A 57,512-nucleotide genomic window follows, 5' to 3' on the forward strand; every position below is an offset into this window, starting at 1 on the left:
TCTTTAGGCTAATTTGCCCTCCTATACTGATTGAATTGTGCTGCTGCTGGGGAGAATAAAAAAATACCAAATATCTGGAATGAAAATGCTTATATTGCTGTAATGGGCTGGGTGACAGCTGTGGTTTATTAGCCAAAATGTGGTGTATTACCAAATTAATATTTATATTACACAAGGTTCGTATATATTAAAAGGTATTTATTGGAAGGCAACAACACAATACTATAAATTTATCACAAACACACAGCCCAGACCCACAGAGCAACAACCCTTTTTAAATCAATCTATCTATATAGTAATCCCCTTCTCCACGCGTTTGATCTCACCCACGGTTAGGCCTTCACATCTAGTAATGGCTCACTGCTGCAAGTTCAAAATCACATTCACCAAGGAAGAAAAGGAAGCAACAGACAGTAACATAGTTCACCATGATAAAAATTACCCCATGTCTGCTCAGTAGCACAGCCAAGAAGGAACAGGAAGGGATGGAGATAGGGGGAAGTGGTTATCTCTTTCCTGACCTGTAAAGGTATTTAATTACCCAATTACCATATCAAAGGGTAAAGCTTATCCCCCTGTAAGAAAGGCATACATGAGCTTGGTCACATGACCCCTGGTCGCCATATTAGTTTGATGACAAAATACAACAGCCACCTAATGCCCCTCAATGCTTCCTTTTTGGGTGGCAATTATTAACGTCCTAAAAGACCGGGCAGCTCTCTGGCCTGTATTCAAGGGCTGTCATAGTCTAAGAAGACCAGAGGGTGGGCAGACATCTTACACAACGTGGGTAGACATCTTGCACTACGTCACGTGGGTGGACATCTTGGTCTACGTGGGCAGACATCTTGGTCTACATACATAGCAAGGCTGCCATGATCAGTATACTCTACTACTGCATCAATTCAGAATACTGATCAGGCTGCAATACAGAATATTGATCAAGCTCAGCTAGCAGCAGGAAGAACCAAATCCCCTCCCTATACAGCGCCAGAGTTAAACATCTGTTTTACTGTCTCTACTTCTGACAGTAATTTATTCATATCTTGCAAAGCCGTGAACAAATCCCCTGTTTGCATGCTGCTGACGGTGTGGTGCCTGGGTCCTAACACAACCCTGGATACTAGCTCTTAGTTGGACCTTCCTCAGTGCTATGTCAAATCATGTATCTAACAAAGTAACTGGCTTCCTCAAACAGGTAGATGATATTCCAGTTATAATCATCTACCTCGAGATAAAGTTTTTCTTCCTATCTTCATGTAAAACAAAGATTAATCTCTCAGTACCCAAACAGGCAGTTATCAGCCTTATCTACGTTCTTTTGGAGATTGTTGACTTATTTTCAAGGTATGCAAGACGTTGTTCACCTCTTGTGAAATTTCGCTGGCTATTATCCAGCTTTTAATTTAGTTGAACATTTGGCACCTATTCTGTGCACAATTCTCCCCAGCCCTCTACTGCCCATATCGGTACAGCTCTTATTTATCTAGCAGGCCCAAGCAAAACTGACCTCTCACTGTCATTTCTAATGTCAGCATCTGTCTGGGGCACTCCAGCCCTGCTATCCCTTGGTAGACCGTAATGATTTACTAATGCTGTAGTATCCTCATCCAGTCACAGCTTTTGGAGTGCGATCATTTGGGTGCAATTTGACTACTTTATGGATTGCAGTCTTTCAGTTAATTTGGGGGTTAGGTGCACATAACTGCAACTTTAACATTTAACATACTCGGTTAAAGCAGGCTCTCACTTTGTACTGACTACATAATTTATACAGGGCACATTGTCCGAGGTCCAATCACAGGCTTCTAATCGAAAAGATTGGACCGTTTCGCCAGCTCAAAGCGCATGTGTGCACTCTAGGCCAGAGTAGGGTGGGAGTGGGGGGTAGTAAGGGGAGGGAAATTTGAAAAAAATACAAAAGCTAAATGCAGGAAGGGGTTATTAAATGAAGGGAGAGGGGGTAGAGTGAGTTTCCTTGTGCAGGGGTAGAAACTAAGCAGGTCTGCTGCGAGCTTGCAGTGCGTGCTGATCAGTGGTGTATCTTGGTTTTGTGCTGCCCTAGGCAGGATAAGACTCAGACCCCCCCCCCTGCGCGCGCCACCCCCACCCAACCATTCCCCCCTGCCCCGCCTTCTAAATACACACACATTCACTGACAGATACGCATACACTAGCTAACAGAAACACACACTCGCTAACAGACACACACACACACTAACAGACACACACAGTCGGACACACAGTCAGACACACACACTAACAGACACACACACTAAGAGACGCACACAGTCAGACACACACACACAGTCAGAGACACACACACACACACACTAACAGACACACACACTAACAGACACACACACTAACAGACACACAGTCAGACACACACACTCTCTCACATTAACACTTACTTTTTTTAATTTAACCCCCCCACTCGCTAACAGACACACACACACTAACAGACACACACAGTCAGACACATAGTCAGACACACACACACACTAACAGACACACACACACTAACAGACACACACACACTAACAGACACACACACTAACAGACACACACACACACACACACTAACAGACACACACAGTCAGACACACACTAACAGACACACACAGTCAGACATACACACTAACAGACACACACACTAACAGACACACAGTCACACACACACAGTCAGACACACACACTCACTCACATTAACACTCACTTCTCTTTTTTTTTTTAATTTAACCCTCCCATTCCCTGGTGGTCCAGTGGCTGCTGGGCAGCACTGGCGGGCGGCTCTGGCTAGGGAGCACTTTCCCCTGAGCTGTTTGCTCAGCTCCCTCGCGCGCCGCCCGCAGAGTTAGGCTGGGAGCCGGAATATGACGTCATATTCCGTCTCCCAGCCTTACTCTGCGGGCGGCGCGGGAGGGAGCTGAGCAGACAGCTCAGGGGAAGTGCTCCCTCGCCAGCCGCCTGCCCGCCAGTGCCGCCCATCAGCCTGACCGGCATGTCAGTTAGCCGCAATGCTAACAAGGCATTTGCGCTGGGCATTTGGGGGCGGCTTTTTTTGCCGCCCCTTGGAAAATGCCGCCCAAGGCAAATGCCTTGTTTGCCTCACGGCTAAAACGTCCCTGGTGCTGATGCCACATGTTGTTTATGCACAGAACTGACATTAGGCAGCCCAGAACAAGCCCCTAGCACACAAGTGGCAATAACTCAATGTCTGCAGTGTTTCAAGAAGAAAGATGACACATACATATTCCTACCACCACGATCACTTCAGATCACTGAAGTGGTCATGGTGGTTGGAGAAATCATTTAAAGCAAAACTCCAAGCACCATAACAGCTTGCTGTAGTGGTTTGGTGAAAGGAGTTCCCGGGCACCCCAGAATTTCCTCAGCAGGGACTTCTGAGAGGTCTCCGGAGCTAAGCCAATCGAGCTGTAGTGTTCCTTTAAGGGTGGGATTTTACAGAAATTCATTTAAAGCTTACTTTGTGCTGTGCGCAGGCCTAGTGCTCTTATTTGGTGAAATTATCTGATTCCTTCAAAACTACAGAGGTCACACATGGGAGGGCAGGACACATTTCTGAATGTTGGGATCTCCCTCTACCGTACAATGTAGCTAAGTTTTCAGTGAGATCATTCCCAAATAGTTTAACCCCTTAACGCCGTTACGGCGTTCTATGCCGTCGCGGCTTTAAAGGGCTTTAAAGCCGTTGCGGCGGCATAGAACGCCGTAACGGCTGAAGCCCCCAGGAGGTAAGCTATACTTACCTCCGCCGCGATCCTCTTCTGGGGGTCTGCCTGAGAGCCCAGGCAGCCCCCCTCCGGCAAATGAGGCCCCCGGGGGCCATGTGATCGCTCTCAAAGAGCGATCACATGGCCCCCTATAGCTGGCTATGGATCTGCCAGCAGGGGGACTGTCTAAAATATTAGAGAGTCCCCCTGCTGGTAGGTAGTGTAAAAAAAAAATTAAATACACATGTTAAAATAAAATACAAGTATTTATATATATATAATATATGTATATATATTATATATATAATATATATACATATTATATATATGTAACGTCATACGTAATGTATTTTAATATTAATATTAGTATATATATTAGTATTAAAATACACTTAGAATGACGTTACATATATATAATATGTATATATATTATATATATATAATAGATGTACATATATATATTATATATATATACGTATAATTACAATAATAAATAAATAAAATAATAAAATAAATAAATAAAATATTGAAACAAAATTTAAAATAAATTATATATTCATATGTAATTTCATTCTAACTGTATTTTGTTATTAATATATATATATTGGAAACAGAATACACTTAGAATGACATTCTATATATATCTATCTATATATAAAATACAAATAACCGCAAATATATATAGATAGATAAATACATATAATTACATGAAAGATTACATTAGTATACACGTAGAATTTAAATACCTATAAATGCATATATATTAAAATTCTACGTGTATATTTAAGTAATTTTTTAACATAATTATGTCATTTAATTAATTAAAATTTGATTGACATGCCTGACAACACAGGGAGAAAGTGCAGAGAATTTAATTCGCAAGCACTATATTTGACCCTGTAACTCTCCAAGACACCATAAAACCTGTATATAGGGGGTACTGTTTTACTCGGGAGACTTCGCTGAACTCAAATATTAGTGTTTCAAACTGGTAAATTGTATTACAACGATGATATTTTAAGTAAAAGTGAAGTTTTTTGCATTTTTTACAAACAAACGGCACTTTTATGGACTATATTATTGTTGTAATATGTTTTACTGTTTTAAAACACTAATATTTGTGTTTAGTGAAGTCTCCCAAGAATAACAGTACCCCCCATGTACAGGTTTTATGGTGTTTTGGAAAGTTAGAGAGTCACATATAAGGCTCGCATTTCATTTTTTTGACATTGAAATTTGCCAGATTGGTTATGTTGCCTTTGAGACCGTATGGTAGCCCAGGAATAAGAATTACCCCCATGATGGCATACCATTTGCAAAAGTAGACAACCCAAGGTATTGCAAATGGGGTATGTCCAGTCATTTTTAGTAGCCACTTAGTCACAAACACTGGCCAAATATTAGTTTTTTGCTTTTTTCACACAGAAACAAATATGAACGCTAACTTTGGCCAGTGTTTGTGACTAAGTGGCTACTAAAAAAGACTAAACATACCCCACGTTCAATACCTTGGGTTGTCTACTTTTTCAAATGGTATGCCATTATGGGGGTAATTCTCATTCCTGGGCTACCACACCGTCTCAAAGGTAACATTACTAATCTGGCAAATTTCAATTTGAAAATGGAACGTTCTATATTTGACCCTGTAACTTTCCAAAACACCATAAAACCTGTTAATGGGGGGTACTGTTGTACTCCTGAGACATCGCTGATTACAAATATGTGCATTTTGTTGCAGTAAAACCTAACAGTATTATGACATTTACAGCTAAAATGTGAGGCGGAACTACAAATTAAAAAAAAAAAATCTAATTTCTTACAGTTTTTTTTATTTTATTCATAATAAATTGTTTCATATATAAATATTTTATATGAAATGAAAGCCCTGTTTCTCCTGAACAAAATGATATATAATAAGTGTGGGTGCATTTAATATGAAAGAGGTGAATTACGGTTGAACAGACATATAGCGCAAATTCCAGTTTTTGTTTACGTTTTGTTTTGATCAGAACGTGCACTATTGACTCCGTCCTGAAGGGGTTAAGATCTAATGCACTCATATGGCAGCTACAATAGAGCCCTGCAATGGTTATGATACTTACAGTGCCCCTTTACTTTCCAAGCTAATTTATTTGAAGATGAGAATTTACTGTGAGTGTTAGAGCTGTGAAACTCTGTTAAACAAACATACACATCAATCATTGTGGGCCATAGAGAATATCCATATAAAGAGGGTACAGAAAAGCCTTATTTATTATTGCAATAATTTTTGGTGCTGAGTAACCTTCATCAATCCCCCCTCCCAATGTTTAGAAATACACCTGTCTCGAACCTGCCAGGTCACCTCACCCTCACCTGATTGCGAAGCCCCGCCCAGTGGAGGAGAGGGGGGAGGGGAGGAATTTGCCTGTGATCTTTTAGCCTAATAGGCGCGTCCTGGCGATATTCTATTCCATATTCTGTCAGCTCCCCGCTCCTACTGACGGCTACATGAGCGGTAAGTGACTCTCTGCGCACCGATCCCTCATGGAACCCTGGGCATCCCTGGGCGTTCTGTTTGTATCCATCCATGTCTGCACGCCACGTGGACCCGGCTCGTATTGATACATAGTTTAAACCTCAGTTTTTAGCAAAGTCAAAAGAATTGCTCGTTTTTAATATTTCACTGAATGTGTAGCCATAGAACTATACCACTTGTCGTGTTTTAAATGCAAGTTACTAATATAATATTTTTTTTTTTTTTTTTTTTACAAATTGTGCTGTAACCGTGCCAGTGTGTATATTATCGATATTCACATGAGTGGGTCTGAAGAGTTTTTTTATGTTCAGTTTGAAATGCGAGAAATATTACAAAACGTAAGACGGTCGTGACTGAGCTTGGTTTTTGTTACTATAGTAACACATATACGCATTAATAACCGTGTGTGTATTTTTATTATTTTTTTTTAAGATAAGTTCACGGAGTAATAAACTGTATATCGTTATCTTGTCTGATTGCTATCAATATCTTTACATTTTAATTAGATGCTGTATTCTAGACCTTGATTATGTAAATGCAAGTGTTTTTATAGGTGATTTAAAAAAAAATGGGGTTTTGTATGCATAGGACACTTGTATGAATTTTTTTCTTCCCTTCAATTACCACAACACAGCTTTCTCATTGTTTTTTCAGAAAGTGTCCCCTAAAATATATATATATATATATATATCTCTTTCAGAAAAATTTTAGGGGACACTTTCGGAAAAAAGAAATGAGCAAGCTGTGTTGTGGTAATTGAAGGGAAGAGAGGGAAAAAAAAATCTTCCTTCTTCCTCCCAAGCCAAACTACCTCCACTGATGTCATCAACCTTGTACAATCATATGCTACCTATAGAAAGCATTGGGGACTTAATGCACATGCATGGTAATTGCTGTGATGTGCAAATCAAATGCTTCTCGCAGTGAAGCAACGCTTGCGCAGCACTGAAAGCAATGCTTACAATGCCAACACTGCAGGGGCATGCTATAAACACCAGGACCATTACATTAAGCTGCAGTGGTTTTGGTGACTAGTATTCGATTAATCTGAGTGCAACCTATATTTTCCATTCTCTATTCTATTTTTATTTGGGTCTGATGCATCTCAAAATGGGTGAGGCAAAGCATCAACTCTTCTTACTTTGCAGCTGTAAGCATACAATGAGGTCATAATACCATGCTTCTATAATGCTTGGATTGTTTTCTTGATAATCCTCGGATCAGATGTATCCTGGCTGTACTGATACACGATAAATCTGATTAGTTGTATCATGCAGTGTGTTTGGGGTGGTTAGTTAGGTTCATGCTTGCGTTTTTTTTTTTGGGTTTTTTTTTTAAGGCTCATATTCTGTTTTGTTGGAATTCCATTCTAAGACCTCCTTGAATGCAGGCCTCCCAAAATCTAAGCCCTTAAATACTGCAAGCCCATTTAAACTAGGTGTTTTGTTCTAAACTGTGCTGTTAAAGGGAAACTATAGTCCTAAGAATATAGGAATAGAAAGTTGTATTCCTAGCACGATAGTACCCTAGAGTGCCCACTTCGCTTGCGCCCCCAGCTCAGAAAGGGTTAAACTGATGTCGACATGATGCACGTGCGCTGCGCTCGCATTAGGTCAACCCCATTGATTCAACGCCTTCCTGAGGGTTTTGGCATGCAAAGCATGGGGACGTCCCGCGCCAGACGACCAAAAGTCACCTAAGGGCTTGGAAACTCTAGCAGATGGCCACTAGAGGTGAAAATAACCCTGCAAGGTAATTATTGTAGTTTCTCAATAACTGCAATAACTACAATTGCAGGGTTAAACTGAAAGGGGCACTGTGTCCCGACCACTTCTATGAACTGAAGTGGCTTGGGTGCCTAAAGTGTCCCTTTTAATTTAATGACACTGCATCTTTACGGTAACTCACAAATGTTGCTGCACTAATAACTTCATCATTCATTTTGCTGTCTCGAGGGCTATGTTTAAATGCATTTCCTGCTCTTCGGCTTTACATATGTGGTGGTGAGTGTTGAAATCAAGCCCTCCCACCCCACAAAAGTATAAAACCCTACAATTGCAATACTACCAAATTAAGATTGTCCAAATTCCTACTATTCATGTTACCTGCCCTTGCAAATGATGTAATCTAACCCTGGTCCCCAACAGATTCCATTCCTAGCCATCCAGCTAAAAAAAGCCTCTCATTTTCAGTCTGAACTCCTACAAGTTTGGAATTTGCATGCCCTGCTGCGTAAGGTGAGCGTCAAAGGGGTACATATGAATTGGATCACAGCTGACCTCATCCAAATGTACCAGTTTCAGGATTCATTGTGGTCAAAGCGAGGGCACTTCCTGGATTATAGAACAGAAAACCTGTGCTAGAGCGTCGCTGGACGTCCTCACGCTGTGTAAGGACCTCCAGCGTCGCTCAATTCCCCATAGGAAAGCATTGCCGCGCATTAGGTCTCCCCGGCCATTGGGCGGGATCAGTCTGGCCCACCGGCCGACTTAATGCGGCGGAGGAAGAAGTAGCGATGTGGGACATGTTGCTGCCTCTGGTAAGTGACTGAAGGGGTTTTCACCCCTTCAGCAACCGGGGATTGGGAGGTGGGAGGGAGAGGGGACTTGCAGTGCCAGGAAACCGGATTGTTTCCCTTTAATTATTTTAAAAAAAAAAAATTAAAAATCCTCAAAGTGGTATATCCACTATGGTGTATATATCTTAAAGCACCATGAACCCTTCTGTGATTTGAAGTGGTCATGGTGCTTTGTGTCTGTATGTGCAGCATTTCACTATGAAGTCTTCTGACAGCTTAACCCCTTTGCTGCCAGAGATGTAACTCCACCTGCAGCAGCGGGCTGCTAGGAATATTCCAGGCACCAAAACAACTTCACCTAAATTAAGTTGTTATGGTGCCTGGAGGCACTCTTGCCTCAAGGGGCAAAACCATTCTCAACCGATTTTTAAGGCCAGAATAACTGTGAAAAAAAATATCTTGATTGATCTCACTTTAGTGTAGAACACTGTGAATGTTTTACTGCAACGTGTGTATATATCTTTTTTTTTTTTTATGAACCTATCTAAATTCTCCCCCTTATCTGATTCCATTGCCGATGCTGCTCTGCTGAAGTAACAGCAACTTGCAAACCTAATGCACATGCGTGGTAGTACCATGCACCTCGGGCCTTCTGAATAGGAAGCATTAATTTAATGCTTTTCTATAGGGTTCTTCAAGAGGCTGCACATACTCATGCAGAGTCGTGAGGACGTCCTGCATAGTTTCACTGCAGCATTTGTTTTCCATTGCAGGGTTAAGGGAACAGGGATACTGGGCACACAGACCACTTCTCATTGAAATGGTCTGGGTGCAGTGTCCCTTTAAAGATGTGGATCATCAGACCCTTTCTTTTCCAACCTCTCTATCATGAAACAAACATTTCAAGTCTAACTATATTTTGGAGTATAACCCCAACAATCGGTTCACTAGCACCTATAGTGGTTGTCACTGCTTTATTTTAAAATTTTTGTCTTAATTGACATTCATTTTCATGTTCAATCAGTTGACTCGTTATCAGGAAGTATATGCTTTATCTAAGATTCTGGGCTATATAGATAAAGAGCTTGGAATTTATAGTATTGTGGAATGTATACAAGACTGATGCGTGACTGTTCATTTTGTAAGCTGTTTTATTTTTTTTTAATATGTAGTTTTATTCATGCATAACTTTCCCTTGCACCCCCTCTCCTTTAATTTTCTGTGGCTGTACACTAAAACAAATGCTATGTTTTCTATCACAATCTTCACACTTTCATTGTTTGAATCCCCCCGCAGCGTACAGCTATGAAATATGTATTGCAGCTGTCCGCTTTTTAGTAAAGGTCTACAGCTAGTGGCGGTATTTGGCCTTGTATACTTCCATTCATAAAAACATGAATGATTCTACTCACACACATAAAAAAATAGCAGCCACATGACAGACGACCGTCCAATCTAATGTATAGCTCGTTTATGCAGGGCCCTTTTTGTCAACATTATTTTGTCTGTTGGTTGCCAACTCTTATATCCCTATTGTAAAGTGCTGTGGATTATAATTTTTTTTTTTTTTTTTTTTTATATAGAACAAAGGACAACTGCAATAGGGATCTCATGCTAGGAGTGTCTCTTTAATGTTTGACTTCAAAGCTGTGTTTTGGTATTAAATTGAGAAATAGTGCTTGATATTTAAATAGTCAAATGTTTCCTTTAGGACTTAAAGTATCTTGTTGAAATGAGAGAGGGAGGGGAACACTCAAAATACTTTTGATTTTGAAGATTATGAATTTAGGAAGACCGAACTTTGTCTTTGTTATGATGCAGAATGTAAATATAGCTTTTCAAACAAGATGTTGTTGTTGTTGTTTAGACTTTCATTTAAAATTTTATTTCTGAAAGTCAAAAACTCCAAAATGTGCAACAAACGTCTCCACGTGTTAGTCTTCAATTATTTCCTTGTGACTCAGTTATAGTACGAACTGTACTAAAGTAACCTCTGTAAAACTCCACCCTTCTCTAAGCTGCTGATGTGTGTGTTGGTTTACGTTTCGTTTTTCTATTGGTTGAAGCTGCATGGTATCTGTTTCAATCTGAGTGTGGGTTTTTTTTTTGTGGGTTTTTTTTTTTTTTTCGGATCTAGGATGTATGTGATGAATGGCATTGTGTCCAGAAATAGCTACGTAGTTGAAATGAAGAGTCACATTTCCTGCTTAAAAGTATTCAGCCTGGAGTGTCTAAATGAATAGAGCCAAATAATACAGGTTTACTTGCATAAGTAATGTGGTGATAGACCGCCACTAGAGGAGGACTTAACCCTGCAAGGTAAATATTGCAGTTTTTATAAAAACTGCAATAATTATATTTGCAGGGTTAATGGTGGTTGGAGTTGGGCAGAAGTGGTCTGGGTGCTTGGAGTGACCCTTTAAAATGTTATACAAAGCTGTATTCCTAACACTATATAGTTCACTCTCCCTCCTGCATACCTCCCAGCATGTAAAGGGTTAAACCCTTAATTACTCTAACTGATTCCAGTGCTGATGTCCCTCTGACGGGGCTAATATGCACAGAACTGAAGCTCACTGATGGACAGAAGTATCCTACTCAAATCCAGGTAAATTTCTAAATTTGGCTTTTAAAAAAAAAAAAAAAAAAAGCCTTAACACCATATGCATCACTTGGCAATTATTTTAAATGAGCAAGCAAACCTTTCTAAACAAACTTCGAAAGTAAGAAAAACGTTAAATTATGCAATAAAGGTTTATAAACTTGGTCAGATTGCTTTGTTAGACACATCTACCAGCTAAGGGTGTTTTTTCAGCATCTTATCCCCTCCACCCATGGAATCATTGTGCAGCAACAGGAGAGAGGAAGCAGACACTGGAGCCTGTTCTGCATAATCACTCTCCTATCCCCATGTCAGGATGTTGCAAGGTGAAGAGATCTTCCAACCTCACGTGTAAATCAGACAGGCATGCCTAATGCACTATTCCCAGGGCTAGGACAATGATTAGAACAGTGTTGTGTCTCGCTCTGGAGTGTGTGCGGAAAGAGTAGGACAAAACTGGATAAATAGGAACTCCACACTCCAAACTGTGACACACTACATCCTCTTGAAAACTTGTTACGTGGCCCTTAAATCCTTGTATGGGAATAAGTAGACAGAGCTGAAATACACTTAGAATCATTACATAAAATGCTATTTACAGAAATGCTTAAAAAGTTACTCTAGCTACCTTCACCACTTCAGTCTTTTGAATTGGTCATGAAGTCAGTGTCTGAATTATGTATGTACAGCGGCTCTCTGAAATGCTGCACATAAGTTTAGTCATTAGAGTGCCACTAGCCAGCCTGGAACTAGGCATTTTATTTTAGTACCTACCTTTCCCCCTGTGCGTGTTTAAAATAAATAAAACAACCACATTTCTATTTCATTATTTTTATTTTTTTATAGTGCCAGCAGAACTTGCAGCACGGTACACTATATGATGGGATATAGTCCAGCGATTAACTTGGCAACGCTACAGGGAAGGGGTGGTGAGGAGAGAGTCAGTGCTGCAGCTGCCTGAGGCCCTCTATAGAGCGCTCAGGGGGCTGCAGCATTAGAAGGGCTGGTGATGGGGGTGCAAGGTGCCCCTTTCTATATGGCGCCTAGTTCACCTTATAGGAAGCACCGGCCCTGGATATAGTAAATGTTTAGCTTGTCTATTATCCTAACCATGAATAGTGGTAGAAGGTTCGAGGGCCATGCACTCCAGCTTATAATCGAATATCCTGTAGTACAGTAAAGTCTGCAATTAAATAACCAGCACTGACATGACCCAAATGTATTACCTCTAGGCATGAGGGATAAGGGTGTTGAAAGTTTATAGACTGTAAGGCCCAAACCACATTGTGATCACAGGATGCATGGTCAGAATTGAAGGAACTGGCTTCCAAAGCCATTCACAATGGTTCTCATCTGAGTGTTCATCATTCAATTTGGCATAGTATGGCGTCTGTTGACATTTAGTAGCAATGTTATCAAGACTGGTTATAGAACTATGATCCATAATGATTTTAGGTAACTAATATTGCCGCCTCAATTTTGTTTTTAGTGTTTTTCATATGTATATCATTTTGCTTTACCATTGTGTCATAATGGAAAGCAAGGAGCGATCTTCTGGGGCTCATTAGATTATCTCTTTAGGGAAATATTTTATCAGAGTGATTAGAAGAAACTGACTTTGCCTGAGCTTTCATAGTAGTTCTTGTACATAATTACAAAAGGTGATGATTTGAAGACTCTTGCAATTCTCTTCTTATGAGTTAATTTTTTTTTTTTTTTTTTTTTAATATAAAAATCCCTTTATACGTACGTCTGTCTCAGATCCGAATACCATGCACATGGAGTGATAGTTTTAGGGGCTTCTCAATGAGAAGCCTCTGATAGACTATTTTCCATGTTAAGAGACTTATGATCTCTTTCTGGAGAGGGGAGGGCATACAAAGCCTGCAATTCATAAAAATGCATCTTTTGCAAGCTCTTCTAAGAAATGGAGTAGGATTTGAATAAGCATGCCAGGAACCCAACACACCTCATTGGTTGCACACGGAGTCAGTCGAGATGTGTGTTATGTTCACTTAAGTTCATCAATGATCTGGCTTGCACATGAGCAGTGGTTTGTGGACTCCATAGTATTAAAACTCCTTGCATGGTGGGACATGCGCCCCATAGCAGGTCTGTCAGAAAGAATGTCTTAAAAATAAAAAATGTCAAAGAGAACCTTTTTTCAGTTTGGCTACATTAGTATAAAATCTGTACAGTTCTCTATAGTATTTATAGTGCAAGGGATGCTCTAGAAACCTCCCAGTAGAAGTAGTCAATTTGACAGAAAATTATTTGGCAACTTATCTGGTGCCTGCCCAACTGATGCTCTTTGCCTATGATATGATATGGCCCTTTGTGGCAGGACTTGGCTCAGTTGAGCTAATGGTAGTTCTGTGATGGAACTTCTGTTTCTAGAGGCAGTGGCGGACCCCAAACTGTTGTGGTTTGACAACTTATCCTGAGAAGACATCGGGTCACTCCTGTCATCATAACCACTACTGCTAGCTGTAGTAGTTGCCTAGATCTTCCAAATTATGAATTTACCTGCGAAGGAGTCTGTTGCAGATTTTAACTGATTTAGAATTTTCAGAAGAGAACACATAGGCCACACTCCCCTATTCACAGACTTGACATAAACTTGGACAGATGTGGGGTGATGGTTCCCCGTTACCTTGCACAGATCAGGATATTCTAACTGACCTGCCAGTTACAAAATGGTTGCATCACTTCATGATCTTCCTGACAAACTAAATCGGTCATGTATTCAGGGAGTCTGTGACAATACGACTGTTTGCTTTTTTCAGACATCAATCAATATGTTCATAACTTTCAAGTTCATGTAACCAAAGTCTGTCTACAACATTTCTGTGTGGGTGCCCTACTACCTCACTGGTTTATGGGGAAAATAGTGTTTGTCTTGGCTTATTTACCCATTGCTCAATGTGTCTGCTTTCTGTGCCCAAAGACTTGATACCTTGTAACCTATATATTGTAATATGCAAACAGTTTGTAATGACCTCAGTGACTGCCTATAAGGACAAGGGTCTGATTGCACAGACTGCTTTCTGTTTGCTCTGTGGCTAATGTCAGACAGTACGTAGTAATTGACCCCACAGGGGTTTAAATGCAATCATTGGTAACTGGTTGCAGAAACTGCACTCCATCTAGGGTACGCACATGCTTAACCTGAGAGTGGTAGAAAATGGACCAAGCTTTAGGCTAAAGGTTTTGGAAACGTGTTCTTTTTAAAATAAAAATGTATTTTTTTAACTGTTTGACTTCCTCTCTGGGGTCCATAAGAGTCTGTCCGTGCCATTCCCCCTGATTCATTATCTATAAAAAATGTGTTATTTAAAAAAAAAAAAAAAATAATATTTTTTTTTTTGGGGGGGGGGGGGGTTATGCTAAAAACCAAGGGGCATTTAGAGGAACACGCCAAACAGTTCAACTTGCTTTGTGTCTGGCGTCTCACATTGTTTGTTTGCTTTAGGACCGTTTATAAAAGTGCTAATTTCAATAGGGACCGGCACTTTTATAACTGGGGGTAGAAACGTCTCGCTGGCTGTCACTCGGACAGTTTGGGATGCTTTCCTCCACTTCCGTTGGCTCCAAAGAGCTAATAAGTGGCATGGAGAAGCATTGGAAAGTGATCGCTTGCACATGCAGGCTTTTGCAGCCTTAGCAAAGACTTCTCAGTGACCTGGGTAATTATCTGGTACAGATTAAAATGCTGTCTGCAGAGTTTGCACACCTTGCCCTCCAGATTATCTGCAACTTGTGCAAATTGCTGTGTGGGGTGTATATGGGAGTCTTCCTTTAAAGCAGGGTCACTCTATTGCATGAGCCAGTCAAACTAGGACGGCAAGTGATTGGATTGGTGCATCCTCCCCCCCCCCCCCCCCCCCAGGTCGCTTGTAATTTACCGGAGTGTTTAAAACTGTACTTTTGCCAACATGTTGAGCTAAACACTTTTTATATATTGATATCTGCGTTTTTAGAGGTGTTCTCTGCTAGCAGTCTTCGTCCACACCACAGTAGACCATTAGATGCAGTCTGTGACTCCAGCAGGTTGAGTTGCAATAAAACAGGAGAGAAACTGCTATCCCAACATCATGATACTGGTCTGGCAAGCATTGTCCCAACTGGGACAAATGTCAAGGAAGAAGAAACTTGTGTAGTCTGGAACAGCTGCAGGCTTTTAACCATGTCAAGAAGCAAAGGTCTCCCCAGCCATACTGAAAGGTCGAGGTCTCACTAAGAACACATTCCTCCTTCAATCCATAAATTTGCTCTTAGCCAGCCACCTCACTCTTACTTTATCTTGACTTTTATTTATTTTTAAATGTTTCTCTTCTATTCCCCCTCCCCCCCTCAATCATTATCTTAGACATGAATAGATAAATCAGAGTGATAAATGTGAAGGCATCAATATCTCTATGGACTGGCTGATTAGGAAAATATTCAGCTCTCAACTATTCTTACCCCTCCACCCCCTCCCCACCCCTCCTCTATTGACTGGCCAGCATCAGATTGTTTTGTAGGTAGGCAGGTGCCATCATGATGCCGATCATATCTGTACCTCTCTCACTGAACACACATGCCCAAACAAGAGTAAGAGGACTACTCTTTTGGCAGCATCTGATGTTGGACATGGAGGGTGGGCGGCAACCTTCTAACCCCTCTTGCATAAAAGGTACTCTGTAGGCACTTCAACTGCTGTATCTTCTAGAAGTGGTTATAGTGTCTGTAGTCCACTGGGACCATCCTTCCATTCAGCGTTAAACGTTTTAGTGTTGTAATGCTAAACGAGACTCTCCAACACATCCCCTCTTTGCTGATCTGTTAAATGAGTAAGCATTAACCTTGGCAGCAGTGGGCTGGTGTGATTGGTTGCGTGTCAGCTGACTGCATTCAGTCTGTCACTGCACTCATTGCTGATATGAATTGGTATGGCTAGAAGGAAGTGTGTAATCTCTGCCTTATGTTTGCCTCCAGTAAGGGAGCAGTGAACGCTTATTTAGGGTTTCAGGAATAAATTGATAGGATGATATGGTGCTGACTCCGAGAGAGGACAAACTGACGTTTGAGTCCCCTTAACTAAAACCAGATATAGACGTAAAAGACAGGTTGTGCCTAGTACCAAGATACAATAAATTTCTAAAATGAACAGTTCTAAAGCAACAATGTGTCTAATAAGCGAACGGTGCACACATAGATAATATTTCAGAATCAAGTCTCTGAGTATGCCAAAAGGTTTGTAATTGTAGCGGAGGATTTTAGAGCCATAGTCTGATTGTTTATCCACGTTGTCTGTGATGTGTATGAAATGATGGTAAAACACAAAGGGACCAAATAGTGCAATTTTGTATAACTAAGGGTATACTGTTTGATAACAGAACAATACTCACAAGGATATTTGTGAATTGGCTCTTTAGATCCAGCATCAGACAATACAATCCTTCTATGAGATATATGTTGGTAGTTTTTTCAGCACTGATTGCTCAATGCAGATATTCGTAAAGGTGATGTAAAAATAAGCAAATTCAGTTGGAAATGGACAATGGGAAAGGGGTATATTAAAGAGCCTTCCATCATCTCTATTGGCCACCTGGAGCGGTACAATCCCCACTCACAGGATATAATTGTGTTTTTTCTTTATAGATCTCCATGATGGTTTATGTAATTAAGAAAAAAAAATGTGTATGTTATGTGCGCTCTGTATTCAATATCTGCATCTGCTTGGGAGTTACCATTGCAACCAACACACATGTGCTGTGGTAGCTATGGGGCGAGACAGTGTGGCGGATTGCCTGGCAACCCAACTAGGTGCCTCCGCCAATCGCTTCCTAGTGATCCTTGAGTACCATAAGCACCGAACACCATAACCACCATAGTCCCCACTTCCAGTGTTACAGCTTGGTTGGGGTCTTGCTGTCCTCCACCCACCCAGGACCCAGTGGGTAGACCTCTCCTAGTTTAGAGGAGAGCAAGGTGATTATAACCCAGGGGAGTAGAGTGATATAGCAATTCCCACACACTATGAGACTCTGAGGGTAGGCAAGAACTCTTTTATTGGCAGCCACAACTGGCCTTATATGCCAGTCCCCATGCAAGGGGCACTCCCCCTGGACCGGAGAGAAGACTACAGTAAAAACATGCACACTATTACATTGGCTCTCAGGTCCAGGACACTCCCACACAAAACAGGATAATCCCTCCCCTGTGCCTGAAATAATTGACTCAGGAACTGTACTAAACTAAATTTTCTCTCGGCACAGAAAACATTACAAACGACGACCACCCAGCCGATTCCCCATTAAGTTGCGGTTTAGAAGTGTTAATAAGGGTAATGAGCTGCACACTCAACTTACGGGTGGTTTAATGGTTCCGTAGCTGAACAGAATAAATACAATCCGTTGGGTAAGCCCCATTTAACGAACCGTATAAGGGAAAAGGCACAATCAAAGCCTTACCACGGTCTAATACATGGGCCATAGTCCTGGGGCAAGAAGCTTGCCGCAGGCCCCTCCAAGAACCAGTGGCGAGGTTACTTTCGCCACACTGTATGTGTAGGATATCCAGAAATAAAAAGTAAATATAAAACTGGTCTAATTGTTGTGGTAATAATACCAAAATGTATTGCCAAACTATTTAAAAAAAAAAAAAAAAAAAAAAAAAAAAATGAAAACCATAGTATATTACAATGATTATCCGCTGTGTGCACTGTTATCTTCTAAGACACATTGTTTCTTTAGAACTGTCCATTGCTCAGTTTAGATTTTTATTGTATCTTGGTACTGGGTGCAATTTAAATTTACTTTTTTTTTTTTAAATAAAATTATGAAACTTGTTATTGCATACAGAGAAATTACTGTTGTGTGTTTTTTTTTTTTTTTTTTAATAAAGCAAAAGTTAATCTCTCGCCAAACTGGTTTCATTGACATAATGTGCTTCCGTAATATCCTCTTTAACTCGGTTATATTTACGTCCATGAACATTTTTAAAATTCATATAAAGAATTTGAAGGGGTTTAAATGGGGAGTGATCAGACCTCCCTGTGAGGTGATAATCAACCAAAATCAGGTGCCCTCCACACAATGCGTCAGATGAACCTGCAGAGAAATCTCTGACCCTGGCTTTTTATCTACATTTGTCAATTGCTCTGATAAGTTTGTTTATCTTTTTAACTGATGAAATAAAGTCATGTTTTTTCCTCAGTTTCTCATGTTTTATTCTGCCCTTGTGATTAACTTGTTTATAGACTAGCTCTGCAGCGTGACTGTAAGTAATGAGTAACCTCTCACACTCGTACGACTTTCACAGTTAAATAAAAACTTTTTTTTTTCTTCAAGACTAAAAAAAGTCCATCCAGAATTTGCTCTATATGTGTGAGACCAGAAGGGTCTGGTATAGGTGGCACAATGTAATATGCCATCGTCTAATGATGCCCCCTGTTGCATATTAATAACACTTTATGTATTTACTGAAACAAATCTTTCTTGCTAATATCTATGTATATTAAAAAGATACTCTAGTCTTCAAAACAATTTTTAGCCTAATGAAGTTAGTGTATAGATCACGCCACTGCAGTCTCTCTGTGCAATTCTCTGTAATTTAGGAGTAAAAGGGACACTAAAGGTGCCAAGACCAGGATCGTGACTGCCGGCGGGGACCCGGTAAGGGTCTAATTTTCCATCAGACGTTCACCTGCTTTGCAGCGTATCGCCTGCTCTGTAAAGTGAACTTTAAAGCAACACTAGTGTTAGGAATCCTAAACTGTATTCCTAACTCTAAAGTGTCCCTATGCAATTCACGAACGGTCTGGCCTCCCTTACTTTTGACTAAATTGTTTAAAAACTATATATATTTTTTTTTTTTTCACTTGACGGTTTCCAGCGGTGAGGTCCCTCCGCGCTGGCTTGGTCTCTCCCAACATCAAGGCGATGGGGGAACATAATTGAATCAGTCCCTTCCTATGGGGATTTTGAAAATGCTGGACATCCTCATGCAAGGCGTCAGAGTTAAAGTGAACCAAGTGACCAACGGTGCGTCAGAGTTAAAGTGAACCTGTTATGCCCTTATTGATTTAGTGTTTGAAATTTTTAAATGCCATCTATACATTGTTTGTAAACAAATGCCGAGAAACTAAGGGGGGAAGGAACTACCCCACCAACTTTAAATTTCACAAACTGTCTGGAGCACCCACCTGCCTTGCAATGAATTATCATTGAGCAGTTTGACTGGACAGCCACAGACAGTCTATGCAAGGGAGGGGTGGGGGTTGCAAAGGCTGCAATAGGTATATTTCTCAAGCCATTTTGTTAATGGGGAGCCATTGCTTGGCTCCTGGCACTAGCTGATTGGTTTTAGACAGTCAGTGACAGCCATTATTAGAATTTAATTATTTTTAAAATCTATTGAGATGAAGTTATGAGTGCGATAGTTTCTTTAACCCCTTAAGGACACATGACGTGTGACATGTCGTGATTCCCTTTTATTCCAGGAGTTTGGTCCTTAAGTGGTTAAAATGACCGCCGACTAGGTTCTAATAGAGTGAGCATGCTAAATAGGCTGTACTTTACATCCCATTAAACTGAGGAAAACCATTCTCTTCTAGAAGTGACATTCATGATTAAATTATTTAAAGAATAAGCATGTAGTGCAAATGAAACCACAGAATCTCCTCCTAGAAAAAAAACTCTATTGCGCTACATAAGACAAATTTTAATTTAAAAAATCGTACCCAGAATTCACTATTCTGTTTGTTTGTTTTTGTTTTTTTAATACATTTTTGTAGCCCACCTCTACAATGAGATTGCTTCTAATGCAATTGCCATAGTATCGCTTTGCATGGCATCTTGGCATTTTATTTTGTTTTTGCAATTCTGTCTTTGAAGGAGGCCATCTGGGGTGGGGTAGGGTTTCTTAGGTGTATATAATTTGTAGAAATAATAAACCAAATTCTGAAAGAACTGTATTATAGCTGAACTAATTGTATGAATGGATGGATGTCATCCGGGGAAAAAAGTGCTATTCTGGGTGTGAAGTGCGAAACGTTGAGATATTTGTTTCCATGGTGACTGCATCTCATCTCCCAGCCTGGTTTTTCCCTTGATGAACATCCCCCTATGGTGTATGAGCTCTGCCAGCCTGGCCAGGTCCCAGAGTGGGTTTATTAAACGTTCTAACCTGGTTACAATGTATCCCTGACTGCCATTGCTGCTGTTCCACCCTTGCACCTGTGATGCTTGTTGCTGCCATGGCTTCCTGCCCAGATTTTAGAATGTTGGTTCATTCTCAGCCTGACCGACAGTAACCTCCACTGAGCGCATCGCAGCTGTGAGGAAGTGAGAATGCAGGGCTGGGATGTACCAAGCGTGTCTTCCGAAGAGAACACCCGGTGTACACTTTAAATGGGGGGTTGGGGTGAGGGGGGGGGGGGGGGGGTGGACACACCCCTAACGCTGCAGCCATATAAGGAAGATGGTGTTGTGGGCTGATGAGCAGCCTCCAATTACAGATAACCTGATCGCTGATGTCACATCACTAGTGTTTTCCTGTTGGGGTTGGCTGTAGCAATGCCATTCTACTAGAGAGGCGAGGATCACACTGCAGAGGAAGCTCAGGATAATATAGGCGTGTGCCAAGATGCTGTGTGAGTATCCTAAAACCGTTACACCGGCTTCAATGAATCCCTCCTGAGTCCTGGGTGTATTAGTCCTTAATATTGGAGCCATGTATCTGTCTAGCAGTGTACACGTGTCCTTTAAACAGGGGTGGGTGTATAGTGATTAACATCTTAGCTAACCTGTATCACTGTGTTAAACAGAATTCGATCCAGATTTCAGCTTTAAAATGGAATCTGTGTGGCACTGACATTGTTATTCTATGGAAGACAGAGGGAATCTGTATGTAGAACATGTTTAATCACCTTGTGAAATACATGGTGCCGATTTTTATATTTCTATATGATTTACATCATGTTAATCTAATCACAGGTTTGCAAATGCTGCCACCTGCATTTAGCGTGTAAACACTTGGTTTATTAGACACGAAGACAATTCAGGAGCAGATTATTTTTTTATTTTTTTTTTTAAATCCAGAAACGAGAAATTTAAATTACATTTTTTATTTTTTAAATTGCCTCCCATTTGGAGCTCTCCAATTGCCAAATTGTCCCAAATTCTGTCTGACCTGGAATAACCCAGAGATGGGTGTTCATTAATCACATGACTTCCTTGGGTGGGAAGGTACTGAATATCCTCCTTAATGGCCCTGAATTAAAAAAATATTTATTTCTATATCATCAAGGAAGCTATGGGTAGCAGTGTGTATTTGATCAGTAAATGATCTTGGAAGGCGAGCGGGAAACTGCCCACCCACCCATTTCCCTAATCTAATGCTGTGGGTTTAATTTAATTAAATTAGGGCACTAAGGGTTTTTCCTGTTCCCCACACCCTTTGTACAATATTAAGGTGTGTGAGCTAGAATGTGCACCCACCTGTGTTGTCTTCCCCCACCCCTCCCTTCCCTTAAGTGACAAATGACCAGTGACAATCGACCATATAAATAGCAAGGTCCCTGCTTCTAAACTGACATCTCATATCCTCACCCCTAAAGGGTGCCTTCAATAATCTACACCACTAGTGTGAAAAGTAACTGTTCAAATAGTAGTATTTAAAGGATGCCTGTTATTCCTCTCCCTCCCCCCTCCCCCCCCCCCCCCCCTTTTGTCAGTGGAAATAAGAAATATATTTATTTGGGACTTTATTACAGAAAATGTTAATCCTGCTGCCTCATGGCTAAATGTCTGCTTTTGCTGGCTATTTATATTGACATGTTATTGCATTATATGTAGGTCTGTAAAGTAGATTTTCATGTCTTGGCCACAACAGTGATGTTGTAAAACTATTGGCGTTTACAACGGTCTATTTGACTATCACTAATGTATTTTCTATCTCAAGCCTGTGTGTATTACAGCTAAACTACCTATATTAAAAAGGAGTTGGTCCAATAAACTACTGTAGTAGTGCCTGTCATGAGTACACATCCTGTATGGAGTCTAGTAACGACTAACTGTCACTGTTGTGTAAACAAATATTAACTTTGCTAAGTTACTGTTTCATGGTAAAAATAAACATTCTGACTACTTTGCCACTGGCCTAACAGATTTTTTTTTATTTTTGTTGTTTGTAATCTAGTAATATCCAGTTTCTTCTTCACACACTCTGTAGTAAAAACTAGTCTATGGATTTAAAAAAAAAAAAAAGTTTAACCCCTCAAGGACACATGACATGTGTGACATGTCATGATTCCCTTTTATTCCAGAAGTTTGGTCCTTAAGGGGTTAAACCGATCTCTTGCCTTTTAAACTACCTTGCCCCTTGAACATTGTTTTGGAAATGCATCCTTCTCCCCCCTCCATCTCCTCAACAGCATTTCAAAGAAGCTTGGCATTTCACACATTACTCTGACCGTCTTCACCTTCACTCGAGGTTCTGGCCTCCCCTCAGCCTATGCCTTGTTGTTCAACTGAATTGCTCTATTTAGACTCTTAAGGGACAATCCATAATATACATTCATGCCAAATGTATTTGTTTTTTGTGATGCAAACACTGTCTGCTTGGTATAATTTAGCTAAAACAGTAACTTTTTAATAATTTTTTTTAATTTTTTTTTTAGTGACATTACAGTGTGATTCAGACATGTCTGCTATGGTGACAACTGCTGCAAGTACAGACTACATAGAGCATCCCAAAATCATCGATGATGATGTCTGTCTGAATGATATTCTGGTGTCCTCTAATCAAAGGTAAGCATTTGTGATCTGAAGGGGCTTGTGTAAAATAAGTTGCTCACTGGTCTTGACACAAAGTGGCGTTGACCGCGGGAGGGTGGGGCCACCTATGCGTGCACCTGTACCATGTGGCCAAGCTATCTGTGCAGTGTTGCTTTTAGCCTTACTGAAGTTTAATATTTAAACTCCATTCCACTGGTAGCTGTATATTGTGAGTGGCTGAACTCTGATCTCTTATCCCATCCCCTACATTCACAAATACTTCCACTAGTAGAGTGGAGCTGAGAGAGAAGATGCCGAGCTAGAGGTAGGTAACTTGATTTGTGAGGGGAGAGGATGGGGTAAAAGGGTTAAGGATGTACTAGGGACCGGTAAGAAAGGGGAAATGCCAAAGGAAATTTAAAAATTAATGTGATATTCCCATGAAGCTCAGCCAAAGCATGGTAATCGTACTTTGCAAACATTTGAAGGGCTTGGCCTTTAAAAATGTTATGAAATAAATTCCCTACACAGGTCAATTAACCCTTAGTGAGGGGTTAGCATCACAATATCCATGTCAGTCTGGTTGCTCTCATCAGTCCAAATTGTGACTATTTTCCTTATAATGTAATTTTATTTATTTTTATTTTTTTTACAGTCCAATCAACTTTCAGGTGGAAAGTGTACACAACACATTGGCAACAAGCAATGCAAGCTATAAGCCCACCAACACACCGCAACATACTGATCGTAGCGAGACCAAAGATGTGGCCAAGATAGATGGTATGTACAAAGGTTGTTAATCATGCAATTTTGTTTGAGGCTGATGTAAGGATTTCTGCTGCCTTGTGCTAAAATACACCTCTCCATTTCTGCAAATGGTTTACCCCTCTACCCTTCTCTTGTATCAGTCTTGTCAATCAGTGGCCATTCATTGGTGCGTAAATTTCACACGCATTTTTGCACAAAATACTTTTTTTCTAATGGAAAGAACTCTGCTCTGTACAGGCGTTTGAATTCAAATCCCAAGTGCTTATAGCTACATTGTAAATAACTGTTAAATAAATATTTCTCAAACATACAGCTACAAGGAGTGGCATGCCCACCATGGTCACAGCTGTAACTGGCCTGTCACACCAGGGTGCCCAGCCAACCTGTCGACCCCTGTGACTGGTGTGCCTACTGGCATAACTTCAGGGTGTGCAGTCGCAGGGGAGCGCACGGCACTGTCCTCCTGCCGGTCACTGTTTATAGGGTGGTGGAGCAGACTGCAGTTTCACAGGAAGTGCTGAATGAGAGCATTAAGCACTTCCTGTCAGAGTAGTGGAAACAAAAGTGCCTCCACAAAGTTCCGCTCTGCAAGTTTCGCACCGGAGCCCCATGGTTTCTAGCCTCTGGCAGAAAGTATGTTTTGTAAATGAATATTTAAATATACTGTTCAGAATATATAATATGTATGTATGTATCCAACCAACCAACCTCTGGCACTCAACCTGAAACAAATTTATACACCAGTAACTTGTACCCGGGTGCTTCCCAGCAATAGTATAAACAAAAATGAAGACAGGAGCACTCTCTTGGATTTTCAAAAAAATCACCACCTCTACATCAACGTTTCGACCCTTTATCTTGATAAAGACCCTGAAGGGTCGAAACGTTGATGTAGAGGTGGTGATTTTTTAAAATACATTTTGGAAATCCAAGAGAGTGCTCCTGTCTTCGTGTGTGTATATATAGCGCGAGCTCTGCATATCTTGCATGTCAATCTTTCTGAATTGCAGACGGATAACACTGCAAATGTTTAAATCTCCATCCCAGTTTTCTTTTACCTTCTGTCATGGCACAGCTGTTTTATACCAGAACATGGGTTACTTTCTGATCTAACCAATGCCCAGCATGGCGGGCAGCATTTTCTTACCTTTATGTGTAGATATTTGCAACATGCATATTAAGTCGGGTATGTTATGTTGCCAAAAATGTAGAAATATTGCGGTCATGTTGCCTGGATGACTATAGGGTTTATGGAATTAACTAAGCTGATTTAATGACCATAATCCTATATTATAAGTGTCCAATCGTCTACCTGTCTACCTAGTTACTCCAGAAAGCGGTTCACCTGTCTAAAAATCTACTTGTATGCATGCAACAGAATAAAGACTGTTGCCTAGCAGTTGTTTTACTCATTACTTATGTTGCTCTAACTGACACTGTAACTGTCTCAAAGGAAAAAAGGTCAACCTATTTGAAGAATTAAGCAAAGTATAAGTATGGTCTGTCATACAAAATGGCATGTTATAGAGGGTACAGTGTCATCTATGTGCACTTCAGCCACAGTGAAATAAAAGTTGAGTTTATTAAAAAAAAAATGTTGTGCTCCTTTTTATAAAATGAGAAGGCAGAGGTGGTAGTGTTAATGGCGTCTATTGTGAGGTACAGTTCAGACACACAAATGTGCAAGATTGCATCTGCAAAGTTGCAGTTCTAACGGGATATTTTGCCCCCAACTGTCTAGGTGCTGTCTCCTCCAGCACAACCACCGCTGACATGAAGTTGTGGACTTCTCAGAGGGAAGGCACAGTTCAACTGCGGATGGAGGAATCTGGTGTGGCCAGCCTGCCTCCGATCACCATCCACCAGCTGTTCCAGGAATCCGTTTCCAAATATGGGGATTACGTAGCATTGGCATCCAAAGTGGGTGACCAGTGGAATACAATCACATACAAACAGTACTACGAACAGTGCAGAATAGCAGCCAAAGGCTTTATCAAGGTAAGGAACACGTTACCATCTGCCTCCAACTCCTGATATTGCGCTTTCCCTAATGCTTGAAGTAGGTGCCAGTAACACTCGTCTCTTACAGTTGGGTTTGGAGAGGTACCATGGTGTGGGCATTCTGGGATTTAACTCTGCAGAGTGGTTTATCGCAGATGTGGCATCTATACTTGCTGGGTAAGTTAAATTTTTTCTGTAGATGAATACGTTTAATGCTCACCGACTTTTTTTTTTTTTTTTTTTTTTTGAAATTTACTTACAATTTTTCACAGGGCGATATTAAATGAATGTGACAAGAATCTGTTTTGCTATAAATGTGTATTGTTTCCTGTTATAAAACCAAACCACTGTGTTCTTTTTGTTGAAGCGTATACACGTGACTGCCCAATCTAACCATTAGTTTGAGGTTTTAGAATGCATGTGAGCAGACAAAGAGCACATTGCTTGCAAAGTAAAATCTTACTCCAAGTAGTAGAAGCATGATTGTCAAGGGCTCACTAAACAATCCAAATTTACATCTACATTTCCAGCGCGTTTCCAATGAGCATATTGACAGTGGTTGGGTTTTAAAAGCTGTATTGCTTTTGTTACAGTATATCCAAAATGTGACGATGGTTTGCATGAACTACTGGGAATTAGTTAATATTAAATGGGGTAACAACTTGTTGAATCAGAGAGAGAGAGAGAGAGAGGGGCATTTTTGTATTGTCTGTATTTTTATGGATTATTGCTCACTTGCATAACTTCTTATCTTGCCTGAGATTGTGTAGAGGTGTGAAATGCTTGGGTCAAGGCAAAACACTGATATGGTAAGGAGTCAGAAGATAAGATGATGATTGCTAGATTAGATTATAGAGGCTAGGTACAATAAGGACTTCAGCCTTTATAACTTTGGGCATGAGTGGTATTCTAATTCATACAGATTAAGTAAATGTTGCATTTTATTTTTTTTCTGCAGTATAATGTGGAAAATCTTTACAAGTTGTCACTGTTCTCTACAGATTTCCTGTTTTGTTTTGTCGCTAAACAGGGCAAGGTTAATAGGATTCTGTAGGAATGCTTAGCAGTGTTAAGTCTAGAACTGTCTAGAACCTTTATTCTGTGGTTTGTCTTGCCTACTAAACCCGTCCCTCATCTTTTGCTTTATTAGAGGCTTTGCCGTGGGGATCTATACAACAAATTCTGCAGAGGCTTGCCATTATGTTGCTGAGAATTGCGAGGCAAACATCCTTGTGGTAGAGAATCACAAACAGCTTCAAAAAATCCTTCAGGTAGGTGTGCAATGTATGGTGTATGAATCACTGTGGGTTATTTGTCTCACTGTGGTGGAGGGAGGAGAAAAAAAAAGTGCCGTGTGACTTTTCTCCCCCCCCCCCCCCTTTTTTTTTTTTTTAAGTTTTTAAGTGCAGCACATTGAGTATTGAAGAACATAAAACCCAGAAAATCATTGGTTGTTGCAGTGCAAGATAAACCGTATTCAAAACAGAGTGGACTCTGTAGCAACAGTCAAGGGCCCTTTTCAAAAGAATGTATATTTAAACAAATTGGTCATTCTTCTCTATAAAATGACTTGCTGTAATGTTAGCCCTGCCTAGGTTGACTTGCTGCTAGAATGCAATGGTTCTGCCCACCCCACACTTGTATTACTAGTCTGCTTCAAACTCACTGTAGATCTTTAAAACTAGGAAGTTTTTAGACTGTTTGTACAAATTCATGTAAACTTCATAGTTTGACTGCAAGGAACTAGCCACATATGAAACCAAGGGGACTGTACTCGCCTGAACATGCTTACATTATAGGGTGCTGCTGGGGTCAATTCATACAACATATAGGATCCAGTATGCTCATTCACTAAACGGCAACTCCAAAGCTCAGAGAATGCAATAGTTTTGTTTTTTTCCTAGGTACAAATAATGGGGGTTTAGTCCGTATAAGATCATACATTGCATAAGCCTGCCACAACTTCAATGTTACCCTATTTTTTGCTAGTATTATAGCAACACAATGCCTAATCTTAGGAGATTAATCAATTAACATGGGTTAGTGGGTGTGTTCATATACTGTAAACACCCATTGTTTTTGCCTAGATTAAGTGTTTGTTTAAAAAAAAAAAAGCAACTATTGAAATCTGTGAGCATTGAAGTTGCTGTTTTGTGAATAAGCGTGCTGGATCTTGCAAATGTATATCATATCGTTTGTTAGCTAGACATTTGCAAAATAAATGTTCAATGTCTGTCTGTTAAAACAGAAGTCCTAATGCGAGCAGTTATTAGTCTGCTGATTTGCACGCTCAAATTTCCCCCATAAACCTACATAGGGAATTTCTGTGAGACTTTGAACCACATCCTGATGAACCGCAATATAGAACTGTTGCATCTGGTGGTTATTTAGATCTTTATTAAGCTCTGCAAATAGAATGTTGTGAATAGGCGGGAAAATTCTGCCGTAGAATGCTGGTTTTTCTTACAACTTTGTCTTTCGTGTTTCAGATTCAAGATCAGCTGCCTCATCTAAAGGCAATTATTCAGTACAAGGATGAGCTGAAAGAGAAGAGGCCCAATCTGTACACGGTGTGTATTGTTTTTATCAGAATTTTAAAGGAAGACTGCATTTAAAAAGAACTTAAATAAAAAGTGAAATAAAGTTAGATTTACCAACAAAGAAAACATGCAGTGTAGTTTGTTTTTTAAACACAAAATGTAAGCCCTGCACTCAAACTCCCACTACTCCTTGCAGCAGTAATAGCTATAGCACAACCACAAGACCAAATACATAAAACAAAACTAACGTTACATGTGCACAATCACAAATCTGTATGCACGGTTGGTGAGTCCAACTGTAACAATTCATCTTGCTTCTCCCTGCTAAAATATAAAAGGTATTCTTATTTATTGACTCTTACTCAGGGACGTTTTAGCCGCGAGGCAAACAAGGCATTTGCCTTGGGCGGCATTTTCCAGGGGGCGGCAAAAAACGTCAGGTGTTGCTGACTAAATCTCCCATGACTCTTTGCTAGCATAATGGCTGTAAGAATGTTAAAGATGTAGCCCACAATATCTTCAAAGAACTGTAGTATTAACCAGCCTAACAAGAATAAAAACACACAAATAAAATAATAAAAATATATATATATTTTTTTTTTTTTTTTTTTTTTTGGCTGGGGATATGTGTAAATTGCCTTGCAATAGTTGCAAAGCTAATTTCTGCTTCAAGCCCTCCCCTCCCTGGACTTTTTCTGCCATAGATTGCCCAGTGTCTGTGTGTGGGTTTTAATTAACACACTGCTCAATGGGGGGGGGGGGGGGGGTTGCATGCACACAGCTGAAGGCAGGCAAAGTGCCTGTCTTTTATTGTCTCAGGGGAACCCCAGACAGCCAGGGAGTCGTAGAACGTTTTATTTGTAAAATGTGGAAAAAAAAGATTCCGCACACAAAGCAATCCCGTAAATGAAAGCATTGACCATAGTTCTCCTAACAGAACTCACAAATTATGTAGAAGTGTTGCTTCCTTTTTCAGCTAAAAATAACGCTTTACGAACATGCAGACCGGTGGCATGTTAGTGGAAATGTGTGCAACGTGCTATAAATCATCTAACTGAAATGTTTGTCCCACTTTTCTTTTGACATTAACAGCAAATGTGCTGTTTTATACTATTGTGTTGAAAATATCTAGCCTGTTTTTTTCTTTTTTTTTTATAAATTGTGAAAAGGGGATGTTTAAGGCGCTCACTATAATGAAAAGGGTTGCAGTAAAACCCCACAAAGATTCCCACAATAAATCCAAACGGCAAACCGTGCCCTAAAATATAGACCATTACATTTTAACCACCGTGGGATAATAGATCTATTAAAAAAAAAAAATATATATATATATATATATATATATATTTATTTATTTATTTATTTATTTATTTTACACACACTTGTTTACAAACAGGATATACCTTTCTCCTCCTTAATAAAGATATTCTGTTTATTAATTTCTTCAAAACACTTGATTGGGGGGGTGGGGGGTTGTGATGAAACTTTCTATTTAAGAAGGTCCAGTTTGAGGCATTTGTTATACCATGGTAGGTAGGTGTTTCAGTGTTTTTTGTTTTTTTGTCTCTTAAAAACTTCTTGTATCCCTCCATTTGCAGTGGGCGGACTTCATGCAGCTAGGGAAGGATGTTGCAGACGCACAGCTCGATCAGATCATCGACTCTCAGATGCCAAACCAGTGCTGCACCCTGATTTACACATCTGGGACCACAGGCCAACCAAAGGGCGTTATGCTGAGCCATGATAATGTAAGCAGTGGTGTGTTTTGGATTTGTGCTGCCCTAGGCACAATTAAATTCAGGCGCCCCCAAATCTAAACTTGCCACCCTCCCCATTCGTGTCAGGGCCACTTTTTTGACTGACAGACACAGGCCGTCATTGATACACGCACTGACATACACTAAATTGCAGATACACAGTCTAACACCTCGGGGGCCCTAAAAAGGACAACCGCAGGACACGAGGCAAACAAGTAATTTGTTTGGGAGCTTAGGGTGGCGTTTTTTTGGCGCCCCCCTGAAAGTGCCGCCCTAGGCAAATGCCTTGTTTGCCTTGTGGTAATTACAGCCCTGAATGTAAGGGATTTACTTTGACATTCTAGGTTACCGGGAGCGAACCCCGACCGTTTAATTTAAACTTCTGGACAAGCTTGTAGGATGGGGGAAAAAAAATCTATTTTATGTCTCAAAAGTTTATCCAAAAATGTATAGAGACCGTAGTGACAAAGGCTAATATTCTGAACTGTTTTTATTGAAAATTGGAACAAAGCAAAAACAAGCTATTGTGTAGCATTCCTGATGGCTTCTCGTGACTCAGAACAGTTTGCTTTGCTTTTTATTTTTGCTTTATATATTTGTTTACTTGTAGCTTGGCAACAACAAACGGTTGTGACTTGTGTAACGGAGGACTGCTGCTTTGGCTTTTATGCAAACTAAAGCTGACCATTTATTTTTATACACTATAATTGTTCTTTTTAATGTATGAAGTTGCAACATACCGTTATAAATATCGTTAAATAAGACTACAGGGAATAGTTGCTTTTATATAAAGTCATGTCTGCTTGTATAAATGGGCCCAAGCAAAGATTCAGGAGATACAAATACTACCCTAGACTATTTTGTAGCTTGATTTGCAAGATGACAATTTAAAAAGATTTGGGGGGTAGATTTTTCTGTATTTCACAGTTGTAGTTTGATAGCCTGTTGAGTAACAGAATCTCGTGTTTCAGATCACCTGGACTGCGGCCGCAGCTGGCAACACTGTTCGGCTCAGAGAGGCCACGGATCTACAGGAGGTGGTGATCAGTTATTTGCCTTTGAGTCATGTTGCTGCCCAGATGATAGATATCTGGTTGACAATGAAGTACGGAGGAGCCACGTACTTTGCACAGCCAGATGCGCTTAAGGTAACATTAAGATATGTGCTAGAATGTCTCCTCTTTCAGTGGAACTTTGATTTTAAAAACTGCGCAAAGTGTAACTTTACTCCCATTTTAGGTCTGTTTTATTGTAAATAAATATCTTCACCCAGAGCTGTATCTCCAGCGAGTGATATTGCCCTCTGCTGGTGTAATGCAAACTCTATTTTTTTTTTTTTTTTTTCTTTTACTTTTTGATTTCAAAACGCAGTTTTACTGCTCAAAGTGTATTTGCTTTGACTGCATTTGTAAATAATACGGATTGGAATAAACCCTGGTCTTCTAAGCAGGAAAAAAATATGCATAAAACCTCAGCTATACTGCACAAGAGTAACATTTAAATAAGGCAACCCAGAAAACAGTCTACTTTAAAAGGCAGTGCTTGTATAAAATGCTTTGTCATTAACGCAAGACTCTTTCAGGGCTCTCTAGCGAACACTCTGAGGGAGGTGAGGCCCACTGCATTCCTTGGCGTACCTAGAGTGTGGGAGAAAATGCAGGAGAAAATGAAGGCTATTGGGGCCAAGTCTTCTACTATCAAACGCAAAGTTGCCTCTTGGGCCAAAGGCGTGGGCTTGGAGACCAACATGAAGAGAATGAATGGGTAAGACGGGAAGAACTTGTATAAAAAGAGGGGGAGCGGGGTGGTGATAAATGCACCATCATGTAGAATAGACTCCCCCCCCCCCCCCCCCCCCTTGAAGATGGATTAAAAAAATAAATTATGTAAAAATGAATTCCCACCTTCGAGTATCTGATTTGGCAAAAATTACTTTCTCGCTGCAATTATATATCCAAAAACATTGCCACCAATGTTTATTTAAGAGAGATTAAGTTGGTTTAAACTCCTGCCCTTCCCAACTTAACGTATATAGTTTCAGAGATGGAATGCACACTTCTATAGCATCTGAAACGCGTAACCTAGGAATCACTTTACAATATGGATTAACATCCTTTTATCAACTGAGCACGACAAACAATCTCTGGTATAAAGTAACGAAGGTTGTAGATCAGTATGCAGATAACCAGCCATTTTATCAAAAGTGCTTATCCCATTTAGCATATAATATTACAGTAATGCTGTGGTGGAAATCTAGACTCCCCAATAGACATGTAGAATAATCTGTTTTAAACCCTAAACACCATGCTTTAGGTTTCACAGTTCACACAGTTCATTACATATTCGTGAAAAGGCACCATTTTTCTTATTAGAATGGATGTTGTATATTTTTATTTTTAAACTCCCAGTAAAATTGCATTGACCGAATCGGCACTGTATTAAAAGTACCATTTCATTCAACACTGTAATGAATTAACGTATCATGGGCAATCTGTAGTAATATGTATTCACAAACATCTAAACAGAAAGTTGTCTTATCGAATAATATCACTCCACCATGTTTCTCCCCAATCCAGAGCCTCCCCCAACCCAATGAAGTATCACATGGCCAAGAAGCTGGTTTTCAAAAAGGTGCGCAAGGCTCTTGGGCTGGATCGGTGCACAAAATGCTACACTGGGGCTGCTCCAATCACAAAGGACACGCTGGAGTTTTTCCTGAGCCTTAATATACCAGTATATGAGTTGTATGGGATGAGTGAGAGTTCAGGCCCTCATACCATCTCCCTGCCTGATGCTTTTAGAATAACCAGGTAGGTTCTGCAGTCACTTTGTTCATCCCAGTTATACAGTCTCTAGGTATACTATTTGAAAATGTATATGAACAAGCAAACATTGACACCACACTTATCTGGATACAACTTTCTACAAGGGTCTGATCGCTATATAGATTTCTCACTATAAAATTTGATGCACAGTTAAATTCTAATTTTTTTATTTTTTTTTTAAACTGCCTTTCCCCCCCCATAGTAATCTATTTAGGGAGTTACGATGTAAACCAGGTATGTTTCAATCACATTACATTTCCCAAGAGTTTGAGCACATATGAGGTGCTGTACAACATTGACTGAGAATGTGTGAATTCCACAGTATATTGTAATTTTGTAGAATTTTATAGTCTGTGGTGCGTGCGCACTCCTCCCGTAAGCCAGCCCCAACACATGGACACATAATGAAATGTTCGGTCTGACTCTCAATTCAGAGTACTTCTCAAGCATGACAACAAAGATGGGCTAAACCTACCTTCATACTAAATTCACACACTTCTACAAAGCATTTTAATTTATTTACAGCTTGGACATTTTTTTTTTCCTTCTCCCTCCAAATAGCTGTGGAAAAGTAATTTCTGGGTGCAAAACAAATATTTATCAACCAGATAATGAAGGAGCTGGAGAGATTCTGTTCTGGGGACGCCATGTCTTTATGGGATATCTCCATAATGAAGAGAAGACCGTGGAGTCACTGGATAAGGAGGGATGGCTGCATTCTGGGGATATTGGGAAACATGATGACAAAGGATTCTTGTTTATCACCGGACGAATAAAAGGTGACTTGTGAATACATGTCTGCAAACTACTGTTTCTCTTGTTTATAATTTGCGTATTTGAGCCTGCAAATGGGAACCTGTTTTGCAGTAAGTAAGACATAGCAGGAAAGAAGAGCTGAGAAAAATATCTGCTTAAAATGTGGTACTGATGTTTTTAGATTTGCACATTTTTATGTAGCTTTCAGTTTAACATTTGAAATGTTAAAGGGATACTATAGTGCAGGAATACAAATCTGTATTCCTGGCAGTATCGCTTATCGTGTTTCCCCCCCACCACGGTAAATAAAAGGGACATCAGCGCTGGGTCCTGGCTTTGCCCCTCCCGACAGCTCGCAAAGAGCGGTCGCTAATGCCCATGCGCAGCAAATGCTTTCCTATCGGGGAATAAAATCTGACGCTGGGTACCCTCATGCAGAGCGTGAGGAGGTCCAGTCAGATACCAGACCAAAGGTCCAGTTCTATACAGGCTGTCCACTAGACAGCCACTGTAGGCAGACTAAGGGTTGCAATGTAAACATTGCGGTTACTCTGGAACTGCAATGTTTAACATTGCACCCTGACCACTTCAATAAGCTGAAGTGGTCTGGGTGCCTACAGTGTCCTTTTTAAATGGCTATTTCTTTAGAAGGCATTGTGCAGAAAACAAGTTATTTAGGCGTGGGTATTCCTGGGCAACCTCTAAAATGTAATTTAAAAACTTTCGATATCGATAAGCTGTGTGTGTTCTTTTTATTTTTTATTTTAACTTGCTGTAATAACTGCATACCTTGAACACCTTTCTTGACCAACCACAGACTTTGGCTATCCACATGACTCAAGTACACTTGTGTCAATGTGAACTGTATAGATTGTATTTTATTATAAACGTATCTTTCCACTTTCCAGAATTGATCATTACAGCCGGGGGAGAAAATATCCCTCCAGTTCCCATTGAAGATGCTCTAAAGGAACGAGCCCCAATAATCAGCAATGCCATGTTAATAGGAGACAAGAAGAAATTTCTTTCTATGCTGCTGACACTCAAGGTAAGCTGTCAGATGGGACGTGTCCTGGGATATGGTTGTAACGATGGACAGAGAGACCAACTCTGCTTGACACGTGTTTGGGCAATACGAACGTCGGGTGTTTGGAAAAGCCTACATGAAGACTCTGTCTGTGATTAACGTGTGATAATTGTATCCACTTGTAGTGCAACGTGAACGCCGACTCTGGGGAACCAGAAGATGAACTTACTACAGAGGCAGTTGAGTTTTGCCGAGCATTAGGCAGTAAGGCCACGCGTGTGTCTGACATTGTTGGTGGCAAAGACAAGGCAGTGTATGCAGCTATTCAGGAAACTGTAAACGCTGTAAATGAGAAATCCACCTCCAATGCACAGAAGATTCAGAAGTGGCTTATCCTCGACCGGGACTTCACCATTGCTGGAGGAGAGCTAGGTGAGTTGGAAACCAGTTGCATGATAATTGAAGAGCCTGTTCTTGTAAAACCATTAAAAACTACCTAAAGCCCAGTTGTGTGCTCAAAGATATATCTTGTTGACTTATGCAGGAGTGAGGATCTAGTTTTATTTATTTAGATGTACCATGTCCTCCTAACCAGTTTGCCTGCATTCATGTGCTTGACGAATACAGGCTGCTCAGATTGCAGACATTCACAAACTGATCTACTTGACTGACTGACTTTCTTAAAAGTAGGGGTGCGCCTGTAATAGGCTCACAGTAATATTGTCTACCTAAGATTGATACATGTGTGCTCCCAGTATGTACAGCTACCATGCAGTTGTGATCATAGAGCTTTTTGTATCTGAAAAGCTAGGGTTTTTTTGGGGGGGGGGGGGGAGGAGGGGATTTTACGCTTTCCTGAAAGGAAGTACAGGCATTATTTTGATATTCCAATAGAAGGTTTAGTTAACATGTCTCTTTTTGATATTTTAATCGATTCCTACCTCTATATGCCCATACTTCCACAGTCCAATAAATACCTTGATCTTCCCATAACAAAGTGCATTCTTCAGTCATAAACGCATTCACTGTTCAAAGGACAGAATATTTGTTTTTACAACTTGTCATAATCCTTAATAGTAAACTTTTGTGTCCTTCCTGCAGGCCCCACTATGAAACTGAAGCGTCCAGCTGTGTCAAAGATATACAAAGATCAAATTGACAGTTTTTATCAAGATGCAACTACGCCGACTGAAAACATTCCATCAAAGTAGTTTATTTTTTTATTTTTTTTGTTTTTGTTTTTTTCTCTACCCCACCCCCACTCCCCTTAAGTCGCACTAAGGCATTCTCTTCCTCTGCAATTTTCCGGTTTGCAACCCGATGATGATGAAATCGGTACTCCTGTCATGACTCTAGCAGGTGTGCATGAAGATAAAGAAAAACAAACACCCAGGTTTTGAATGTCTTTGGGTTCAGCTTGTTCGTTTATGAACACAACCTCTTACTCGTTCCTTTTTGAAGGTCATATGAAGAACTATCTCCACCCTTGTTCCCACGATTACCACTGCAGCTTGTACAGAGTGGAGAGCAAATCAGTTTTTTGGACAATTAGAATCTGTTCATGTAATAAGTGCCTCATGAGTGGAATGAGATGCAAACCAATGGATTAAGACACTAACCAGTGTATTGAGAGCCATGTGTGTCCATAAAAACGAGTTCTAGAATCTTAACATGGCCTTCTGCAAAAGTCATGTTGTTGGTCTAAACCAGGGGTAGACAACCTTCTCACTTCAGATGTTGAGGAATCCCACACTGCTTTTACAGCCATAATGCCATTGCATGGCACACAAGGCTGCTAGACCCATGCAAGCTGTGTAGCTTGGAGGAATAACCAGGAGCTGGCCTACCATGGGTCCCAGTGGGACTTCTTCACATATCTGCTTGTGCCAACTGAATATTCAGCACTAATGGTGACTGCAGCAAGTGCTGCTCACACAGAATACATCACAGCCAACATACGCACAAACTTATACACATTAATTTAAGAGAATAGGACTGGCACGACTAGGGACTTCAAAGACTCGTTTTGGCACAGTAGTGATAAACGGTTGCCTAACTTTGTTCTAGACCATTCATTGCCTGTTGACCATTCACTCTCTGCTGGCCACATGTGTGCTAACAGATGGTGGCTGATCATCTGATATGACGGAATATAAGCCAAAAGTAGCATTGCATACCACCCATGCAGGTTGGAGCTCAGGATTTTGAACTGAAAACACCAAAAATTGACAGAGGATGTGAATTGTCCACTCCAGTAGATGGGTAGATTTAAAATATATATATATATATGTTTTTGATATCCTAATTTTGATGTACAAACATTGGTTAATTTATTTTGTAAGTCTTTGAATGTATGGAGGAACTTTTCCTGAGCCATCTATCTATCTTTTTTTTTTTTTTTTTTTTTTTGTAAAATGTGTGTTTTTATGCCAAGAATAGATTGTTTGCCCTCGTTTCTTTGCTAAAACACAATTCACAATATTTTGGTTGGTAGTTAATGGAGGCTTACCTGAGATTTCCATTGCACATGGTAAGTAGGCATTTTTCACAAAGGGCAGTGAAATCTAGATTCAAGCACCATTTTCTTGCTGGTATAACAAATCATTCTAGCATGATTCGAGTAGTGACCAACAGGGAGCCTGTTGGTTACCATACAACAACGCTACTGGCTTCAGTATTTCTGTAGCCTTAAATGAGAAGCCGATTATTCCGCAATAATTTAGTTTGTCACTTCGGTTGCCTATTTTTCCTACCTTTGCTAAAAAGTGCAATGTTACAAAAAAGTCCATACCCCTTAAACTTTTGCCAGCCACATACGAACAGCCACTGACTGCATGTTTTATCGTATTTTTCGTTAATCGCACTGCTAATTTGACTTACTCTAACAGAGTAAAAAAGGAATAAATCCTTGCCGAGTCCTGAAGTGTCATTTGAAAACTGATGGCATTCATCTCACATCTAGATTCCTTTTTTTGCAAAATAGAGCACTCTTCCCTTTACATATTTAAAAGACTTGCCCGGCAAGCATAGGAGACCTTGATGCAGTTGCACTGCTCTCTGAGCCAATATCTCACATCAAAACTCTTCAGGAACAGCCCTTACTTTTGTTTGTGGCTTGTATTTTTTTTTTTATTTTGTTTTTCTCAATGCATTGTATATTTTGTTTAAAGGAAGTTTGCATTAAAATATAATTTAAATTTCTATTTATAATTTAATTTTTTCTTTAAATATAGACACTTGTGAAATTGTTCTACCATTGTATACGATGTACTTATAGGGCAGACACAAGGTCTTATCTTGTAAAAAGACGTCTACTTTGCAATAAGTAATGTCTTTGATACGGGATAGGCTAAGAATTGTCTGCCTTACCAAAGTGGAAAAACTGAGGTGTCTTAATCTTTATTAACAAGGACGTTGAGCACAGGATAGTTTAAAGGTATGTGGAAGGAGCGCGTCCAAATCCACACTTTAGAAAGGAAAAAATCAGTGCACTAATCGCAAATTTTAAAGATTTTGTGATGAACTTGGGACAGAAGGGTATGCAATACTGATGTTAATCTTTATTATATATTTTGTTACTGTACCTTCTTACAGAATAAATATCATCTCTCAAAACCAAATTGTGTGAAATACATGGTGTGTCCCCTGGGATAGTGAATGCTTTATATATAAAAAAAAATAACTTAAATCACAAATTTCTCTATAGCGTCCTTTGAAAATAAACACCCTGGTGCAAGTGTACTTGTCCTCGGATTCTATGGTGTTAATCTTTTGTTAGTCTAGAATGTTGGTCCATTGTAATGTAGATTAGGACAACCTCGTCTGCTAGTCTCAGTAAATTTAAATACAATTTGGGTAAAGGGGGGTTTATTACACTGATTCTGAAGCACTGACTTTGTAAAATGGAAGACAAATGATGTTCTCCATCTTGGTTATTTTGTCAAATTTCTTGTCGGTACTCTAAAATCACAGGTTTAGTGAATAACCCCAAATTAATAATCTGTTTAAAACAGAATTAACTTCCTAAAGATGGTATGCAAATGTAGGGCCCAATCCTTCCAATGGGCCTGTAGTTGTCAAACACCATGCCATTCTTGGGAAGACTGGGTATTTTGGCACGTGTGTGTCTCCGATGGTGATGCACGGTTTCTGTCAGTGGGTTGGAGGGGGCGGGCTGAGCGGAGAGTCATGACAAGTAATGCAAGGTCTAATGCGTGCAGCACTGCATTAGGTTCCTCCCGTCAAAGGAGGCAGAGTGCTGACCGTTGACTCAGGGAGATTGGTGCTGGAATTGGGAGTGCATTTTAACCCTTTGTGACATGGGGAGGGGGAACTAGAGCACTATAGTGTTGAATACAAAGTAGTAGTCATGACACTACACTACCTTTCAAGGACCAGTGTGACCAGGTGCATTATCCTGCTGAAAGAGGCATCAGTGAACACCACTACCATGGTGAATGTGTTTGACAATCTCTAGGTAAGTGGTATGTGTCAAAGTAGCAACCACAGGAATACCAGGACCCAAGGTTTCTCAGTGCATAACACTGCCTCTGACAGCCTGCTTTCTACCCATAGTTCATCCTGCTACCATCCCCCAGGTTAATGGCACACACCCGGGCAATCAGCCGGATTGAGATTTTTTTTTTTTTTTTTTTTTTTACTTACCGTAAATTTCTTCTCCCTTCAGATTAGAGGCAGTGCTTGACATATGGGATTTCTAATCTGGAGGGAAAAACCAGGCAGGCAATTCTCCAAACTCTTTTAAGACCCTCCCACCATGAAGCACATTCCTATTCCCCACATGGTCATCGCTTCATACATTCTCAAAACATTACAGGTTAGACATACTGGCTTCGGAAGAAGCAGCAGCTTTTGGGCGCAAGGTGCTACAAGCAGTGGTGAAATGAGACCCACCCTAAGGGATTGCTTTTTTTTATATCCCATATGTCAAGCACTGCCTCTAATCTGAAGGGGAAAACTAATTTTTACTTACCATAAATTTCATTTTTCCTGAAGATTAGAGGCAGTGCTTGACATATGGGATTTCTAATCTGGAGGGAAATTACAGGCAGGCAATTCTCCAAAACTTTAAGACCCTCCCCCCATTAAGCACATTACTATAAATATCAGCTTACCACAAACAACTCCAGACACAAGCCAGTTAAATGCACAATTCCGAGTTTATTAGAAAAATAAAATAAAGGCAGTGCTATAATTCCCACCCCCTTTGTTTTTTTTTCTTTCTAATAAACTCAGAATTGTGCATTTTCTGGGGTTGTTTGTGGTAAGCTGATATTTATAGGAATGTGCTTAATGGGGGAGGGTCTTAAAGTTTTGGAGAATTGCCTGCCTGTTGTTTCCCTCCAGATTAGAAATCCCATATGTCAAGCACTGCCTCTAATCTTCAGGAAAAATGAAATTTACGGTAAGTAAAAATTAGTTTTTCCCTTCAGATTAGAGGCAGTGCTTGACATATGGGATATAAGAAAAGCAATCCCTTAGGGTGGGTCTCATTTCACCACTGCTTGTAGCACCTTGCGCCCAAAAGCTGCTGCTTCTTCCGAGGCCAGTATGTCTAACCTGTAATGTTTTGAGAATGTATGAAGCGATGACCATGTGGCCGCCAAACAAATCCGGGAAGGCGTAGCCGCAGCCCGAAGAGCCCAGGACGTAGATATAGCTCTAGTAGAATGGGCCTTTACGGAGCCTGTGATTTCCGTGTTACTGGTAGAATAAGCCAAATTAATACAATCCTTCAGCCATCTAGCCAGATAACTTTTTTTTTTTTTTTTTTTTTTTTTTTAATTCTTTATTTTTGTTGTGCATAAGCTGATAACATGTTGTTGCAAGGTACCCCAAAGGCATTCCTTCAACGCTTAAAAGACATGTGAAACATATGGGTACATGCGAAATCAAGCACAATTTTTTTATATTTAGAGATTGCTTAGGTAATACGATTGACTAGAAGAAAATAAAATAGGTTGAATAGCTTATGTTACACGCTTATAAACAGGGAGTGTGAGAATGGTAGGGCTCAAGAGAGTGCCTGGCAGCTGGCCTGTCAAGACGTGAGTAGCAGGTGACATGGCCCAGTGTGGACAGCAAAGCATAGTACATTTAGGCTAAGAGTGACATACAATTGCTAAACTTGGGTGAACAAGACAAGAAAGATGGTACACATTGAAACTTTGTCAGTTACTTAAGTGTTAAGCCAGTCTCAGTTGTGGAGGCTGTGGTAGGGTCTGGGCAGCGTCCTTATCAGCAGAGGCAATGTGTAAGGGCCTCTCCCCTCTCCTGGGGTGTGGGTGCCCTGTCAGCCTATGCCTCGTTTATAGGAGAGCTTTGGGTATGCCTGAGTGTCCCGCAGGGGTTGAGCAGGGTGGGGTGGTGTGGATGCCATCGTTTTGCTCGGCCACCTGTCTTCCCGCAGGTCTGTGTTGATGTTGCCGGTATACGGTGTTTTCGGCCGGGTGAGTGGGGCGCTCTTTGGCCGTGGCTGTGCTCGATGCGGTGTGGTAAGCCCACTTGCTGGTGGTAGCGTTGTGGTTCTCTGCCATGCCTAGGGTCTGGTGATGGCCCTTGGGTCTTTTCGGGCTGGCCTCACTGTGTGACTCTGTTGTGTTGGTTTGCGTGCGCGCGGGTGAGGTCTCCGTCTGCGGCGCCATCTTTGAGATTGTACCAGGGGGTTGTCAGAATGGCTGTAGCAGGAGTCCTTGGGTTTTCTGTTAGGCGAGTTCGCCGGGTCTGCGGCCTGTTGCTGTCCGCTCTCCAGGCTCTCCCAGAAGGTGTCGATTATGGCTTCAAGACGTGCCCAAGTGAAGTGCCATAGTGTGCCGCTGTATTCACACGTGGCGTCCGCCATAGTGTGTTTCCCTGCTTTTGCGGGTGACCCGCTGAGTGTCGCTTTTTGTGCTTGGATGAGCCTTGGTGCCAGGGGTGGTTGGACCGGGATCACCCCCACCGGTCCTGAGGGGGGGGAACGGGTATGCAAGAGCTCGGTACCCCCTGCATTCAGGCGAGGAGAGCGGCCGTCTCTCCTCAGCTCCGTCCGCCGTAGGCCGCAGCCCGCCTTCATCGGTTCAGGATTGCAGGAGGAACTCGGATCTGGTATCCTCGGGTTCGCCAGGGTGCCCCCATCCTGGGTAGCAACTCCCGGCATGATTTCACGCTTAGTAGCGGTGAGTATTCTCCTTATAGGCAGCATGTGTATCGGGAGCTCCTCCGCCATGCGACCGATCGGCTTGCAGGTCAGGCCCCGCCCCCCGCCAGATAACTTTTTGAAGCCGTCATACCTTTCCTTGCGTGGTTAACCAAGACAAACAGGCTGTTATCCTTCCTGAAAGACTTTGTAGATTTTAAATTCTTTATTTTTTCTGTGCATGATAACAAGCATTTGAAATGTGCCACAACAGCATGCATATATTATACGTTAAGATTCACAATTCGGCACGAAAGAACTGCACATTTTTCTTTTATGAACATTTTATGAACATATGCTATTTGATATTAATGGTATATGTGTAGATCATAGATGCATTACATAATAAGAATACAGCAAATTAAGTAAATAGTTATAAGCTTGAGCATGCGGATGATTAGCTAGTTTGTTTTACTGGGGTGACGCAGTATATGCACCCCGGGTACCTAGGACGGTGGCTCAGTACGCGGTTAGCCAAACAAGATAAATATCAGTAACAATGCTTGGGTGTCACAGATGTTGCTCTCATGAGCGGGAGATGTTGATGAGCTGTATATCATACATGTTATTGTGCCGGGTACCGTAAGCCATATCTATGGGAACCTATTTGGTGTTGACAACACCTGCCAGAGGGTAGGGTCATTAAGGTACAAGCTAATGTAGCGGAGTCCTGGAGGCAAAGGGACGGAGCCGAAAACTAGAGGGCATATGGCTGTAGTTGTTGGGTCTTATTGTGTCGCAGCTGATATCCATCATGTCCCCAGAGAAATTAGAAAAGGACATCTGGTAAGCAACTAAGGGACCTAGTTGGGCTCAGATTGCAAGGAAGACACTGGTACTATCTAAACATAAGAAAAAGTACAATTTAGTAGGTCAAGAGTCAATCAGACCGTAAGCCGCCGGGAGTTGGTTTCAACATGGTTGACAGTCCCACATCCGCTGAGGATAAAAGTGAAAATGGAAGCATAGTCTACTTGGGGTATGCATCAGGCCTCTGTGTCTGGGTACTTAGCTGTTGTGGGGGCTCTGAACAGGCCAGGTGAGCGACAGCGATACCCTTGGGAGGCTGCATGGTGGGTGCTTCAGCCTATGCCCAGCGCTGGAGTGTTCCAGAGGTTGGCGTCAGGGTCCCCTTCAATGGCGTCTCTGCGGTGGATTCTAGCTTCGCCTATAAGCTGTGTAGTGTGCTCTTGTGTTGCGACCCGGTTGGAGGCTGTAAGTCCAAGGGGCAGAGGTGCGCCATGCTGGTTTCTGATGCTTGGGTCCTGTGCGTGTGCGGGGGCAGGTGTTTATATCCGAGCCTCTTGGTGCAATTTCCCGACTTATCGGTCGCTTGCCTCTGAGTTGCCGGGTAACCGCTCTGGAGGTTTGAGGCAGAGGATTGTAGTGGCGGCGCCGGGTATGTGGGCGAATTAGCTTTGCTACTGCTCTCACCGCTTGGCTATGGGTCATTCCTTGGTTGCAGAGTGTCGTCCAGAAGCTTTTGCAAAGTTTGTCGAACTGCGCCATTGGTTTGGGCCTTTGCTGGGCCGCCATCCTGGTAACGTCCCGTTCGGGTGGCATCTCTGCTAGCTGCTCGGTCGGTAAGTCCAGCAGTGGGTAGCCCAACCCGGTAGGCCTCTGGCTGGCTGGGCTAAATTACATGCTTCCGAAGAGGTCTGATATTTGCTTGAAAACTTTGCACGAAAGGGACCAATCTGTTTGTTTTAAGTGTTGATGACTCAGAGCGTCTGCTAACACGTTGAATTTTCCCATTATGTGAACTGCCGAGATTGAGAGTAGGTGAACTTCTGACCATAGCATGATCTTTGAACATAGAATTTCTAATTTTGTCGATCTTGTACCGCCCTGTTTGTTCACAAATGCTACTGTCGTCAGATTGTCTGAACGTATCTGTACATGCTGATTCTGTATCTGGAACTGAAATGCAAGGAGAGCCATCCATACTGCCTTTAATTCCTTGAAGTTTGAGGAAGTTCTTACATCCTTTACTTGCTAAAGCCCCTGCTTCTTTTGGTCTCCTAAATGAGCCCCCCAGCCTAATGCAGAGGCGTCTGTTAAAATTCTGAAGGACTTAATTTGGAATGAAAGACCTGCCTGCAGGAATCTAGATGAGGTCCACCTCAGCGTCTGACTGTTGAATTTCATCAGACCATCCAGGCTGTCTGCCTGTCTGTTCCAAACTTTTAAAATGTTTCTCTGAAGGGCTTTTGCCCAACAGACTGCAGGGATAGCGGCAGTCAAAAGACCCAGTACCCAGTCACACAAACTCTCTGACTGAGAAAAAACCTTTATCTCTGACCCTCTGAATTGTTTGAATAATCTTTAGTTTCTTCCCTTTTGGAAGGAAAATCTTCATGGAGATTGAGTCTATGATTAGACCTAAGAACTGAATCATTTGAACTGGAATTAATTCCGATTTTTTGAAATTTATTAGCCAACCATGATTTCTTAGAGCTTTTAAAGATGTATTTAGGTCTAAAGCTAGTTGCTCTTTTGATTCCGCAATCAAAAGCCAGTCGTCTAAGTAAGGGATAACATTGATACCCAATCCTCTTATTGGATAACGACTAGCAGCTTTGTGAACACCCTTGGAGCAGACGAAAGGCTGAATGGTAGGGCTCTGAATTGGTAATGCATGGTTACCGACTGGATGCAGATCACAAACATTAGGAACCTTTTGCTGGATTCTGCTATGGGCACGTGTAGATAGGCGTCTTTTAAATCCAGGGACGCAAACCAATTCCCTGGTTGAATAAGAAGTGTTGCAGATTTTATTGATTCCAAACGGAACTTCTTTTTTATAATACACTTGTTTACGGCCTTTAGGTGTCGTATGGGTCTGAATGAACCATCTGGCTTTGGAACTAAAAAAAAGGCCATGAATAAGTGCCCTGATTTCTTTCTCTTAGGGGTACTTCTTCTATTACTTTCTTCTGCAGGAGTCTTGATACTTCTTGCATTAAAGCTTTCTCTGTTGCCTGAGAATGAACCCTGGAACATAAATAAGTTCTATTTGGGGTATCTGACAGTTCCAGACCGTAACCGCTCTTTATTACAGAGATAACCCAGAGATCTGATGTAGTACTTTCCCAGTGATTTAGGAAGTGGATCAATCTCCCTCCCACTGGCCTGGCGTCATAATATTCTATTTCTCTTGTCCGTGAATTTTTCTTTCTTTCTGTAATCGAAAACTTTCCTCTGTTGACCCCTGTAATTGCTCCTACGAAAGGAACTTCTAAATGAGGGCTGGATCCCCATTTTTTTTATTCCAAACCTGCTTCTTGTGGGCTTCAAGCAAGGCCTTCCTACCCTCCTTTATTTGTTTTAACAGAACATCCAGCTTTGACCCGAACAGTCTACCAGACTCAAAGGGTAAGTCACACAAATAATTTTTAGATGCAGCATCAGCTGACCAGTTTCTAAGCCAAAGTGCTCTCTTAGCTAGTGGTTAGACACAAATTCTTAGCAGATAATTTTAGACTTTCTGAAGAAGAATCTACTAAAAAATCTGAAGACATCTTGATATTTTTTAACAGCTTTACTGGATCTTCTTTCGATTTGCCTGCATAAACCTTATCTAGTTCTTCTAGCTAATGTTTTTGGGCTTTAGCGACAAAGGTTCCCGCGATAAGGGCTTTTGCCTGAGCCGCTGAGGAAACAAAAATTTTTTTTAAAGACTAGTCCATTCGCTTCTCCATCACATCCTTTAAACCATTAGAGTCACCTATTGGTAACGCAGTTTTCTTTCCTATTTGAGCTATAGGAACGTCTACCTGATATACGGCAGGTTGCTTCCACACTGTCATTCTCTGAAGTTCTGCCTGTGCATAACACTCAGAACGACAGGCGGATGCGTATTAGGGACTTTAACTTGTGGCTTGGTGAATGGTGTCGGGAGCAAGGATTTGGCTTTATTGCTCATGGTAGCTCTGTTTGGAATGGAAATAAACTGTACAAAAAAGATGGTTTGCATCTTTCTCAAAAGGGAACAAATGTTCTCAGTGAGCAGTTCAGAGTTTTTGCTAGGATGTATTTAAACTAGGAGGGGGGGGCAAAAGGGTGATAAAACATCAATCCAAATGTCCGCCAAAACAAGGACAGAAGGTGCCTGTAGCAAGTGTGTTAAAAAAATGATAAACTTAGAGTCATGTCTACAAATGCTCGCAGTTTAGGGAATAAGATCCATGAACTTGTGGCAATAATGGCAACTGATTATGTAGATTTAATCGCTGTTACTGAGACATGGTATAATGAGAAAAATGACTGGGACATAGCAATACCAGGGTACTCTTTATATAGAAAAGACAGGGAAGGCAAGAAAGGGGGAGGGATGGCCCTGTATGTAAAGGATAGCATCAAATCTAGCCTAATAAAGGTTAGTGAGGCGAACATAGAGTCCGTTTGGGTTATGTTAGAATTTGGTAATCACACAGTAACTCGTGTAGGTGTGATTTATAGGCCCCCAGGACAAATTGAAGAGTTAGATAATCTACTAGTTGAAGAAATAGCTAAAATGACAATGAAGGGGGAAGTTATCATCATGGGTGACTTTAATCTTCCTGATGTGAATTGGAAAACAAAAATAGCTACTTGTGCCAGGAGCACACATATTCTAAACTCCCTACTGGGATTGTCTCTTAAACAAGTCGTTGAGGAGCCAACTCGTAAAGAGGCCATACTAGATTTAGTGTTAACAAATGGAGATTTGGTATCAGATATTACTGTAGGTGAAAGTTTAGGATCCAGTGATCATCAGTCAGTGTGGTTTAATATAAGAACAGTGACTGAGTCACACCACACAAAAACAAATGTTTTAGACTTTAGAAAAACAGACTTTTCTAAAATTAGAATATGTGTAAAGGAGTCATTATCAGACTGGAGCAATTTAAATGGAGTCCAAAAGAAATGGGATTATTTAAAAGTTGCACTACTGAAGGCAACAGAAAATTGCATTAGGCTTGTCAGTAAAAGCAAAAAATTCAAGAAACCACTGTGGTACTCCGCAGATGTGGCCAAAGTAGTAAAAAACAAAAAGTTAGCATTTAGTAATTATAAAAAAAACCAGAGTGAGGAAGACAGAATGACCTATAAGATTAGGCAGAAAGAGGCTAAGCAAGTTATAAGAGCTTCCAAATCACACACAGAAAAGAAAATAGCACAGTCAGTAAAAAAGGGGGACAAAACTTTTTTTAGATACCTAAATGAGAAAAGAAAAGTAAAACAAGGATTAGTTAGATTAAAAACAAAAGAAGGAAGGTATGTAGATGAGGATAAAGGTCTAGCTGACTGCCTCAATGAATATTTTTGTTCGGTATTTACAGATGAAAATGAAGGAAAGGGACCTCAGTTAAGAAAAAGGATAAATGAGTCATTTATTACACGTAAGTTTACAGAGGAAGAGATTCTATTTCAACTGTCAAAAGTAAAGACAAATAAGTCAATGGGACCAGATGGAATACACCCAAAGCTATTAAAAGAGCTTAGTGGTGTACTAGCAAAACCATTAACAGATTTATTTAACCAATCATTGATAACAGTAGTCCCAGAAGATTGGAAGTTAGCGAATGTTGTGCCCATTCACAAGAAAGGTAATAGGGAGGAGTCGGGCAACTATAGGCCAGTAAGCCTTACTTCAGTAGTGCGGAAAGTGATGGAAACCATGTTAAAGGATAGGATTGTTGAACATCTAAAAACACATGGATTTCAAGATCAGAGACAACATGGGTTTACTTCAGGGAGATCATGCCAAACTAATCTTATTGATTTTTTTGATTGGGTAACTAAAATTATAAATCAGGGTGGTGCAGTAGACATTGCTTACCTAGATTTCAGTAAGGCTTTTGACACTGTTGCACATAGAAGGCTTATCAATAAACTACAATCTTTGAGTTTGGATTCCAATATTGTTGAATGGGTAAGGCAGTGGCTGAGTGACAGGCAACAGAGTGTTGTAGTCAATGGAGTATATTCGAAGCTTGGGCTTGTCACCAGTGGGGTACCTCAGGGATCTGTACTTGGACCCATTCTCTTTAATATTTTTATTAGTGATATTGCAGAAGGTCTTGATGGTAAGGTGTGTCTTTTTGTGGATGATACTAAGATATGTAACAGGGTTGATGTTCCAGGAGGGATAAGCCAAATGGCTAATGATTTAGGTAAACTAGAAAAATGGTCAGAGTTATGGCAACTGACATTTAATGTGGATAAGTGCAAGATAATGCATCTTGGACGTAAAAACCCAAGGGCAGAGTACAGAATATTTGATAGAGTCCTAACCTCAACATCTGAGGAAAGGGATTTAGGGGTGATTATTTCTGATGACTTAAAGGTAGGCAGACAATGTAATAGAGCAGCAGGAAATGCTAGCAGAATGCTTGGTTGTATAGGGAGAGGTATTAGCAGTAGAAAGAGGGAAGTGCTCATGCCATTGTACAGAACACTCTTGGAGTACTGTACACAGTACTGGAGACCCTATCTTCAGAAGGATATTGATACCTTAGAGAGAGTTCAAAGAAGGGCTACTAAACTGGTTCATGGATTGCAGGATAAAACTTACCAGGAAAGGTTAAAGGATCTTAACATGTATAGCTTGGAGGAAAGACGAGACAGGGGGGATATGATAGAAACATTTAAATACATAAAGGGAATCAACACAGTAAAGGAGGAGACTATATTTAAAAGAAGAAAAACTACCACAACAAGAGGACATAGTCTCAAATTAGAGGGACAAAGGTTTAAAAATAATATCAGGAAGTATTACTTTACTGAGAGGGTAGTGGATGCATGGAATAGCCTTCCAGCTGAAGTGGTAGAGGTTAACACAGTAAAGGAGTTTAAGCATGCGTGGGATAGGCATAAGGCTATCCTAACTATAAGGGACTAATGAAAGTATTTAGAAAACTGGGCAGACTAGATGGGCCGAATGGTTCTTATCTGCCGTCACATTCTATGTTTCTATGTTACTACAGGAACTGTATCCAGCAGGCAGTCCTGGTCCACTTCTATGGAGAAAAGAGTTTTATAGTGTTTTGATATAAATGGTTTATGACCTGGGAATTTCCATCCTCTTAAAACCAACTCCTTTAGCTGTGGATGTTATGGGAAAACTTTAGATTTTTTTCCTGTTATCCCATCCTCCATAAGGTTCTGTACTTCCTTTATTAATTTTCCAATGGCTTCCTCTGGAAAGGCAAATTCCTCCTCAGAAGAATCACTAGAGGAATCCTCTCTAGAATCAGAAACGCAAGTACCTGAGCTTGCATCTGAATTTTCCCATGATCTCGGTCTTTTCTTGGACTGTTTTACTACCGGTAAATCCTGAGCAACAGATGCCTGAGCAGACTGCATAGCTGCCGATTGCATTTCCACAAAGGTTTGCTGCATACTCTGTTGTAATCAGTTTAGAAATGTGGACATTTCCGTTTTTTTAGCTTCCTCCGAAGGCTCTTTGGAACACAGAGATCAAAGTTTCCTTTTATATCCATCTGGCACAGGTTGGAAACATACAGAGCAACTTAAATTCTTGGATTTTGCTGAACATTTCCCCATCTCTGTCGATTTATCTGTATTCTCAGGATTATACATACTGAGGAGAGAGAAGAGAAAGGGACATATTTTTTAATTCCCTTTTATAAGTCAGGCTAGAGCCATTTAAAATAAAAGCCAAATGTCTTACCTTAAATGGTCTCACAGTGTGTTGGAGGGCAGGTGAGAAACAAACTTGCAACCAGGGCCGCCACCAGAAATTTTGGGGCCCCTAACTCAGCTCAGGGTCCGGGCCCCCTGGGGCCCGCCTCCAAATATGCCCACTGGGTCAGTGGCGGAACCAGAGCCTGATATCGGGAGGGGCACTTGTAGATTATTTAACTAAATAATCCAGACACAATAACCACTACAGCTCAGTGTAGTGGTTATGGTGCCAATAGTGCCGGGACCCCCTCCCAGAGTAAGTAGTCAAACCGTTTAAGAACAGTTTGACAACTTACCTGAGGTCTGCTGAGAAATGGGGCTGTCATAGGGCATAGGAGCAGTGGTATGTGTGAGTGGTGCAATGTGTGAGGGGTGCAATGTGTGTATGTGTGTGAGGGGGGCAGTGTGTGAAGGTTGCAGTGTGTGAGTGAGGGTGGCAGTGTATGTCAGGGGTGCAGTGCGTGTGTTAGGGGGGCAGTGTATGTGTGTATGGGGGGCAGTGTGTGTGTATGGGGGCAGTATGTGTATAGGGGCAGTGTGTGTGAATGGGGGGCAGTATATGTGTGGGAGGGGCAATGTGTGTGTATGGTGTGAGAGTGTGTTATAAGGCATGGGGGGCTTTTTATATAATATGCTTTTTTTTTTTTACATTTATTTAATTAAAATAAAAATTATGTCCCCCCTCCCTTCTTACCTTTACAGGGAGGAGGGGGGACATTTATTGATCCCTGGTGGTCCCAGTGGGATTCATTGGTGGTTCCAGTGGGGAGAGTGAACTCTAGCCCGTAGCTCCAGGGCTAGAGTTCACTCTCGCGAGATTTGGAGCATTGCCGTGGTAACCCCGGCAAAGCTCCAAGCTCGCAAGAGGAGGACCCGGAGGAGCTGCAGCTGGGACATACACACAGGCATGCATAGTGACAGACAGACACATACTAACATACATACAGACACACATGCACGAGGACATAAAGACACATACAGGGAGTGCAGAATTATTAGGCAAGTTGTATTTTTGAGGATTAATTTTATTATTGAACAACAACCATGTTCTCAATGAACCCAAAAAACTCATTAATATCAAAGCTGAATATTTTTGGAAGTAGTTTTTAGTTTGTTTTTAGTCGGACTGGAGCTCTCTGCCCTTTACCAATTCACCAACGGGCCCATCCATCTGGCCCATCAAGACTCACTCTCATTTCATCAGTCCATAAAACCTTAGAAAAATCAGTCTTGAGATATTTCTTGGCCCAGTCTTGACGTTTCAGCTTGTGTGTCTTGTTCAGTGGTGGTCGTCTTTCAGCCTTTCTTACCTTGGCCATGTCTCTGAGTATTGCACACCTTGTGCTTTTGGGCACTCCAGTGATGTTGCAGCTCTGAAATATGGCCAAACTGGTGGCAAGTGGCATCTTGGCAGCTGCACGCTTGACTTTTCTCAGTTCATGGGCAGTTATTTTGCGCCTTGGTTTTTCCACACGCTTCTTGCGACCCTGTTGACTATTTTGAATGAAACGCTTGATTGTTCGATGATCACGCTTCAGAAGCTTTGCAATTTTAAGAGTGCTGCATCCCTCTGCAAGATATCTCACTATTTTTGACTTTTCTGAGCCTGTCAAGTCCTTCTTTTGACCCATTTTGCCAAAGGAAAGGAAGTTGCCTAATAATTATGCACACCTGATATAGGGTGTTGATGTCATTAGACCACACCCCTTCTCATTACAGAGATGCACATCACCTAATATGCTTAATTGGTAGTAGGCTTTCGAGCCTATACAGCTTGGAGTAAGACAACATGCATAAAGAGGATGATGTGGTCAAAATACTCATTTGCCTAATAATTCTGCACTCCCTGTACATACAGACACCGACATAAATACATACACACACACACATTCATACATGCAGACACTGACATCCATACACACATACATTCATAATGGCATACAGACATACATTCAGACTGACATACATGCATATATACAGACATACATGCATACAGACATCCATATACACATACACAGTTCATAATAATATGCAGACATACATTCATACTGACTTACAGACACACATATATAATGACATACAGACATACATACATAGACATACCTACAGACAGACATACTTGCATACAGACATGCATACATCCATAGACATACATACATGCATGCATACAGTCAGACAGACATACCTACATACATACACACAAACATACATACAGACAGACAGAGACATACATGCATACAGACAGACATACATACACAGACATACATACATACAGACAGATAGACATACATACATAAACAGACAGACATACATACATATAGACATCCATACAGACATACATACATAAACAGACAGACATACATAGACATACATACAGACAGACATACACACATACATACACATACAGACAGACAGACAGACATTCATACATACATACATACATACAAAGACAGACATACAGACAGACAGACATGCATGCATGCATACAGACAGCCATACACATACATGCATACAGACACACACAGAGCTCATTTTCCAGCCACCCTCCTGTCTCTTACCTTTTCTTTGCAGGAGGGTGGCTGGGGATGATGGTAGTCGGCGCGGCTGCCTCTTCACTGCCTGGCCCTCCCTCTTCACTGGCGCGCGCGCGCGCTCCTCCCGCGCGGAGTGTGCTGGGAGGAAGTCCCAGCAGCACTTGCGGCTGCTTTTTTTTTTTTTTTTTAAAGGGGCCCGGTCGCGCTATACAACGGCCACATCGCTGACCGGGCCCCTGAAGATATAGGGCCCATCGGGTGGCCCTAAGTGTGTGGGCCTCCCAATGGGCCCGGGCGGCCGGGCCCCCCAGGGCCGCCGGGCCCGTGACAACCGTTATGGTTGTCACCCCCTGATGGCGGCCCTGCTTGCAACAGATCTGAGAGCTCCTGGCAAACAGAGGTTGCTGCTGGTAAGTTGCTCCTTTTCAGTCCTGGAAACCAACTGAACGAAAACGTTGAGTGCAGATTTGGTGCCTGAATTCTGGATTGCATTGCGCGCCGCGAATTCCCGGTGGAACGCAACATAACCTGTATGTGCGTTACACCGCCAGGACCTCCAAGCTGACTCACGCCTGCGTCCTTCGTCAGACCTGCACCTGGCACGGCAAAGACAGACCATTATAAACGCCATGATGAACCCGCCGTCCGGCGTGCAAATCTCTGCTTCGAATCAAAAGGAAGCAGAGGCTCCCGAGCCTCTGCTGAAGGCAGGCAAAGAACTGGGGTTGTTTGTGGTAAGCTGATATTTATAGGAATGTGCTTAATAGGAGGGAGGGTCTTAAAAAAGTTTGGAGAATTGCCTGCCTGTTTTTTCCCTCCAGATTAGAAATCCCATATGTCAAGCACTGCCTCTAATCTGAAGGCAAAAGAAAAAGTTTAATTGTGTGTAGTTTGTTTAACACCCTCTTCATATCTGCTATTGAGAGATTGCTCTGGAGCAGACACTCAAATGGTGGATGATTATAAAACTTGCACATCAATTCTACCAAATTACCTTCACATTGCTTACACAATTGTATAGGATGTCCAGATGCTATCTTTGCTTTTGGTGAATTACTTTGAGACATGTTGGAGGTGCTTAGAGTGATAGGAGGAAAGCTTAAAATTGGCCCCGCTCTTGAAAGATTAATGAGACCATGAATGCTATAGCAGAGAAAGGTACACTTTTCCTACCCCCCCAGCTATGTTCTTGCATTCACACGGTCCCTCATCTCTGTGTATAAAAGGTGTCTAAGCAACTAAATGCAGTTGTGTCTGTGACAAAACGCCTTTTGTCACTGGATTTTTAGGTGACAAGCTGCCCTTTGCTCCTGGCTGTTGGAGGAGCCTGATTGCCAGCCTCCTTCCTCATGACTATGGCCCTGGGTTGTATGGCCCTTTACAAACATTATTTGGGCTAATGGATTTATATTGTGCTGCTGCTGGCCCCTTAAGAACTGCATTGTGGCTTATGGATTTGTATTGGACCATGCTGGCCCTTTAAGAACAGTCTGGGAACATAAAGGGGCATTGTCACACAAAGTCTCAATAAGACTGTTGTAACGGACCGTTTCGCCCACAAGAGGATAAAAACCGTTTAGGCGATAATCCCCTTCCAGATAGACAAGCAGCTACTGCAAGCACCAATCTCCCGAACTGCAAACTGTACGAATCTTCCAACTCCCGAACTGGAAACACACGAACCCTGGAATAGCTGAACAGGAAAAGCATACAATCCGCTTACACTCCTGGCAGTCAGCATACAATCCAATTCCCCCAATAACGAGACGACACTTCGTTTTGAGGGTCAAGCAGAATCTGAGGTGCTGGCACACCCAGCCTGGTTTTTATTACAGTTGTTGCAAATACAGGTCCGCCCACAGGGAGGTATAAAACAACCAATCACATCACAGTTACATCCCACATATTCCCTCCCCTTATCCTGAGAGGAAACTCAATTACCCATACAGTTAAAACATACTTTCTACCCAACTTTCATAACTCTAAAACCATACATCACATTCACATAAAAATACATATCCACAATCAATCCATTCAGGGGAACAACATATTAAAAAATGGCATGAATCAGACCAGGGATTCAAAAGTTAGTAAAATATCTTTTAAAAACCCCTGCCAGAATGGCTTTCCGGCTCAGACCGGTTTTACAGAGCCCTCTCTCCTGGAGACAATGGAGAAGTAATCCAATTACCTCCCAGGACACAGACAAGACTCCATTATGCACATGGGGACACAAAGACAGTAAAACACTTTAAAATACATAAAGTCACCTTTTACACATAACACACAGACATTTCACATATCCCCAGATAGCTGGGATCTGAGCGCACAAAACTACCGAATAGCACTCAGATCCTATTCACACAGTTCAATTGCCATGGAGCTAAAGTCTTTCCCATAGTCTTTCATTATATGAATAGGCTCCATGGCATAGCTATCTTGGATATCACCGCTCACACAGGGCAAGTACCGAATGACCCCACTGTATTTAAAGGGCCAGAATGAGTGACATGCACTCTGTTAGGGCCGAATACGTTTTTTAAAGGGCCCAATCTCCCAGGGCCATAGTCCAAAGGCAGCAGGCGGGCAACCAGGCTTCTCCAGTTCATAGTGGCGAGGTTGGTTTCGCCACAACTGTGTCCCCAGACTTAGTTAAAATATTTTGTTCATTGCTTTTTCCCACTTGGTTCAGTAAATGGGGCTTACTGAACCAGGTACCACCCAGAAGTGGAAGTGTGCCGGCAATTTACCTCCCAGGCTGGGAGCCTGCTGTAGGTAAATTGCCGACCGATGGGTGGCCGCCGTTCGTGCAAACGAACACGTGGCGGCGGCCATCTTTGTTCATTCGAACGAGGTCAGCGGTATGTGTAGCCAAATTCATGGAACTAAAATCGCCTCACATTTCACAGAACACCGCTGACCTTTACCTTCTCCTACACTGAACTTTCAGCTGCAGAGAAGATTCGAACACACGTTCGAATGGGACTTAGTCATTTTTCTGCATAAAATTGGTCATAAAGGAGTTCCACCTAACTTTTTATGTACTGGAGGGATTTGTATGATTTTTGGTTATGCTTATATTTAAAGTATGCTGATTCTGAATATGTTTTATGTGAATATGATGCATATTTTTACAGTTACAGTGTATGTATAAAAAGTGTATTTTTCCTGCCTGTGATAAATTACATTAACCCATTGTGTTCAGTAATTATATCACAGGCAGAGGGGGGGGGGGGATTGTATGTTGGTGCTGGGTGTGTTTTACGGTGTTCCTGTAAATGATTGGTTGTACTGTGTCCCACCCTGTGGGATGTCCCCTTGCATGGGGACTTGCATAAAAGCCAGTGTGTGGTCATTAAACTTCATTCCTGTTACACCCTTCATGAAGTCTAGGCTCATGTTTGGGGGATATTCTATTTGCTGGGGAGAATCGTCTTGGAAGCTGCATTCATCTACAATATTCCTCTACTTCCTGCTGCAGCTATAATCGTTTATGCTCAGCTATTGGAAAAGGAATAGAAGACCGCAGTACCATAACCACTGCAGGTCTTAACAGTGTCCCTTATACCTGCCATCTGGCCCACTCGGGACTATGGAATGTTGGTATATAGCTGTAGGAGATGTCTTGTGTGGAAAAACCAAGAGTAAGCTGATCATTAGTATTTAAGAAAAAGGCACTAACTGAGGTTATGCCAACTGATTGTTTAGAAGGGTCTACTGTGGGCCTAACCATTTGTTTGCCAATAGTCTAAGCTTAAAATGTCACTATCCATAGCAAACCTGGAAAGTCCATGTCACACTCACCAGGGGGTGAGTTTTACTACACCACAGCCAAGTGGAAATATTGAGCCCTGCTGGAAAAGTGTCACAAACAGCATTACTAGTAGCCTAGAAAGTTATTCTATTACCTAGAGTTAGATTTGCATCTCTAAAAACAGGTTACACTACTCATTATTGTTATTAGATGTAGGATAACATTCCCTTCAAAAAGGAAGCCTAAATTCAACATTCTGTGGAAGTCTGGTTGAAGATCTTTTATAGCCAAGTGCCATATTTATTATATGCTGTCTGTATTTTCTGTTGTTACCCAAGGTTGTTTTGTAATAAAATTAGCACTTTGTCCCGTTACTTTCTTGCCTGTAGATATATTTACAACAAGCAATTTAATTTACCTACAACCTGCCCTACCACTTTCCTCCCACTATGGTATCCTCATCGCCTATCTCATTGACACTTGATAATGGACAACATTTCTTTCTCCACCAGTATTACTTGGTATATGTGCCTTATCTGACTCAGACAGACCATGAAGTAGTATTATGCCTAGGACAGCAATTGCGTTACATGAGCTTGTTACTGACTGAAATGTGTTGGGAGTAATGGCTAGGAACTGCAAATTCAAGACAAACCACCTGAATTTGAAACACCAACTCTTCTATATTTTCAGCTTGGCTGTGTTTCCTTAATGTTTGCAATTACCTGACCAATTCCTAATTTAGTAAATAAATAGCATGTTGACCATGTGAATTCTAAAACGAAGTTTGAAAGTAAGCAAAGACTAAATATTTTCATTCATGCGGATGAATACAGAAATCAATTGAAAGACACCACAACAAAATACCATTTCTCCATCTTTATTTCACTTTTTTTCCTATAAAAACTCTTTCCAGATTTCCAATATTAAAATAAAAATAATACAGGACCAAATATCTCTGCATCATTAGCAATACAGTTTCCAAGCTCGCATTTGGGTTCAAAAACCAACCAATTTCGCTTGATACATTAATAAATACTTCTTGGGCAATGAACAGTTCGATTAAATAGGTACTTTGTTTCGTTTCAAAGTGTAATTCCACACTCTACAACCGTTTCAAATGGAAGATATCCTAAAAGTATGACACACGGACCGATTATATTATATTAAACTTGCTACTGCTGTACATAGTAACAGTAGGTGCCAAGACTTGGCATGAAAGGAGATGGCATTAGTATGCACTGTCAAAACAATTTCTTATTCTCCCCCCCCCCCCCCCCCATCATTTTTATTATTTAAGCCATTTAAATAACACCTTTAAAGTTGATCAAGTTGTTCTGCTACTTTCCCATAGTGGAAATAAGTGCACATATAAAGCTCATAAACACTCTGTGGGAATAATTAAACCCTTTTGCGGCCCATTACAAATACTGATATCAAATGAAAGGGATAAAATACTGCAAGGGGAAGCGGTGGGGGAGAAAAACCTAACTAAACATTCTCATCTCTCCGAATGGCTCGGT

General features: G+C 41.1%; 1 protein-coding gene across 2 annotated transcripts; it reads left to right on the forward strand.

The window, feature by feature from the left end:
- The first annotated feature begins 6,151 nt into the window (after nt 1-6,151).
- ACSBG2 (acyl-CoA synthetase bubblegum family member 2) lies at nt 6,152-38,415 on the forward strand. Of its 2 annotated transcripts, none has more exons than XM_063455861.1 (15): nt 6,152-6,234; nt 23,041-23,170; nt 23,793-23,917; nt 25,647-25,903; nt 25,995-26,083; nt 27,057-27,177; nt 28,396-28,476; nt 30,045-30,194; nt 31,175-31,351; nt 31,786-31,967; nt 32,780-33,013; nt 33,590-33,807; nt 34,693-34,832; nt 34,997-35,243; nt 35,913-38,415. In XM_063455861.1, exons 1-15 carry the CDS (start codon nt 6,228-6,230, stop codon nt 36,020-36,022), a joined length of 2,268 nt encoding a protein of 755 aa, XP_063311931.1. In that variant the 5' UTR covers nt 6,152-6,227; the 3' UTR covers nt 36,023-38,415. The 2 variants fall into 2 exon arrangements, with proteins under 2 accessions (XP_063311931.1, XP_063311929.1); XM_063455859.1 differs by lacking the exon at nt 6,152-6,234 and adding an exon at nt 20,850-21,012.
- Nucleotides 38,416-57,512: the final 19,097 nt, after the last annotated feature.

This window comes from Pelobates fuscus, chromosome 5 (assembly GCF_036172605.1).
Source record: "Pelobates fuscus isolate aPelFus1 chromosome 5, aPelFus1.pri, whole genome shotgun sequence".
Lineage (NCBI taxonomy): Eukaryota > Metazoa > Chordata > Amphibia > Anura > Pelobatidae > Pelobates > Pelobates fuscus.

Bases quoted from the DNA above. Each gene is read 5' to 3' on its own strand.
- ACSBG2 (XM_063455861.1), top strand. The intron at 27,178-28,395 runs GTAGGTGTGCAA...TTCGTGTTTCAG, and splicing joins AGCTTCAAAAAATCCTTCAG to ATTCAAGATCAGCTGCCTCA. The intron at 33,808-34,692 runs GTGACTTGTGAA...TCCACTTTCCAG, and splicing joins TATCACCGGACGAATAAAAG to AATTGATCATTACAGCCGGG.